We start from the raw sequence: 72089 nt of genomic DNA, 5'->3' as shown, positions 1-72089 counted from the left end.
TCTTATTAGCTCTAAATCTTAATAAACATCAACATTCCTGAAATTCAATCTTCATCAAGTGGAGGAGAGTCTCACGGAATTTTTCACGTTTTTTGTGAAACAAAAGTGGCCAACTTAGGATCAAATAGACATTAACAAATGTTGGTTTTTGATCAATTAACTCTTATAATTATACTATATTTTACAAATGTCTTTTTTTGATGTTTATTTTTTTTAAAATTATCATCATCTATTATTTCCTTAAAACTTTGGTTGATTCAACAAAGCTTTACTTTTGAAGTGGAAGCAAAAATTGAATCATGATTATGATCTTTAAAATAAAAAATAAAAAAATTGTGCAGACATAAAGAAAATATCCTGGGTCTGCCACTGCCTCCATTGTGTATAGATGTCAGTCTTGTGAACCTATCTCATTTACAGTTGTAACTCCTTTTTTTTTTTTTGAATATTACAGGAATCGAACTTGCAACCTAATACACACTACACACACCCAACACCACTAGGCTAATCCTAGTGATGCTGTAACTCCCTTTCTTATTGTTCCTCTCTTTCACTCTCTAATAATAGCGTATTTTGATGTTTTCTGGTTCTATTTAAATTCTATATGCACAGATTTCATTTTGAAAGCGTAGAAAAATGCAAATAACGAAAAGGGAAAATTGGTAAACTTCAATATTTTATGCGAAATGGTAATTATCTCATATACCAGTTTTATAAAAGTTTAAAATGAAAAATTTGATTGGTGGCACCAAATTTGAGAAAAAATTATAAGGGTTATTTTTGTCATTTCAATCTATTTTCCCATCAATATTTTACCTTCAACCAAACATACATTCAGAAAATTTAATCCAATTTTTCTGGTAATATTTTGACCAACCAAACAATTTTTTTTAACTTTCCTACAAAACTCACTTTCCCACTATATTCCTATTAATTATATTTCTCTAGTAAAAAAAGTTTTCTCCTCTACCAAACGCCACCATAAAGGCTACAACTTTTTCCTTTGCCAATCTATAACTTTTACTAAAAGTACTTTTTATCTTAAAAAAATTTGAGAACCGAGACAAAGCTCATTTACTTTGGTTGGTAATTGAAAGAGAAGAATTTTATTTCCATAAATAAAATACATGAATAGTTTCAGAACGAGGCTACAACTCATTTATCTTAATATTTCCATAAGTACAATACATGAAATTGAAAGAGAAAGCCATTACTAGACCAGGGAGGTCAAGCTTGTGTTGGGCATGTCTCTCTCCTGGTCATGCCCATGTGGGTGTGTCTTTCTCTTAGGTCACATCCCACATGGGCGTGTCTCTGTCCATTGGGTCACGTCCCATGTGGGCATGTTTGAGTGCTATATTTTCGTAAATAATTTCAAAACGACTATATTTTCGTAATTTTTTATTAAAAAAGCAATAAATTAATTTTTTGCCCATGGGTCCCATCAAAAACTTGTGTCTTCGGCAAGGTTATAACTTTGCAATCACAACAAAAGTTATAACCTCACACACATCGGTGTAAGTGTTAGAAGTCTTATACTCAAACTTGACCATTGATCCACTTGTATCAAATAGCTCACATTACTAAAAAATTAGAGCCCTTAGATATAAGTGGGATTAACGGATAAAATTAAGAGTGTAACTTAGACTGGTATAAAATGATCATGACCCTATATATATATATATATATATATATATATATATATATATATAAACAGAATCTTTTGATATTAATATCAAATTAATTGTTGATTTTTGCCAATCATCAGTTATTATTATTAAGAATTATTAATTAATTAATAAGTTTGACCCAATAAATGATAACCATTGATTAGCGGAAATCAACGATTAGGATTTGGTGTCAAACTTTGAAATTAGACATCAAGTCCTAACCATTGATTTCTGACAATCAACAATTATCATTTATTGAAAATTAATAATTAATTAATAAGTTTGATTTTCAATAAATGATAACTGTTAGTTGGCGAAAATCAACAGTTATGATTTAATGTCAAATTTCAAAGTTTGACACCGGAGTCAAATGATCATGCCTATATATATATATATATATATATATATATATATATATAGGCAAGATCAACTTACATCGGTATAAGAATAATAAATCTTACACCAAATTCTAATCGTTAATTGCTGTGAATTTGATGATTGTGATTTATTGGGTTATATTAATAAATTAATTAGTAATTTCCAATAACTTATAATCGTCAAATTCACGGAAATCAACAGTTAAGATTTGATGTAAGACTTATTTCTTTACACCGGTGTAAATTGATCTTATCACACACACACATACTCACGCACAAGCACACATACACATACACATATATGAAAAAAATATGGGAAAAATGTTTGTCATTTTAAATGACATAAAGTTATGTCATTTTAAGAGAGAGATAGACACGAAATAATTTTTTTTATTTAAAATTTAAATTAAAAAAATCACATATTTTCTCTCTCCCATGATATCTATTTTTTGTGTCTATCTCTCTTTTTAAATGACATAACTTATGTCATTTAAAATGACAAACACCAAACCCAAAAAATATTTATCCTTTTAAAGGATAATCATTTTAGTTAAAATGACTATTTTTTATTTAATTTTTAAATTAAAAAAACCCTCATACTTTCTCCAGTATGGTTTTTGTTGTATAATTTTTTCTCTCACTATAAAGCAAAAAATGTGTGCTTTTTTAAAGGACTTAAACATAGGTCTTTTTAAGAGAGAGATCTACACAAAGAGATGAGACCCATATTTTTTTGTCTTTATTTTTTCAATTTTGTGTCTATCTCTCTCTTAAAAGGATATAAGTTTGTGTCCTTTAAAAGGACACACACTTTTTCCCATCATAAAATTCTGAAGTTTTGACTAAAATGACACAATTCTATGTCATTTAAAAGGACAAGTATTAATATATATATTTGATATCAATTTTTTTAATTTGATCCTGAGCCATATATATATATATATATATATATATATATATATATATATATATATATGTATTGGGTAGTGTTTTAAAACCTCGCCCCATCTCGGGATCGACCCCTTCGGGTCACTTATCCTCTCTCTCTGAGGGTTTGGGTTAGTAATTAGAACCTACTTGCAACCAAACCCTCATGTTGAACCCGTGATTCCCCGGTCAGAGGGGTCATTGCATCTTTTTTTTTTTTTTAAAAAAAAAAATTATACACGAAATGACGTCGTTTAATGTGTAAAAAAATAAAAAAATAAAATAAAATTCGTTGCTTCCTGGATTTAGAATTAGATATAAAATCTGAATCGTTCTTCTTCTTCTCTTCCGATCTTATCTCCCAGACCCAGATACAGTCTCTCTGCTCCGGTAATCTCCTCTACCGTGCTAGTTTTTCTATCACCACCGTTAATTTATTGTGTCGCCGCCTTTAGACCGCTATTCTCTTTTAGGTAAGGGATCTCTTTTCACATACTGTTGTAGATGCATAAGAAGGACAAGAAGGGCCTGAGTTTGATGATATAACTTTTCATTAACTCCATTGAAAAATGTGTTTTATACTTTGATTAGCTTGTGAATATTGACTTGTAACCCTGTCATATGCTTTCTTAAGATCCATGAACACCATATGTAAGTCCTTCTTCTTTTCTCGATATCTTTCCATTAACTGTCGCATCAAGAAAATGGCTTCCATGGTACATCTTCCTGGCATAAATCCAAATTGATTTACAGAAACCTTGGTGTCTCTTCTCAAGCAATGTTCAATAACTCTCTCCCACAACTTCATAGTATGGCTCATTAGCTTAATGCCTCTATAGTTAGAACAATTCTGTATATCTTCCTTGTTTTTGTCAATTGGCACAATCATACTTTTCCTCCATGCATTAAGCATCTTATTTGTCTGGAGAATCTTATTGAAAAGATTGGTCAACCATTTTATTGCCACATCCCCCAGGCCTTTCCACACTTCAATAGGGACACCATCAGGTCCCAAGGCTTTATTAGTCTTCATCCTCATTAAAGCCTCCTTAACTTCATGTGTATTAATTCTGCGCACAAATCTTCTATTCAAATCATCATAAGCATCCTTCAAGTCCACCTCGCTTTCGTCGCCATCCCCATTAAACAACTTGTTAAAGTAGTTCATCCATCTATCATTTACATCTTTATCTCTCACCAAAAGTTTTTGATTTTCATCGTTGATGCATCTAACTTAGGTGAGGTCTTTACTTTTCTTATCCCTTATTTTTGCAAGTTTATATATACCTTTTTCACCATCCTTGCTCCCAAGATTTTTATACAAATCGGCGAAAACCTTGCCTCTAGCTTCCCGCACTGATTTCTTTGCATTTTTTCTAGCCAATCTAAACTTTTGCAAGTTCTCTTCATTGGGACTTTTATGCAAAGATCTAAAGCATTCCTTCTTTTGTTTAATTGCCTCTTGCACCTCTCCATTCCTCCACCATGTTTCCTTTGTATGAAATCCATTTCCTTTGTTTTCTCCCAACACTCTCCTTCCCATATTCTGAATACACATAGTCATCTCATTCCATATTGCATATGCTTCTCCATCAAACTCCCAAGGTCCTTCATGCAACATTCTTTCGTAGAACTCTCTCTCTCTTTTTTCTCCTTAAGCTTCGACCACCTTATCCTTGGGTTCTGGGTCCTCTTCCTCATTGTAAGTACTTTGTTGAACCGAACCTCTAGGATTACCAGCTTATGTTGTGTAGCAACACACTTTCTAGGGTAGACCTTACAGTCGACACAAGAAGTTCTATCTTCTCTTTTAGCTAAAAAGAAATCAATCTGACTACGATTATAGCCACTGTGATATGTGATTAGATGTGACTCCCTTTTCCGAAAAAAAGTGTTCACTAGTAGGGGTGTTCATCATCCGATCCAAACCGATTCAAACCGCGGTGGCCGAACCGAATAACCGATAACCGAAAACTGAAAAATCAAAAAACCGAAAAAAACCGCAACTTTTAATTGGATTGGATCGGTTTTCGGATTAAGCAATCCGAAAACCGATCCAATCCAATATATTAATTCCCCTCTACTTACTTTGGTCTTTCTCCAATCATAATCCAAAAATTTCTAAACCCAATACCCATTAACCCACCAACTAAACCCAAGAAAAAACCTAGTCACATCTCATCAACAAAATTTCATCTGTGTAGAGCTTCATATCTCATTGCCCCAAAAAAAAACTATATTATCGTTTACTGATCCTTTTGTATTTCAATTTTTTTTACAAAGTCAATATATATATATATATAAAAGATGTTATCTGCATGAAACAATTTTAGGATTTTCAAAAAATCGAAAACTGATCCAATCCAAACCGAAAAAAATTGGATTGGATCAGATCAGATTTGAAAAAAAGTCCAAACCGAATGGATGATTATATGGTAAAATCGAAGAGATTGGATTGGATGAGTTTTGCTTCCAAAATCGATCCAATCCAGACCGCGAATACCCCTATTCGCTAGCATCAAATCGTAGGCTAGTGCAACATTCAAGATATCTTCTCCAGTCTCGTTTCTTGTCCCATAGCCAAAACCTCCATGAATTCTATCAAAACCTCCATTGCTTTTACCAACATGACCATTTAGATCTCCTCCTACAAAAATCTTCTCCTCTCGTGGTATCCCCCTTAAAACCTCCTCTAAGTCTTCCCAAAATTAGCTCTTATCATTTGGTTGAAATTCAACTTGGGGTGCATACACACTGAGGATATTCAAGATTAAATCACCCATTACCAACTTAACTAGAATAATCCTGTCGCCTTTCCTTTTGACGTCAATAACTTTATCTCTAAAACTTTTATCGATCAAAATTCCAACTTTATCTGACATACCTTACTATTTTCTTCGTATGTAAAATTTAAAAGTATTTAATGCATTTTGCCTTTACGAATATAAATAAGTTAAATTATGTTTAAATATTTGAACTTAACTTGTTAAATACTTAATAAGTTTTTTTTAATAAAAAACAAGTTTATTGTGGGCCTAATTATAATAGGAGATTTAGAATACGAGATGATTTAGTAAATGTTATCATAGGTTGGATTTTGACTTGAGATGGATCTGTCTTAATTTATTAAGGGTAGTGATGAACCCGGAATTTTTTTATGATGGGAGTTGAAAATAAAATATCAAAATTATAAGTATTATTAAGAATAATATGATGGCTTAATTATTGTAAGTATTTTTTAAGGAGGAATTAACTATTAGAACAAATAATTTATTATTATTATTATATAAATATTATTTTATAATATAATAATAAAACAATCAAATATTAGGAAGGGGTCACCGCCAAAGCTTGATCTAATAATTAAAGGCATAAATTTTTTTAATCTGAATAGTAATCTCAGGGAATTCTCACATATACATCACTCGATGATTTTACAAATGGTTACAATATTTATTTATAGACTCATATTAAAACCTTAATTGGTAAAATCTTTTACAATTAAAAACCGCATATTTCTCAAAAAAAAGTATAGATTTTTCTGAAGATTTGAAGGGCTGGGAAACCTTGAGATTTCTGCCGGAGAAAACTCAATTCTTGTTGTAATGAGAGATTCTGTTTAAGGGTCGGAGTTGGCCGATTTTAGACTCTTTCATTTTATTTATTTATTTATTTTTTTTTTCTTTTTCAGTCCGCCCCTGATTAAGGGTCTTGTAGCTATGTTTCGGTCTGATATATTGAGCCACTACTTAATTAGTCCAATATCTATGATTCCACATTTCCACATATTGGAAAATCTTGACAGAATCGTCTAGGGACAACCATTTATGGTGTCCCATAGTACGTGAAGATCCGGAGGAATAAATTCACATCAATCATGTATCAATATTGAACACTTGTCTCTTTAACCTTCGTCATCATCATTTTTTATTTGAGATTAACATCAATAATTACTGTTTTTTTTCATCTTGTTCATATTCTATAACTATGTTTTATGAATTATATTGATTTATAGGTTGGATTTGTTTTAAATCCTAAGTTTTTTTTTTCTCAACAAACATAATATATATTTATATATATATATATATATATAATAATTATCTCATCTTGCATGAGATAATAGAAATAATTATCTCATGTTGCATGAGATAATTATCTCATGTTGCATGAGATAATTATCTCATGCAACAGAAACAAAATAATGAGGTTCACTATTTTTTATTAAAGATAATAGTATATCCCACTATTTTGTCTCTATATATATTGACAAAAAATAGTTAATTTTTGTCAAAAAAAATATAAATAATAATAATTTATAAATATTTTTCATATCCAAATATTTTATTATTATTTTCCTTACTTTTACTTCATATTTTAATATAAAAATTTTAAATTAAATATTAAATTAATAAACATGAAAATACTTCATGAATAAATTGATAAAAAAAATAACCAATGTTATAAACAAGATATATAATTAGAATTCAAACTTTTTTTTTTAAATAAGTCAAGTTTAAATTTTAATTAAGGTTCTCTACCTATTTCTTGTTCGGATTGATACATTGAGTCCACCACCTTACTTAATATTTTATGGTCTCACATTATTAGAATTATTTTTCGGAAAGTCTTTTCAAGGAATAACTTGATGTGATTCTTTCACAGTATTTTGAGGATGTTCAAGGAGATCACCATCATCCCATAATCATAGCTATTGATTATTTCTTCCACATGATTATAATTGCAGGGTCTCCAGCTTCAGGTACACATACAATCTTAATTCTATATTCCATTCTATAATTATGTTTTTCATGTGAGGCAGATGTTAGTAATTATTCTTCTTCATCATCTGTTCATATTCTATACTTGTGTCCTATATATTATACCGATTTATAAGTTCAGTTTGTTTTAAATCTTCAGATATTTTTCTTAAGCAGATAGAATATATATATAGAAATGAAATATAGAAAATAATAATTTATATTTTTTTTTTCATACTCAAAGATTTTTCTCCATTAAGGTTAGGTAACTCCAAAAAAGAAGAAGAAGATTTTTCTCCTTATTTTTACTTCATATTTTAATATAATTTTTTTATTAACTATTAAATTAATAAAGGAGAAGGATATTGTGACAACCAAATTGTGTTACTACCAATCAATCTCACCGTTAGATCGATTATGTTGATCCAACGGCTATATTTATTTCCATCTTTGTATGGTCATGATTCCTCATATTTAAAGTGAAAGCATTAAATATGAGAAATCATAACCATACAAAGGTGAAAATAAATATAAAGTATTAAATTTAGGAAATCATGACCATACAAAGATGGAAATAAATATAACCGTTGGTCAATATAATCGATCTAACGGTAAGATTGATTGGTAGTCACTTGGTAGTAACACAACTTGATTGTCACAATATCTTTTCCCATTAATAAACAAAAAAAAGTATTTCATGACGATAATTGAAAAGATAAAAAAAATAATCAAAGCTATATATTTATAGTTCAAACTTTTTATTGTTAAATAAGTCAAGTTTAAAATTTAAATTTGACTCGTTTAAATAAATCAGTTAAACTTGAATTTTATTTATTTTTCATAAATCAAGCCTAATTTTAAGTATTCAACTTAGTTCTACTATTGCACATTTTTGTACTGGAGTAATTTTAAAAATAAGAAATACAAATAGTTCAACATAAATGGAGTATAATCTCCACATATATTATATTTATTACTGAAAAGTTTTACAACTCTTACTACTAAATTATTTACCGTTGATATGATTATAATTTATTAGGTATACTTATTAATTAATTATTAATTTTTCATAAATTATAACTATTAAATTGATGGAACGGTGATTAATTTAATAATAAGAGTTGTAAAACTTTTCAATCATAAATATAACCATCCCCTAGTTTATAACTTCAAATTTGTGTGCCGAAATTACTTTTGTTAAAAAAAGTGTAAAAGAGATTGACTATAATCTTTCCCATTAAAATATAGGTCGATTTTTACCCTTTTTAATAATATTTGTTAAATTTATGGTATAAAATTAGGGCAAATATTCTCTTATGTTGACTTATGTCTATAGAGACATTTATATGATGGAACCTATTACTATTACAAATAAAACAAAATAAAAAAACTTAAAAAAAATATTAATATGACAACAGGAGATAATTTTTCTATAATAACAGGAAAAGATCATCGTTTATCAAAAAAAAAAAAACAGGAGAAAATCATCTCCATGAAATTATGTGCCACTCCCACTTATAAATTATAATAATAATCCAAAGAAAGCTACATGCGGAGGAGAAATACGAGTCAGTAAAAATAAAAATATCAAATAATCTTAAAAAAGTATCACACATTCCCACCACAAATAATGATGACGATAATGACATAAAATCATGCTTTTTCTTTTACTCATCAAAACAATCTCCTTCACCAATAATGACATTCATGATCACACCACAAAAAAAATTAGCTTTTCCTTTTTGGCAAAACAATTAAAGGGGTATGATATTATAACAATCAACTAGTGATATTATTAATGTTACTATCAATCAATTTCACCGTTGAATCGATTATGTTGATCTAACGGTTACATTTATTTTCATCTTTATATAGTTATGATTCCCCATATTTGTTGTGAAAGAATTAAATAAGGAAAATCATAACCATAAAAAGATGAAAATAAATATAAAATATTAAATATTAAGAATTATAACCATACAAAAATGAAAATAAATATAACCGTTAGATCAACATAATCGATCTAACGGTGAAATTGATTGCTAGTAACACTAGTTAGTTGTTACAGTATCCTTTTCCACCGTTAAAAATAGAAAAAAATTTATTTCATTCTAAAAACATAATTTTATATCATTTTAAATAAAATAATATTGATTTGGTATATATTTAATAACTTTTTATATTTTCTCTTCTTTATAAAATTAGAAAAAGAGAAAAAATATATAAAAATTATTAATTACGTACCAAAATAATTTTATTTTGTTATCAAAAAAAATAATAATAATTTTATTTCGTTTAAAATAATATAAAATTATATTCTTTAAAAAACATTCCTCCATTCAAAATTTCATTATTATTATCTTTTGCAAATATTTCAATTGATTCGTCATTTCGCGAGTAATTTCATTCCGGACAAGTCCTAAAATTAAGATTTTTTTTTTTTTTGTTCTTCTACCGGCATTTGAACCTGGACAACAAGGAAATTGTTCTACAACAATTGTTCTAAAATTAAGATATTAAACTTCTATCTACGAACAAAAAAGTAAGACTTTAAATTCCGCGTCACTATCATCATTTGTTAAATTTCGTTATCTTTAGTTGTATTGTTTTTAACAGTTTTCCCACTCAGTTAGTTCCTACATAGGAAGCTACAACAAAAGGCCAAAAACACCTCCATCACCGTGCTTTGGTGCTTTTACAGTGCCATATGAGGTGAACAAAACAAAGCTAGAATCTTTAAAAGGGTTGGCACCCTCTCATTCTTCCTAACCCCATCTTTTCTGTCTAATAGCTGCTATTGGTGAATATCAGTTTTATATTTTTGTGGGTAGTAGCTTATTGGTGTAGTTTAACTTTAAAGGATTAAGGTTTCAAAACCCAGTTGCATATTTTCCCTTGAAATCTCTTAGCTAGTTAGCTTCTAAATTTTTTTGCAGTTTAGAATTGTCAGAAAGCTAAACAAGAAGATGGGTATTGGGAATCAGGAGGCAATCAATCAGTTGCAGTCCCTAATGGAAAATGGTGTGTTCATCAAATGTTTGAAACTCAGCTTGCATTATTCTGTTCTTCTATGATCTATGCTGATCACTGACAAAGTTTCCCTTTTTTCTTTTCTTTCTCTGTCTCTTGTTGCAGTGGATGAGCAACAGAAGAACACATTCAAGGTTTGGCTTTTAATATTCTTTGTTTTGCTTGCTTGATCTTGGGTGTTGAGAAATATATAAGGAAGAAGAATCAATAGAAGTTATAATTGATGATCTACTACTACTACCTGATTTGGTTAAAAGCAATTTTTTTTTAATTTTTTTTTCAAGCTCAGATTAGAAAAAGTCAAATAATTTATCCCAAAAATTATTTTTTGCTGCCTAATTGACCTGGATCACTGGTACCTTGCAGCTGCTAAGAAATTTTCTGTGGCTAGGTGATTGTAAAGGGTGTCTGAAGGATTAATATTGAAATTCCTTGGAATGCAATCGGTCTTTTCATGATTTAAAACAGTCTTCAAGAAGATCATACTGAATTTAGTGATTCGGCACCAATATAAGGGTCTTTTAATGTTTTCTCCTCTAAATATTTATTAAATCTCTACATTTTTTGTGCTATTAGCCTATCATGGTTGTTTGATTTTGGTTTAATTAGTTAAGAGTAAATAGTTTTTGATTGTTTCTCATTATCTGCAATCATGAGTATTTTCTTTTTTGCCTGAAAGCTTTCTCTTTATATATCAGAATATGCACCAGGGTTATCCTGCTGAAACATTAGTACGGTTTCTCAAAGCAAGGGACTGGAATGTTGCCAAAGCCCATAAAATGGTTAGTTTGATCTATTATGTTTAGTAAAATCTTTTAGTTGGAATTTGAGCCAAATTGATTGCTCTTTGCATTATTCTCGAGTCTTGATCTTTGGATGTGTATACTTTATTGACAAATTAAACTGTTACAGCTTGTTGATTGTTTACAATGGAGAGTGGAAAATGAGATAGACAAAGTTTTATCGGTGAGTTCCTTTGTTATGCAAAATGCAATTATTTTCTGAATTTTACTGTTTTTATGGTTATCCTTTTATGAAACTTGTTTGCTGAATTCTGTCATTCTGCCATCTCATGTTTCTGAAAAATCTTGCATATAAGATTTATGGAAGTCACAATGTCTCACAAAAACCTCATCTACTATTTATGTTGGGTTTGGTCATTTAAAGCTAGTCGTAATATAAATAATGGGAGCGTTACAATATTTAGATGACCAATATAGATGAAGAGCTCAATTTAATAATTTTCTTTTTTGAAGAGAAATGGTTGAAGATATCTGATAATTCCGGCACATACGTAAGAATGTGTGTTATTTATTTATTTTCAAGATACATGTCAACTATGTGCATCAATTTATGCTTGCGGTAAAGAAAAAGGCCAAACCTTCAGAGTTGTCACACAATCCCTTCCTCCAAAATTAGGTCTCTTTGTATATGTGTGAATAGTCTAATATTGACAGTACTAGAGTAGAGCCTTTAGCTTGTTCTAAGAGACAATTTGTATAGTCAAGTGTATATATAGCCTTCAATTTTGGTACCAAACGTTTTACAATTGTATTAGCACCATGCCTTTAAGTGCAATTATGTTGTTGATTGTTGATTTTGGAACAGCAAATCTTAGATTTCATTGAAGGAGTTATTATACATCTAAATATATTTTGATTCCTTTCTGTCATGGATGAATACCTTGAACTGGGGACTGTTACTTCATCTGTTATTTAAACGAATCAACTTTGAATCTCATCAATAAAATTATTTTATTATTTCACAATGCTTATTCTTTTGGACAAAGTGATGCATGTTAGTTCCAAAACTATAGAAACCTAATATTCATACTCTTATTGGTCACTGGTTACTGGAATGATTTGACATTCTTTCTTATTCTTATTCATATCTATTCATCACACTTTTGTCATAAACTAGATGTTTATTATAATTTTTAATAAGATCATGATTGTGCTGCATTTTTTTTAATTTTCTCTTTTTTATAATAACAGAAGCCAATCCCTGCGGATTTGTACAGAGAAGTGCGAGATTCTCAACTCATAGGAATGTCTGGTTACTCAAAGGAGGTAATTCTTTTGATCTCAGAGATAAACTTTTTATATTCATCCTCGCTCACATTTCTTCCCTTCCCTACTTTACATGGATGATGTTATTATAATAAGAGATAAGAAATGACATCTTTATAGATCATCTGAAATGCTTCTATCGATAAATGATTTCTAATTTCATTCATTTTTGGCTGAATCATGCCAGGGTCTACCAGTCATTGGTATTGGTGTTGGGCTCAGTACACTTGACAAAGCATCTGTGAGTATTTCATATCATCTCTTTTCATCCTACCTTTACAATATGATACATAAACTGCACCCCAATTCATTGAAGATTGCTTACTGGACTGAAAATCCTTTTTTTTTTTACTAGGGACTTTACAATTTCTTAGAAACTTTAGCGCATTACAAAGTTTCTGCATTATACATTTATAATTGTATGCCTCTACATGAATTGATGCCTGCTTGTCTGTCTATATGCCCCAATGTAGCATGTAAACTCCTGTGGATTATCTATTTGATATTAAATTGCCAATTTTCTTGTGTTCAGGACAAATACTATATACAGTCACACATCCAAATGAATGAATATAGAGATCGCGTGATGTTGGTGAGTACCTTATATTGTTTAATTATTCTTATAAATTCTCTGATGCCCTGCTTGCTTATTTGAAAATTTTGTTTTAGCCAACAGCTACAAAGAAGCATGGACGATACATTGGCACCTGTGTGAAAGTATTGGATATGACTGGTTTAAAATTTTCAGCACTGAACCAATTGAGGGTAGGCCAGTAATTTAGGAAAAATGTTTTTCTTTTTTTCCTTCTTTTTCTTCATAGTTTAATCATATGAAAGTCCCTTGTCTTGGACTTCATTGTCATCAATGTTAATTGTCATTGCAATTAAGATTTCTCAGTTCTCACCCCTTCCATATGCTTGATTCTCTTATAGTTGACAATTTCTGTTTGACCACCTTCTGCAGATTTTGACTGCTATATCTACAATAGATGACTTAAACTACCCGGAAAAGACAGACACATACTATATTGTTAATGTACCATATGTATTTTCAGCATGTTGGAAGGTTTGTGCATGTCTTAATGTTTGAAGAGTTTGGACTGCTTCATTTCCCTTCCTTAACTTCATAAACATTATTCTAAATCCATATATTAACAGCTTAAAGCTTTTTATTTCAAATCATTTGAAGGTTGTAAAGCCTCTTTTGCAAGAAAGAACAAGGCGGAGAGTTCAGGTGCTGAAAGGATGCGGGAAGGAGGAATTACTGAAGGTGAACATTAACATTATCTTCAAGTATCTACTTGAGTTCTCTTAGTACTATCGTCTATACCATATGTATATGTGTTTGCCTCTTGATTCTCTTGACTAATTAAAGTAATATTGATGAAATAGTTATATTTTGCTTCAGTTCTAGTTCTATCTTAATCCTTACACATTTAGTGTTGTTACCCTTGTGGTATTAACGGCATCATTATGCTTGTGGATTTTGTTTGCTAGTTTCCCATTCAATGCTGTGAAATTCCCATTCTAATGAAGATGCAATTATTTAATTTTATCCTGTCATTTTTAGTCATAAGAACAAGATTTTGTGAATTTCTAAGTCCTAAGTAAAATTTGATTTCTTGTCATTAAGAATCTTCTCTCTCTATCTATCTATATATATATATATATATATATCATGGTACTAATTAAATTTGATATTTAGACTTGGAAATGAGCATTAACAAATCAAATTTATTCTATTCTTCTTAGACTGGTTGCAATTACAAGAAGTTTGACATACTTAACAGTTCTTTAAAAACTTGTGCACAGGTAATGGACTACGCATCCCTCCCACACTTTTGCAGAAAAGAAGATTCCAGGTCATCGCGACATCATGCAGCTGTAAATACTGAAAATAGTTTCTCCTTCAATCATGTCTTCCATCAACAACTCTATAACTACATCAAGCAGCAAGCTACCATTATGGAGTCAAAATCACCAATCAGACAAGGGTCCTTCTATGTAGACATACCAGAGCCAGACCCAGATGATGCTAAATTAGCCAAGACCATAGAAACCGAGTTCCACAAATTGGAAATTCAGAATGGTTTTACCAACTCACCAAATGGTGTTGCAGCTAATGGGCATTGAAAACTAGTTACAATGTTTTCTGGCCTCCTTCAGACTTACTGAGCCACTTTTTTTTACTGATTAATTGTCATCCCTTTTGGATAAGGAGGGTTATACTAGTTCTTTCTTACTGTTATACTCAGTTATTAGATGTAATATTGGAATGATTGCATCAACTCATGCAATTTCATTCTGACAGAAATTTTAATATAATATCTATAACCACCTTGGGATGATGAGCATATGATATTTTGTTCAATGTAGAAAATATGGCTTCATGTTACAATTGTAAATGTCTCGGTACATTGTTACTTGTCATCATTATTTGACCACTATAGTTTCACTTAAATGTAGAGAATTTTGGGGCTATGGTTTCATGTTTACCAGAAAAAATAAACCGCAATGCTTTTCTCATGTTACATGAGATAACATTATCTTGTGTAGAGACATAATTAGGTGGATCTCAACTTAAAAAAAGAAAAAAGAAAAAGAAATGTTGACTCAGATTTTGATGGGTGTGTAACATGATATAAGCTTTCTCATGTAACATGAGAAATTATTTTTCCAAAAATAAATGAATGCATGGAACTAGCTTCAAAAATCTTGTGAAGGTTTACAAGAAGAGTTGAGAGAAGATAACTATCATTGATAGGATTCAGTACGACAAAGCAGAATTGGCCTAAAAAGATTCATCATCAATTGACTCACTTTTAATATAAATTTTCTCTTAAATTTCTTTTAAGGTTGTTTTCCTTTTCATACCTATGATCAGTTCATGACTCTATTACATTACTGGCAAAGCCGTTTTATACTTAAGTTGTGTGCCTATGTTGGCCTACTAGTACTACTACTACCCTTTCGGTTAATGAATGTTTGCTTCATTTTCTTTTCTTCATTTAAAGTTCAATGTTAATTTTAATAAGAGTCATAATCAAAGTAAGTACCGATAGTTTAAAATGGTAGTCATATTGATATCCAATATATATTGTATTCGACATATTTTAATACTTTTAGATTACTTCTGATTTATTTCTTTTAATTATTTTTTTGAACTATTATACCAATACTAGCGATAAATCACAATAATAGTAATACTTTATTATACAATGATTAAAGATAATTTAAAAAATATTAATGTCTTTATTCTAGTTTAAGATTTGTGCTTTTAGATAAATATTATATTAATTTTATATGTTTATCTTAATCATAGCAAGTCTTATAATTTTCAAAAAGTATTATATTCACTTTTTTGTAGTGTCATATTTATGTCTCATCTATATATGTTTTTCCATAAGTTATAACTCAAAAATATGGTAAAATACTTATTTTTGAGAAACAAGTTGGAGACGCAATATCAAAATTTATTTAGAGTTGAACAATGATTGACTATACCAATTATATCAAAATCTATTAACTCAATGAATGGATTTGCATATGTTTTCTTTTAATTTAATACTTATATTTTTTAATTGGCTAATCCAACATGTGGCAAAGTAAGAAATATGTATAATTTGCAATGTATCGAACACCAAAGCCTTATGCTTTACATCAAATTAATAAATGTTACAAATCAATTCCACCTAAATAAACTATTAGTATCTAATTTGAGTATATGTACAGATGAAGCTAACTGGTAAACTCTAAGTGTCTCAGCCAATATTTTATGCTCCAGAAGCAGTCAAGCACACACATCCGAATTAATGATTGAGCTCCTACTCATTCCCAGCATATCTGGGAATATCTAGTAAGTATTGATCTAAAAGAAAGTGAATCAACCGTAAGGGTTTATTCCAGCTTAATCAGTGGTTTTGAGTTTCAGTTCGAATCCCTAGGACCGCAACTGTGTTAAAACTTGATAGAGAGAGCTTTGCTGCCCATGTGGTTCTACCCGGCTCAAATTGAACTAATCAAGTAATCGATGAACCGATGAATAATGTAAAAATATATATCTATTGATCTAAAGAAAGAACTGCACTAATGAAGATATAGCATAGCCTAAACTATCTAAGCCACTGCTAAATAACACTACCAAGTACCTATCAATTTAATTGTTGATTCATCTCATCTCAGCTGTTTATAGCAGCTATAGGCTATGGCAACTGACACAGCAGCACAAACAACAGCAAGAGCAGCATAAGTATCTTCTTGTTCCCAGCTTTCAAGCCATGTTGCCATGGAACCAAACTTGTCTGATGCTCCTTTGCCACTATTGATCCGAGATATCACATTCTCATTGCTCTTAATATCAGATAAGAGTTCTCTCATTTCCTCTAACAAATGGTTGTTCTGACTGCAACAAGAGTCTTCATTTTCTCGGCAACATCTCTCTCCATTTCCTTGGCAGCACCTCTCAAAGTTGTCTTGAGATCTCAACACTGCAGTTCTTATTCCATGATCCTTCATCTGCATCAGTGCTTCTGTGCTTCCTTCTAAGTTTCTTACGCAGTTCGTCCTTTGTTCTCAGTTTTTCTTCTGTTCATCTTCTGATAAAACCATTTGACCCCTGATCGCAAAAATTAAAACATGTTGCAACAAAATAAATATCAGTTATTTTCTAGGGACTGTCATAAATTTTTTTCATAACCTAGCAGCTAGCTACATACTATTATATTTTACTTCATGTATTAGATTTAAGCATGCCAAAATTAGACTTGAGCAGAGAAGGAATGTTCACATGAAATATCAATTCATGACTAGTAAGTTGATAATGATGTTATAGGAGAACTTAGTTTTCCTGAACATTCTATGGAGGAGAGAGAAAGATTGCCTGAGGAGTTATTCATCATATATACATCCTTAAGGTCTTAAATTTATAGAGCTAAATCTTTGGCTGGGAGAATGAGTTTTATGCTTTTAATCTTGTAACTTGAAAGTTTAAATAGTCAAAAACCGAAATGGAAGGTGTTAGTTAAAGTTGTATAAAGCAAAATTCACATGACCAACAGAAAAAGGTAGAACATATGCCTTGCTGGTTGACCACAATTTCAATTTGAAAATATGGAAACCAAAGTTCACATGAGGAGGCTATATTTCAAATAGCAGAATAAATAATGAAAGCAAAATATTAAACCATTGACAAAAAGGGAATTCATGTTCTAGGTGTGTAAGAATCTCAAAAAACTGATTCCTTAGAACTCAGAAGCCTTTGAAATTTGCCAGTTCACTCATTTTAACCTTCCATTTCTTTCTAACCCCACTCACCTACCCTCTGCTCCAAAAAGCCAGGAAACTAAAAGAAAAACAACTTTTAAAATTAAAAACTGAAAAAAAAATTATAGAAAAATTTCACCTCCATAGTGAGTCAACAATCTTCCCTTTTATGATGTGCTGGTGCAGCAACATAGGTACATGATCTGGAGTAACATATCCATACCTACAAAGCTCAATATTGAATATAAAAACAATGTTATAAAGGTGTTTCTGGTTTTTAAAGAAGAAAAGGAAAGTTCTGTCACCAAAAGATATGTTAATAACCAGGGGAATCTCCTTCTTACAAGTGGCCAGTGACTTCTCCATTAAAGCTTGATCCAAATATAATGACATTTCCTGCATACTTATGCCCCCCAATGTGCGAGCACGGGCTAACAAACACTTTACCTTGAAGACCACGCAACTCTATCTCTTCCCTGAATCTACTGACCAAGAGAGGTCCATAAACCCCACACCTACGATCACGCGATCCATGTGAACACACAAAAACATATGAAGCTTTTAAGGATTCAGGGTTTCCAGGAAGCCATTCTCCATCCTTGACAAGAACTTCTTCAACAAATGTCTCAACATCAAAATGCGTTAATCTCCTGCAATTTCACTAAAATTGCTGTTGGTATGAATTAGGGGGAAACATCAGAGAAACTTTTATAGGGGAATCAAAAGTTGCAAAACAGAACTTGAACTAAGTACTAACCTGTATCTGATCATATCTGGAAAGATTAATATATCCCCATTTGATGTTTCAGTCCCATCATGCCCCTCACATATCGTTAAGCAGGTCTAGCAAAGTGATAAATCCAAGACAATTAGCCACAGTTCATATTCATCTTCAGTATATATGTTTTCATTAACAATTAAAATAATGTCACATTGTTTTTGTTCTGTTTCCTGTTTTTATAAGTTTGGGAAGGAAATAGTGAAAATCACATTTCCTTGTTTTCGCCATTTCCTTCACACAATGTTGAAAATAGGAATTGAAAACAGAATGAATATAAACTGGCATTTTTGTAATTATTAATGAAAAAACATATCAGCTAAAAAGGAAAGAATAATCAAACCAAACACCCTTTAAAGTAGTAACATGATTTAGTTAAAATAAGCTTAAAACAAAATTGGCTATAAACCAAAACACATTATAGTACCAAGCAGTTATATTTTGGTTTGGAGCAAGATTCCAACCCATTCCAATACCAGGGTTAGTTCATCATCACTACAACTTAAACCAAATAAACCTTACTTCCCACCATACATCATCCTCAAATAGACCCCAAGTCACAGCCAGAACCTATGTAATGAATAAAAATCACTGAAACCAGACAAAATTTTTACTGCATTAGTAGGCCATCCTCAATAACAAAATTCACATATCATGTAATTTGCATAAAATTAGGTAACTCAACTCCCTTAAAAAAAAAAAAAGTACAAAGAAATAAAATAAAATGAAAAAAGCACCTTAAATGAAATCAGCTCTACCTTATACCCTAAGAAAAAAAGAACCAACCATAAAACAATAAACCCATCTCAAGAACATCAATTCAAAAAAAAAAAAAAGAAAGAAAGAAAGAAAAAAGATCCCAACTTACTTAGCTGGGACATTTGGTTGCAAAGTTCTCAGTAAAGGGTTCAATGCCCACCCAAAAAAACGCACCAAATTCATGACACACTAGTGTAGTACTAGTGCATTACCTCCTTCTTCATATCAACCTTTCTGGCAACGATAGCGGCGCAGAGCAACCTCGGAAAGCGATCAGACTCCGCGGCTTCGATACGCGATGGCCACACCCTGGGGTTCTTATAGCATAGGAACACGTGGCGACGGTAGAACTCGCCGGTGCCGGAAAGATTTCGAAGCTTTTATATATTCATGTTTGGTAGAAAGGAAAGTTTTGGATTACTGGGAAACTGATACTGGTAATTTTATATATTCATGTTTGGTATAGGAAATTTGGAAAATTTTCTGGACAAATTAGGTACCCAGGGAAAAAAATTTGTGAAGAAAAATTCTATTCAAGAATGCCCACCAGGAAGGTGGTATTCCTGAATTCCTGTTCGATGGCAAAGTTTCCCAAATTGTTTGGGACAATAATACCCCTTCCTCTTCGTTTCAAATTTTCCAAATTGCCTGTTGCTTTCTTTGTCTCTTCATCCTTGCTTCTCATAATCTCTTCTCTGTTGCTCTTTTAGATGGAACCAATAGTGATACCTGACATGGTGATTTGGAGGACACCCAAGTAAAAAAAAAATCGAAATTTCAGATGTACTTCATCCTAAAATCTTACATCCACATACTTTCCTCCTCAAAGCTTCGACAATAAACTAAATTTACAGTATCCAGATCTGCAGCGTATGTAATTGGACAACGACAATAATCCATACACCAAACTTTCAAAAAAAAATTTTAGGAAAGATCTGAGGTAGAAGCATCCATAATAATCAAGATAGCGTCAGCATCAAGAATTGAGGGTATTTTTGTAAAATTATCCTACATTCCCGTTAATATTTCATCGTCAACCAAATATATACTTAGTAAACATCAGTCAATATTCCTGCTAATCTTTTGGCTTACCAGACAGTTTTTTGATCACATTTCCAGAAAATTCACTTTCCTAACATATTCCTAGTAATCGTAATTCTTAGGCGTAAAAAAATTTCTCCTCTAGCAAACGTCTTTAACCCCAAGAATGAAGAGAGAATGCTAAAAAGTTTGTGAAAAATGAAAAAATGTTGATTCAATGGTGATTAGATAGGTAGTGAGTTGGTAGTAGAAAATTTTGGTAATAAGAATATCCCTCCTCTTGAAATAAACTATAATTTAATTTAAAATAAATCTTATATAATTTAATTTAATTATAATATCAGAAAGGATTAAATAAATCGTATATATTTTGTTACAGGAAAAAATGACTCTTATTTCACATAACATAGCTTCCTTCGTGTTATAGACATAATATGTGGGGTCGATTTTAAAAAAAATAAAAAATGAAAAATGTAACACCCCGTATATACCCGGTTTGTTAACATTACATCGTATTAAGCTGCGCTTAATAAAAATTGCGGAATATTCTTTTTCTTTTCAATTATGACGTTATTAAACTTAGCCAAGTTGATTACTTAATCAATTTCATAAAATATCGTCTGTATGTAAATTGCAATAAGACATCTACTGAAATACCTCAATATATAAATAAAGTGTGTATTTAAATCACGACATTACATCTTGTAATCCGGACAATATCCTGATACATTATTACAACTCCCAAAAGACTCAAGACATAAACAATACTATGTGTCATGGACAATCTCCATGCTCACCAAATCAACGGCGTAAACAAGAAGATGATATACAATCATAAACTGAAGCTAAAAGCATAAAGCAGCATGCATAACCAGCATCCAACAAGTCAGCATAATATAACCACAATATCTAACTAAGCTCTGGCCTCCTGCCGCCTGAGGTCTCAACATTACCTGAACCTGAAATAAGCGCCCCAAACGTGAGGTGAGATCTCTAACAGAAATCTCAGTAAGATAAGGGGTCCTCAAGGATCTTCCACCTCAATCTCACTTACATGTGCAATATAAGTTCAAAAGCAATTTAACAATATAATTTTCAAAATAGTGCAATGCAGCAGATAATCATGTCATGTGGGTTATAACTATTCTACTGATCAGAAAAATGCAGGAATACATCTATTACCCACACAGTACCAGCCCATGCTGTACCCACCCCCAAAGGGCCACCCCATGGTTTCCCTTTAAGACAAACACCACATAAATATCATACAGCAATTGCACTTAACAGCTCCATAACATTTCAATGAAACAGTACATGAAGACAACATCATGCATATAACCATACCCCCATGGGACATGGTGGAACCAACAATGGCTAAACCGAGGACACGAAAGCTTACCTCTAAGCTAGCTATCCAAAGCCACAAACTCAAAGTCCAACACACAGCAGATCACAATCTGATTTAGGACCAGCAAGTATATCAACATTCAAAGCTCAAAAGTGTAAACATAAAGACTATGTTTCCATATTACGAATTATGTCCTAAGGCTTCTCACAAGCCATAAGCCCTTAATCACATGATTCTGACTTAGTTCAATTAAAACAGAAGTTCAACTTCATCAATCTAGGGTCCACAACCCCCAATAGCCTACTGTACACATAACACAGCTACTGTTCTACGAAATTCCAGAATATCCGGATATTCCACGGGGACATATCCGGATATGCAATATCCGGATATCTCACTGACCATATCCAGATATATAATATTCGGATATCCAGATTCTCATATCCGGATATCCAATATCCGGATATTTCACGGGCAGATATCCGGATATTTCACGACAGAATACAGAAACTGCATTTCGTGAAGATATCCTTCCAAGGTTGGGTTTTTACCGATTAAAGACACTTAAACATGCATTTCTAGGTGTGTTTGACCAACCCCAACGTTAAGTTATCATCTTTAAGCCTTTACATGCATCAAGGTTCCATTTTTAAGCAAAAGAACTCAAGTTCAAGGTTCAACCACTTACCCTTAGCACCAAAACAGAAAGGGTGATGCTCTTGGAGCTCTCAAACAGTCTCCAAGGCTCTGACTTCACAGAGAAACGAAAATGGCATACAAAGGTTGGTTCTTTTCTTCACAAGGTACCTTCTTGGAGCATCAAACACCAAGAATGTGACACCACAGCACCAAGCCAGAAACTCAGCACTACAAACCTCAAAATGCAGAAGCAAGAACTCAGAAACAAGGTTCTCTCACCCTCACAAGGTGGCTCACACTAAGATATGTTGATCAAGAGAAGAAACCATGATCAAAAGAGGTGTCTTTGGTGAGAAAATGGAGAAGAAATGGAGTGACAAGGTGGCTGGTCTCACAACTCAGAAAAACTCACGCTGGAGGCTCATCAAAATGACCTAGGATCATGTGCCAAGACTATTTATAGCCACTCACGTTTTAATCACACAATATTAACTTTAATTGCTACGATTAACATTTTAATCCCAAACTCAGGATTCTTAACCTACTCAATTTTACAAGAATTGAAATATTTTTATTATATTTTTCTGAGCACCTTTCCTGTACGCGCTTTTCATAGCCAGTATCAGTTTCTGGCAGCAGTTCTCATTATTTGGACTTGAAACTCGTTTTAGTCCTATATATTATTCTAGTAATTATCATGCACTTATAATAATTTTTCGGGATACTTTTTCGGTACGCATTTATACCGACTAGCAGAACCGGTATCTGCACTTTTCTTCCGAAAAGCGACTTTCAGCATTCTTAATCACTTACCATAATTATTAGAGTCTCATAATAATTATTAGGGTCAATTATGGAATCATTTCCTATTTTCTCATATTAATTAATTAAATTCCTTAATTAACGGTGATGGTTCTTACAAAAAAACTCAAGGCACATTTTTAATGACTGTGTATGAGATATGATTTTTCTCATGTAATGTAAAAGAAAATACTTTCTTTGGTTATACGGAAAAAATATTTCTCATGTTACAAAAAAAATATTTTCTTATTGTGATCCTTCGATTGCATGTAAATTTTTTTCCTTTTTTTTTAATAAGTGTGAGGCTCACTACTAGTTGAATCACAATATGATAAAACAATTTTCATGCAATATAAGAAAATCAAAGTCCTTATTTTATATAGGCTTGGCAAAAATGAGCCAACCTATCGGGATGGCTCGTAACCCGGCTAAAATGAGCCGGGTTAGGTTAGGGAAAATGAGTTAGTAACTCGAGTCAGCCCGACTCGTTTCGGCTCGAAAAAAATCGAGCCAACTCACGGGTCAAACGAGTTGGCTCGCAGGTTATGATTTTTTTTAATATAAAGTACAAAAATTAATGAAGGTATAGTGGAAAGCTAAAACCTAAAATTCCAATTCTAAATACCCAAACAAAAATACCTTGCAGCTGCCAATAAGTCTAAAATCGTGCATTAAAGACCTTTTCTATAGTATGTGTGACAGTGTGAATGTGGTGCCAACTGCCAATAAGTCCAAGTCCAAATGCAAAATTTTCTATGGTTTATCTGTATAATGTCTTTATATTGAATGAATTAATAATTTAGGAAAAAAATTTAGAAGTTCTAGCATCAGTGAAATTTTATTTTATTTTTCCATTTTTTCGAGCCAACCCTAACCCGACTCGTTTTTTTCGGGTTGAACGCGAGTTGCATGCGGGTTGAGCCGGGTTGACCCATTTTGCCAACCCTAATTTTATATATAGATTCGCTTTTTCTGCAATTACTGCAGATAAGTTATCTGCAGTAAACCCAATACGACGTCGTTTTGGACGAAAATCACGGTGTTTTTGTAATTTTAATTTATTTCAGAATTATTATAGTCTTATAATTATAATTTTCTAATCTTTCAAGCCCAAATCGATGTCGTTTTGGAAGTAAATGTAAATAACTTATCTGCATTAACTGCAGAAATATTTTTCTGTTTATATATATATATATATATATATATATATATATATATATATATATATAATTAGGTTTTAATGTTTCTAAAGTGAATGTAGATAAGTTATCTACATTCGCTCCCAAAACGACGTCGTTTTGGGTTAAAAAATTATAATGAAAAAGACTATTATAACCCTGAAATAAATTATAATTGCAAAAATACATTGACTGTAAAAAAATGCTAATCCGTAAAGATTTGAATATAAAATAAGAAAATATTAACACAAATAGTTAATATAGATTCGGTAATTGCACTTTATTAATTTAAATATTTAGTATATCATGAGCGTAACAAGAATTTTATAGCATTATATTATCCTTTATTTTTATAATAATAACGTATTAAAATTTAAATATTAATTTTTTAATAAATATTAATTTATCGAGTATCAAATCAAATAAAAATAAAAATAGGACAGCCTCCTATTAAACTTGTGTTAAATCGTTTTTAAAGAATGGATTTTGAATAATATTGCTGATTAATCTCTCCCCTTTCAATTCACGTGTTATAAATATTTTATTATTATTATTTTTTTACTTTAGAGCTATTCATGTTTGTTTCGGTTAAAATCACTAAGAAAAAGATTCAATACTAAACATAAGATTCAATACTTTAGAGCTATTCATGATTTCCCATCACTTGATATTAATGGTTAAATTATCATATCTGTTTATATTTAGGTTATATTTGCAAATTTTTTTATTATAAATTTTTAATCGATAATATATTTTTGAGTAGAGTATTACCGATCAGACATTGTGTAGTTTGTAAAATTTTTTTGTAGATATAACACTACTCTTTATATAAAAGATACAACAATCGAAAAAAATTTCCACATGTCATTTTTTCATACATTTCTACCAGGGAGTGGATTCTCTTATGTGAAAAAGTGATTATGTGATCATGTTATTTGATTACAATCATTCATTGATGATGAGATAAGAGAGAGAAAAATGTATAATTTTTAAATAAGTGGTTATGATCAAATAACATGACCACATGATTACTTTTTTATATAAGAGGATCCACTCTCTTTCGACCCAACTCAGTTCAATGCACATGTTTGGCACGTGCGAAAGGTTTTGAAGGCTAAAAAATTATGTGTCACCTAACCGGCTAACCCTTGATTATAAGGCTTTGAGTAGATACCCTTTTTGGTCCCTAACAAAAAATACGGTCTCCACTTTAGTCCCTTACAAAAATAAATTAGTCAGTTAGTCCCTAACAAATTCAAAGTGGACCCATTTAGTTGAAATTATGGTCCCTCACAAATTCAAAAAAGACCCATAAACTAAAATGGGTCCACTTTGAATTTGTTAGGGACTAACTGACTATTTTATTTTTATAAGAGACTAAAGTGGGAACCGCATTTTTTGTTAGGGACCCAAAAAGATATTTACTCTTAAGCTTTTTTATGAATCAATGAAAAGTTGAAAGCATTGCATGTACGAAGCTTTATGGTATGCAAGCTTTTACTTTCTTTTTTTATTTCTCAAAAGGTGATGTGATAGGTAAAATTTATTTTTCTCAATTTAATGATAAGCTATTTCTCTCATTTGATATATTCTATAAGGGAAATGCATTTAGAAATCAAATTGTTTATCATGTTAAACAAAAAAGACAAGATCAATTTATTGAATAAAGTATTCTCTCATTTTTTTTAATATTATATATTTTGTCTTTTTTTTAACATGACAAAAAATTTGATTCCTACAACATAAATGATATAATCCCCATTCTATAAACACACAAATATAATGAATTATAAGCCACTAGGGCTAGCCTAATACTGAGGGAGGTGGGTAGTTAGTGAGTAATAGATATTGTGTTCGATTCCCAATATATATATATATATATATATATATATATATATATATAGCAGGATCTTTTGACACCGGTGTCAAATTTGAAGTTTGACACCCTCATCTGAGAGCCGTTAGATCAAAAAAGATCAATGGCTCTGATTTGTAAGCATGTGACACCATTGATCTTTTTTGATCTAACAGCTCTCAGATGAGGTGTCAAACTTCAAATTTGACACCAGTGTCAAAGGATCCTGCCTCTCTCTCTCTATATATATAATATATATATAGGGGAATGATATTGTAACAATCAATTAATGTTACTTCTAATGTTATTACCAATCAATTTCACCGTTAAATCGATTATATTGATCCAACGGTTATATTTATTTCCATCTTTGTATGATTATGATTCTCCATATTTAATGTGAAAACATTAAATATGGTTGTTGCAATATCTTTTCCATATATATATATATATATATATATATATATATATATGGGAAGAATATTGTAACAATCAATTAATGTTACTACCAATCAATTTCACCGTTAGATCGATTATGTTGATCAAACGGTTATATTTATTTTCATTTTTGTATGGTTATGATTCCCCATATTTAATGTGAAAATATTAAATATGGTTGTTGCAATATCTTTCCCCTATATATATATGTACATAAGGTAAAATATTTCTACAGCTACTTTAGATAACATTATCTACAACTACCTTTTTTAACTAAGTCTGACCAGTAAGATATAGTTATAACAATAAACCTATTCTTTTTTTCTCTCTCCTCACATGTTGTCGAGAGAAAAAATGCAACTTTTATATCTTACTGGTCAGACTTTGTTAAAAAGGGTAGCCGTAGATAACCTTATCTAAAGCAGTGTTTAAAAACCCGGTCCGGCTATTGACTCGGCTAAGGTCAGGGGTCACGGAGTCATGGTTTAATCGGGAGGTCACGGGGTCACTTCGCTGACCCGATTTTATACATTAAAAAAAATATAAATATATGTTCTATATGAAAAATTCAAAAAAATAAAATCACCAATCATTAAAGATTCAAAATATACTTAACATAATTCAATCAATTACATCTACAAGTCAATATTCACAAGCTAATTAAAGTATAAAACATATATTCCAATGGAGTTAATGAAAAGTTATATCATCAAACTCATACCCTTCTTGTCCTTCTCATGCACCAACAACAGTATGTGAAAGGAAATCCCTTACCAAATAGAGAATAACGGAGGAGAGGCAACGAAACGACAAATTAACTGTGAGAGAGAAGAACCAGCACAGTGGAGGAGATAATCGGAACAAGGAGACTGGGTTTGGGTCTGGGAGAAAAGATGGGAAGAGAAGAAGAAGAACGATTCAGATTTCAGATCTAGTTCTAAATCTAACAGCAACGAGTTTTTGTTTTCTTTTTTCTTACACATCAAATGACATCATTTTGTGTGTAATTTTTTTTTTTTTAAAAAAAAATGCAGTGACCCCTTTGACCCTTGTGATCGGGGAGTCATGAGTTTAACCGGGGGTTTCGGAGGGTTAGAGGGGTCAACGTGCAAATATGGTCTAACTACTAACTCGAACCCTTAGAGAGGGGGGGTCAGTGACCTGAGGGACCGACCCCAAGGTGGGGCAGAGTTTTAAAACACTGATCTAAAATGACTGTGGAAATATTTAACCATTATATATATATATATATATATATATATATATATATATACACACATTGAGAATCGAACACAACATCTATTACTAACTAGTCACCTGTGAAACACGGACTCGCTATTTTCTTTGAATTGTGCGTGTCGGACACGTGTCGGACACGGACACGCTCGGACACGCGGTCAATATTTTGGGATACGTGGTCAACGCTCGGACACGCTCCGACACATTTTTTCGATGCGCAGTCAACTTTTTCGGACACGTAGTCAACGCTCGGACACGTTTTTTTTAATCTTAATTTTATTAACTAAAAATAAAATAAATTATTTATAAATAAATTTTTTTCTGTTTTTAAATTTGACATGAAAAATTAACAAGGTACGAAAATTATTTTTGTTTATATTTATGTTATGAAATTTGAATATTTGATTGGTTATATGACTTATTATGGACTGTTATATCTATTAAATATAAATTATATTATATATATTAAAAATATTATTTAATATCAAAAGGTGTCCCAACGTGTTGAAATATGTCATTTTTTAGAATTGACGTATCGGCGTGTCGTGTCCCGTGTCAGTGTCCGTGTATCATAGCTAGTCACTACCCACCCCTGTCATAGTTAGGCTAGCTCCAATGGCTTATAATTCATTATATTTGTATGTTTATAGAATAGGGATTATATCTCTTATGTTATAGGAATCAAATTTTTTGTTATGTTAAAAATAGAGGACAAAGTATATAATATTAAAAAAAGTGAGAAAACACTTTATTTAATGAATTAGTCTTGTCTTTATTTTAACATGATAAAAAATTTGATTCCTACAATATAATAGATACATTTCCCTTACATAATATATCAAATGAGAGAAATAGCTTATCATTAAATTGAGAAAAATAAATTTTACCTATCACATTACCTTTTGAGAAAGAAAAAAAAGAAAGTAAAAGCTTGCATACCATAAAGCTTCGTACATGCAATGCTTTCAACTATTCATTGATTTAAAAAGCCTTATAATCAAGGGTTAGCCGGTTAGGTCATACATATATATATATATATATATATATATATATATATATATAGGGGTTTGTTTTTCTCATGTTGCATGAGAAAACAAATCCTTCCTACACATACCATAAAAAGGTGTGCCACTCATTTTTTTATTTTTTTAAATAGGTGGGTCCCACATTTAACGTATCTATGACATGAGATTTGAATTCTCCTACAACATAAGATTTACTTTTCCTATATATATATATATATATATATATATATATATATATATATATATATATTTTTTTTTTTTTTTTTTTTGACCGAACACATTATATTTTGGAAAAAAATATATCGTAATTGGTTAAAGTAAATTAAGCTTATTAAGATTCTAGTTATTTATACTTTTACTTATTCAAAGTAGAAAAAATTAATTTTAAAGAAAAAATACTGTGTTATCATTTTTTTTTTTTTTTTGGAGTTACCCAACCCTAATTATCTCTTTGAGACGAGTTGGCTCCCTCCGGTATCCCCACGAGCTTCGACTCTTTGAGCCGTCTATGAGACTAATCCGGAGTGCGGGGGAACAGTGATGGCTAAAGGATACTGTGTTATCATTAAATAGAAAATTAATATAATTTGTAATTAATTCAATTTAAAAATTTTATATTAGAATATGTAATAATATTTAATATATTTATAACTTATTCATTAAATAAATAATAAGTACAGTAAAAAATAAAAAATAAATATAATTGTAAAATAAAAAATTAATATACAATTTAAAGATATATAATGCGTATGAATTGAAGACGTCATATTTTTTTTAGAGTAAACTACCTTTTGAGTCCTCAACAAAAATCACGGAACCCATTTTAATATCTTAGAAAAAAAATCAACTTATTATCCTTTTGAAATTCAAAGAAGACCTACGTTAGTCTCTCAAAAAGACTAAAATAGGTCTATTTTAAATTTTAGAAGGATTACGAGTCAATTTTTTTTTCCTATAGGATTAAATTGAACTCAGTAATATTTATTGAGAACCCAAAATATACTTTACTCTATTTTTTACATACTAATTTGATAATTAATATGTTATAAATTCTGTATAGTTTTTAATTAAATTTTATATTTTTATTAATTTATATGGTGTATTTTAAATTTTCAATAAATTTATTTAAATTAAATATCATCACCTAATCTTAATATAAATCTAATAATAAAAATTAGATAATATTAATAAAATTAATAATAAAGTAAATTCTTCATCAGCATTATAATTTATAAAACACTAATATATTTTTTCATCAAAACAAAACTGGTATTTTTTTTCGTCATTAAATAATATACTCAAATGCTAACGATTTTTAATTACTTTTAAAAGAAAATTATGGGATATCATTCCCTAAAATAAAATATGGAGCTTGTGAACCTCCACGTGAGGGGGTGAAGATTAAGAGTCCACATTAGACTTTGCTTCAAATTAAAACATAGAAACATTTCTACATAGAGGTCCCATGAAAGAGTTGAAACTACCAGACATTGAAACCTCAGTATCAACAGAAAAATACCAATAGATTTTGATATTACTACCTGAGTTCCATTTACATGATGCATCCCCGAATTTGTCACCAAACTATAAACACTACACAATCCTTTCCTTCAAACAGACACTACTATGACAAAATCTGATCAAATTTCTCAGCTACACAAACCAAATGTTTTCTCTCACATTCAAGAGCTGCACAAACTAGTACAAATTTCAAACTTCATACAGGATTTTCACCAGGAAGATAAGAAGGAGATCCACCCTCAATCTGGTTTTTCTTCCTGTGGAAGATACCACTAATATTAGGCAACAGAACTTTCTTTGAAACTGAAACCTTCTCTTTTTCTAACTTCCTCACCTCCACTGTTGAATGAGTAAGAGGAGGATTCTGCTTTTGAATTCTATAGTGCTGAGGAGATGATTCTAATGACACCTGTGTTTCAGCTAATATCCGCGATGCAGCTTCAGCTGCCTTCTTCTGCTCGCGCTCTCGCCACCTTCGAAGCTCACTCTCCACTGCCCTCTTTGCTGCTTCAGCCATCTCAGCCTTTTTCAATGCCTCCTGTGTTGCAGTCTTCATATCCTCGATCTCCTTCTGAGTAGTCTCTAACCTTTTGAGAGCCTCATTTTCACTAGCCTTCACTGCTTCAACCTGTGCCTTCGCAGCAGCCACTTTCATGTCAGTTAGTTTATCAGACTCCTCAACTTTCCGACTTAGCGACTCAAACTCCTCCTTTGAGATTGCAATTTTAGCACCATGTTCAGACGTCGATGCACGTGCAGCCGTAGTCCTTTCAGTTAACACGGTAATCTGGTCAAGAGCGCTTGCCTCAGCTGCTTTTGCTGCCTCTGCTTCTTCCAGTGCTACTTGGAGCTTTTTCTCAGCATCTTCTAATGCAAGCATGGTAACTTCAGCTTCCTTCTTCAATTCTGCTGTCTTGTTCTCCATGTCTTCTGCTTCCCGCCGTGCATTTTCAGCTTCAGATGTCAGCTGGCTCAGCGTCAAGATCATTTCCTCAGATGCACCTCTAACTTTAAATTCTTCTGCCAAACAAGCTTCAAGTTCAGACTTACTTTTGCGGAGCTTGACATGCAGATTCCCAACAATGGATTCAGTTTCAGATTCTTTCTCCTTCAATTCAGAATGTTCTCTCTTTACATTCTCTAGTTCCACCTTCAGAGTTTCCACCAAGCTTCTAAGAGAGCTTTCTTCATCTGCAACTTTCTGCAGTGACTCCTTAGCATCATCAAGCTCAAAAGTGACACTTTTCACAACGTCCAAGTCTGACGTCCTTTTATTTTCCAATTCCTTTTGCAGAACCCCAATTTCATTCACTGTCTCAGCTAGCTGCACTTCAAGATTTTTGGTGAGCTCAGGATTGAATTCCTTCTTTAAAGCGAGCAAGTTTTTTTCGGATTGTTCAAGGGTAGCTTTATATGATTGTCTTAGAACATCTTTATCAGCTAATATCATTGCTTGCTGTTGCTGTGATTCAATAGATGCAAGCTTTGCTTGCTCAATTGACTCCTTTACAGCTGAAATTTCTTTAGACAGCTCAGATGCTCTTTCTGTGTTTTCCTTCATTGCATCTTCAGCTTCAGTTGCTTGGTTGAAAGCAGACAGTCTTGCATCCAAGGATGAATCACGCTCCTGACGAATCTTCCTCAGCTCTTGCTTTGCAGCATCCAGTTCTGTTATGACAGACGCATAACTCTTAACTGCAGATTCTAACTCTTCTTTCCAAGCACCATTTGTTACATCAAGGACGTCATACTTTTCTCCTGTAAGTTGTTTAGCCTGACTCTTGGCAGCTTCTGTTGCCTTGATTGCTAACTCCCTTGATTCACTAATAACTTTTAGCTTTTGCGTCAGATCATCAACTGTCCTTTGGGCCCTTTCAAGCTCCACAAGGGCTTGAGCCTTGGTAGTTTCAGCATTCTTTACTTGCTCCTTTAACTTGTTCAGTTCTTTTTGGGCTACATGAAGTTGTGTCTCCTTGGCCAAAACTCTCTAGTAAAAGAATAAACTTGTAAATTTCAAAATGAAAAAGACAAAATACATTTAAAGCTAACTTTGAAAGAAGGAAAGTAAAATAATAACCAGATAACCTAGTTTAGTGGTTAGAAGTTAGAACAACTTCTGTAATAAGAACAGCTTAAGTTTTGTCGTGTCCAATCAAACTGATACAGCTCGGGATTCTTTAGGGATTAAAACTTGCAGAACAGAAAGGAAGAATTAAAGGAAAATGATAAAACAAAAATATGTTTTATTGATGAGAAAAACCAATGAGCATACAAGAGACACTTCTCTTGCCAAGGGACAATATCTTTCTCACTGAGCACTCTCAGTCATACAACGAATCTGTCAAAAACATGACTATCACGAGGGATTGTCTCCCTTATATACATGTTCTGTGCCTCCCTGTTTCCCTTGAAAATCACAAACTATGTAACTACCTCCTAAATGCTCTGACCCTCCTAATTAATATCTGTTACTAACCTAACAGTTGCTTGGGTATATTTTCCCAAGTCCCATATAAGTCGTAACACCGATTCCTATGGTAATTGATTATCAAACATGGCGGATATAGTTTTAGTGTTTTACAAAATGTTGGATGGAAGATGCAATGTTGTCCACTGAAACTTGTACCAGTCCCTTCACATGCATAAGAATTCCCTCTTAAATGATGGACAATGCATCATCTTTTACTCAGATCTTTAAAATAAACTGAACAAAAACAAAGTATACCAACGTGGCTTTAATATCTTTCAACCAAGAACATTGACGAGACACCCCTGAAATCTTGGTCCTGTTTGGATACTGTTTCTACAATAGTTTTTTGATTTTCAGAACAAAAAAATAAAAAATAAAAACGCGTTTGATAAGACCTGTTTTGTAAAAAAAAATTAAAATTGTAACTTTTTAAAAAAAAAAAAAATCAAATTTAAAGAACATGTCTGAGTTGTTTTTGTTGTGTTTTGACTTTTAACTTTCAAAACAAAAAAAAACTATTCTACAAAACAGTTTGAAGAACAAAAAAACCAGAACACAATCAAACAGATCCCTTGTTTCTGATTCTCAAAACCTATATAATAAATGCACACAATTTTGTACACAGCACAGACCTTTTTAGGAACCTGATTTATCCTCCATGCCATTCACAACTCCAAAATAGTCAAATTCAGAATGATCATTGTTTAAATAAAAGCTAAAAAATCTTGAAAAAGCTATCAGAAGAGTCAAAGTAACTAAAACTAAAAAGTTATTGCTAACAAGACGAGATTTGCAAGATGTATAACAACACAAAAATCATATGTACTATCATACAGAACAAACGGTTCAATTTGTAAAAAGACGCACAAGGTGTTCTCTCTCTCTCTCTCTCTCTCTCTCTCTCTCTCTCTCTGTATATATACAGGGGCAAGATCTTTTGACACTAAATCCTAACTGTTGATTTCTGCCAATCTGACGGTTATAATTTATTGGGAATGAATAATTAATTAAAAAATATGACCCAATAAATTATAGCCGTCAGATTGGCGGAAATCAACGGTTAGGATTTGGTATCAAACTTTTTAATTTGACACTGGTGTCAAAGTATCCTTTGTCATATATATTATAACCGTCAGATTGGCGGAAATCAACGGTTAGGATTTGGTGTCAAACTTTTTAATTTGACACCATGTCAAACTTTTTAATTTGACACTGGTGTCAAATTAAAAAGTTTGACACCAAATCCTAACCGTTGATTTCCGCCAATCTGACGGTTATAATTTATTGGGTCACACTTTTTAATTAATTATTCATTCGCAATAAATTATAACTGTCAAAGTGATTAAATGTGATTAAAAGTAGAAATTCAATATAGAAAGATAGATACAAAGGTAGTAAAAGTGATTAAAAGGGGAAATTCAATATGATTTATTAAATGCATAAGGATGACACGATGGGGAATATTGAGAAGGTTCATGCTAATGGGCTGCAGCATAACTGAATGTTGATGTGGCAGTAAGAAGAAGGGGACAGGAATGGTTTGAGGAGTGACAATCTATACATAAGGGTAAGAAAAAGAGATTTAGCCATGAATTGAGGAAAGTTTTGGGGCCTTTAGGCAGGGAGGTTTGTAGACCTTTGAAGTCTGTTCTATCATTTCTATTTCTGTTTTTGATCGAGTTTCTCCATAGATAGTGAGAAAGTGGGAGGTATACACTTGCATACAGAACCTTCTGGAACTGATACCATATCTGTATCAGTACAGAGAAAACCTCGGGATTTATTTGATAAAAAACTGTCTGCATTTTCTAGTCCTATTATAAGCAGAAGAAGTTTAACATTGTTATCAGAGTAAGACAGCCTCCTTGCAAAATGGGAAGAAACTCAAGGCAATATAATAGTGTAAAGCTTTTATTAAGTAAACTAGGTAACTATCTACTCCAAAGCATACTATTAATCCTTCATAGAGTTAAAGTATTTCTTATTAAAGGGTTAAATAGAGTAACTTGAAAATCATGCAAGGATTACACTAAAGTTACCCTGCCATTAAATTTACAGGATACACTATGCAACTCTCAGATATAGTTTTGCAACACCACAAGGGATATGTAGTTGAGAAAACCTACAAATACAAAAATGACAATTACCTCAGCAGAATAAGGTTTTGCCTTCTTAAGGATAGGTTTTTCACCAGACCCAGAGAAAGCACCTTCACCAAATAGAGAGACAGCATCTTTAACAGACTGAAAAGGTGGGCTGGTGTCAATCTCTCCAACCTCTGGTTTTGGATTAGGAGAGTCAGTGGCACTTTGCCGGATCTTAGCTACCATTGTGTGTTGTATCTAAATTTTATGGACTTCGAAGCCAACCTGTTATTAACAATGTGTTATAAGAAAGAAAAAAAATAAAAGTATTCTCATCATAAACCAGTAAACTATACATATCAAACTCAAAACAATCTCATATTTCAGAAATCTCTTTTCAAAGATACAGGAAGAACATTACAAAGTAAGTTCAAGAAACAAAAATCCAGATACCAAATACCCTTTCACATTGACTTTGTGGTGGACAGAGAATCATTCTCCCCACGAAGGGCATAAAACTGATTGCTGTGCAGTGTCAATAAAGATATGATATGACCCTAAAATCAGTAATACTAATGGCCCTTGGGTCCATTGACACAGTAAGATTCTCTCTCAAAGTACTTTTAACCTATCAATAGCTTAATATGTATTTAATTTCCCATGACTCCAGAATATCTTCCATCAAGTAAAGAACCTTTAAAAACAACATATTCCTCCCAAAACTTCTATCCACACAACACCACCATCAATGTATAAACCCACCAAAGAATTAATTATACAGCAGCTCTAATCATGCATATTAAGAGTCCATTTACAGAACCCATTCTTTAAAATGAATAGAAAAGTTCAGGAGCTTTCTGCTGAGCAAATAGGTCTCAAACACAAAATCCAAAAATTGCAGGCAATTCAAATTTGGCATGTAAATATAGTACCAAGTCACTTGAAATTCCACTCTCTATTTTGATGCCAAAGGCTTTTCAGTTCAAACTTCAAAGTACTATATTCAGAACAAAAAGAACACCAATTAATTAAAAAAATAAATATTCAAAAATGTTGAATTTTAATTTTTTTTTTAATTTGAAAATAATTTTTTTGACACTCACAAGTCACAAACCACACGGCAGAGTGAAGAACACTGCAAATTGGAAGTCCCTCAGCGTGAAAAACATGTCGGTCAAAACGACCCGAAAACGACAGAAAAAAAAAAAAAACATCACCGAAACCGCTAACAGCGCTAGAATTGAAACGACAACCAACAAAGCAAAACGAAAGCAAAAAGGTAAAAGAACGACAACAAGAAAAGAACCTGAAAGTAGCTTGTTTACACAATCCAACAGAAACCCACCAAAGAAAACCCAAAATACTCCAAAACCCAGAATCGCAAAACCGATTAAGTTTTCAGCTTTCACCGAATCCACAAGAAAATTCGTCCAAAAACAAAACAACAAAAACTCACCTTCCGAGGCCCCTCTCCACAAAGCTGATTCTTGAAAAATTCTCAAGATACTAGGAAAATCCCTGGTATTGAATCTCTAGAGAGAGAGTGTGTGTGTTTGATTTAGTGAGAGAAAGTGATGGGTGGGTTTGAAAATCATAAAGCTGTTCAAGACAAAATTTTTTGTATCAGGAACAAGTCAGGTCCTGAGAGATGAGAGCGCAAAATCCCCTGCATCCGTTTCTATTTTAAAATCCCCTGTTCTTGCTCCATAGTGTTTTACTCTATGAACTTTGGTGCATTCTATTTTAATGAAATGACGTTCATGTCCTTAGTATACAATGCTTATGAACAGTAATTGGAGGGGCGTAGAGGGGAAAATTTTTTGGAACAAGAGTGGGTTTGCCACGTCATCAGTGGCACCATTCAAGAAAACACTTGCGGGTGACGACGACCATAAACAAGAAAATGAAAAAGACGTTAGACAACAAAAAGGTAAGTCCCATTTTCTCACCAATAATTGCGAAAGAAACAAATGTTAGCAAATGAAAACTAGAAGAAAATGAATTAACCTCTTCCAAAGTAAATAAAATAAAATAAAATTCTTACATACATTAGTTTTAGAAATTTATTTTCTCTGTGACATGTGATACTTTAATAAACTATATTATTTACAAAGATAATATTAAAACTGTAATCTCACATAATCTAATGTGGCAAATTATTGATTGAAGAGATATCGAGGAGGACCATTAATATTTTAATTGTTTTGCGAAAGTAGACAAAATGAGCATTGGCGAGTTGTTAAATTTTTCTTTATTAAAACCTTGTATTCTTTTGGATTTGGGGTTATTTGGAGGCCGAAAGCTTCACATGATGGCATGTATAATTGTATATACAATTCATGCATCGCTTTATGATATTTGACAGTACTATCGTGGGGTTTGGATAGGGTCCGATTGACCTACAATTGGATTTTAGGTGACACTGGATCTATTGTTATTTGCAGTTCCATTATTATTATTGTATTTTTCCCCCACCTCGTTATCATGAGAGGCGGATGTCCTAAAAAATAATAAATATTATATCATAAAAATTTATATTAAGGAATAAAAATTGTAATATATATATATATATATATATATATATATAGGAAAAAGTGTTTATCATTTTAAATGACATAAAGTTATGTCATCTTAAGAGAGAGATGGACCCAAAATAATATTTTTTTATTTAAAATTTAAATTAAAAAAATCCACTCACTTTCTTCCCATGATTTCAATTTCTTGTATCTATTTCTGTCTTAAAATGACATAACTTATATCATTTAAAATGATAAATACTTTTACATATACATATATATATATATATATATATATATTTGAAGGATCATGATCATTTTACACCAGTGTAAGTTACACTTTCAATCTTGACCATTAATCTCACTTATATCTAAGGGCTCTAATTTTTTAGTAATGTTAGCCATTGGATATAAGTGGATCAATGCTCAAGATTGAGTATAAGACTTCTAATTCTTACACTGGTATAAGAATATCCTGCCCTATATTTGAATGATGTATTGTACAAGTGTACTTATGCTTCATTGTAAATGCTAAATTATGTAGATATATAACAAAGGGAAATTATAATATCTCTCATCATGAGATGTAATTAATTGCATGTAATTAGGTAATTAATCTTGTATTAGTGGGTTAAATTAGGTAAAATATCTAATTAAATGACTTAGAGTCACTTTTGCGGTGAAAAGTATAGTAAGTGAAAATTATGAGATAAAAATGTGTGTAGACAAAAGTACCCAAAATATAAAAGTAAAGGTAAAAATATTCCTAGAAAAATATTCCAGACCGTTGGGTAAAGTTTGAAAGAGAATGGAGTTAACTAGATAGATGAACTTATACTCGGTTAAGATAGCTTAACTTATGATAAGTGAAAAAAGACACAATCCAATCTCATTTCTTCTTCTTCTTCCAGCGACACACACCGTGAAGGAGAGGGTGAGAAGCCATGGTTGTCAGCTCCAAACCATAACTCATCCATTTCTTACTCAAATCCTTCAATTCCAAAGCCTAAACCACTTCAAATTTTTCCCTCGTCCTTAATCCTAGCTTATTTTTGAGTGGGAGCCATTGTGGAGTGAGATATTCTTGGTGGGAGGGGTGAAAATTTGGAGATAGTGGAGCTAGAGGTGAAGTTTTGGTTCCTTGAGCTTGGTGCCTCTTCCTTACACCTTTGGGGTTGTATTTGTGGTAAGAATTCCAACTCTTGTTGTCATTTTGGAAGATACGTGCATTATGGTTTTGTTTTAGGTAAATGCATGAATAATGAGGTATGTTAGAGAGATTGAAGTTAAATTCCTTTGTAAAAGTTGTTAGAAATGATATATAAACGGTAGAAACGGACTTAGATTGTCGTTTGTTTGTTGCTCAATATATTGAAAAAATTCATGTTTGGACATGTGTAGTTTCTTGTATTGTTAAGCCATGGTTTGGTTGGATATTATTGTGTCCATGTGATGGCTAGGATTGAGGCAATTGGATCATTCTTGAGTGACCAACTATTGAAGGAAGCTATAGAGCTTGATTAGCTCATTTGGATAGGTAAGTTAATGCCAAGTTATGGTGTGGAATTGTTGTTTTGTTGATGAATATGTTGATATTCATTAACTTGTATTGATTGATTGTGTGACACCTTGGATTAGGTGTGTATTTTGCAAAGTTGTAGCTTGAATTCAGAGTTTGATTAGTCGCAAACTTGTTGGTGAACAAAGGTTGAATTGGAGCATTAAGGTAAGCCTTCGGACCTTGGGTGTAAATCCTTTTATTGTTCCACCAAGCTTTGAATGGGTAGTGGTTGTTGATAGTGTATGTAAATGCAATAAAGTAGTTTAATGCTTTGTTAGACGTATGTGTATGCTTTGGGTGTAGCATAGGATGATGTTTCTCTATGTTTGTATGTTGCATGACGATGCGTAAATCATACTTGGTAGATTCTCTGATCAGTAGGACTATTTGCATCTGAGTATCCTTAGGACAGCAAGAGCTCGAGGGATGTCTCCAGGAGATATTTTACACACTGCATGGATATGTATTTACTGCATTATTACTGTTGTTGCTATTATACTATGAAGTGAACTATGGGGTGGAGAGATGCTCCAAGGACCCCTGATTTACTGAGATGTATTCGTATATCTCACCCCGTGTTGTGGGGACCACCTTTCAGGTACAGATGTTGCAGGAGCCTCTAGTGAAAAATGGCCATATTTGGACTAGATGGTCTTATATTGATAGCCTGTTATTTTGGATTGCATCTCATTTAGGATTGTAGATGTATATGTCATTTACATTGGCACATGTATATGTATATTTTGAGGCCACATGATGTATTTTGGGGGACTTAGTGCATGATCTTTGGGGTGGTGAATACCTTCTTGTATATGGCTAATAGCTTTGATCATGTTCATTTTGTAGCTCAGTCCTTTGTTATGTATATGAAATTTGGAAGAACATTGATGTAATTAAGACTTTGATGTATTGATGAATATATAGTTATGTTATTGTTTTGAATTGCATGATGAATTGGTAAAGTGTTTATGGGATGTAGGTGCCACATGGTGTGTGACCATAGTTGGCCTTTTCTTGTCAATTAGGTGTGATAACCCTTGAAGAATGAAATGGGAATGAAGTTTCCCCAAGAAACTCTCCAAAAATAGGGGAGACCAAGTTTGTCCCAGGTGTAGGGTGCTCAAGCGGTGATTTGGGCACTCAAGCACGCTATATGTGTGAAATATAGTGAAATCCACTGCCTCTTGGCGCTTAAGCGCCTAGTAGGGATCTCAAGCGTGCTAGTGCGCGCCTAAGCGCATTGAAAAACCTGAAGATGGCAAAATTTGCTGTCGTTGGGCGCTCGAGCGCCCAGTTGAGCACTCGAGCGCGCATTCCGAAAACAACATGAACATAGTTTAATAAAATGGACATAACTCGAGCTACAGATCTCCGACTTGAGCGCGGTTTGAACCCACGCGAAGCTAACAAAGAGATCTATAACAAAGTATGAGATGAGAACTATTAAGGAATTATATGATTTCTAATTTAATAAAAAGTGAAGAGAGTTTAGTATTAAACTTGAACAAAATAAGAGTATGATGTTAAGCTTAAGTTTCATTTATTCCGCAATGTCCTACAATTATTGTCACACGATTGGTTATTTTAAATTCGGGTTATTAAAAAGGAAAATAAGTAAGTTTTAAAAAAGAAAAAGAAAAATCTATCCAGATTTTTAATTGAACCAATGTGTTTGTAACTGCGCATAATATCATAATGTATTGTTAACAAACCGGTTCTAGAACGGGGTGTTACATAAATCATATTCTTATGTTACATGAGATTAGTTTCTTATGTTATACTTACATCAAATAACATGTCATTCCTTTTTCTTTTTTAAATTGGCGGGTCCCACTTTATTTGTGTCAGTAGAATATAGAACTTCTCACCTACTGCATGAGAAAAGTAATCCCCTATAACGAATTAAACGTCATCCTTGCTTGTCATCAACAATGGCAAATTTTTTTTAAAATATTGTTACTTTAATAAAAAAAAATTACAAAAATATAATAGTTTGAAATTAATTTACGGATTTATGCATTCAGTTGCGAAACTAATTAAATGTTATTCTCGCACAGGCGTAATCTGTGCAAAGTCGCGCCCCACTTAGGTGCAACTTGTCCGATAATAACATGTGGCACAAAAAAGTCAATAGTTTGACCATAAAACTTCGGAAGGCTATAATTTTAGACTCATGTATTCGAAGTAGGTATTTTTTTTGTTTCATATAACTTTTCGAGATATAAGTAATGACATCTTATTGAAGAGGATTCGGTCAAAAAAATCAACAATATCATAATTAATTATTATAATTTTTCAATTTTTTAACTATTATTTTAAATTAAACATTTCATATATTTTATGTAATAATTAATATTAGAATTTTAATATAAATTAATTTAACAAATAAAAATTAATTAAAAAATTCAAATAAATATTTTTAAACTTTAATTATATAAATGAAATTAACATATCAACTCAAATAGCTTGCCACTCATACAAAATCAACTTAAAAAAATTAATTTATCAACTTAAATTATACTTAATTCTATCACTGTCCGATGGCCCGCGATAATCTTATCCTCGGGCATGAATTGATGTACCCTCAATAAAACAACATCCAGTGTGCCTGCATGTTCAATGGCTTAAATCGATTAAACAACTTAAATTGATAACTATATAGCTAGAGCTAGTGCAAGTAAAAATGAAAAAACGATGTTGCGCTCTTTAGATAAGAATTAAATATGCAAACCAAACATTGTTGAAACTTAACAGCACAACATACAATGGTCATTTATAAAGAATGATGATTTATAAAGAATAATGATTTCACGTGTAATTTTCAAAAAGTTATATAGAATAAAAAAATATGTGATTTAGATATTTGAGTCAAAAAATTTGGCCTTCTGAAAATTTACAGTAAAATATCTCAAATTCAAAAGAAAAATTAGAATTTTTTTTGACCAAATTTCCTTCAATGAGATGTTATTACGTAAATATCGAAAAATTGTGTAAAATAAAAAAACCCTATTTCAGACACTGAGTCAAAAATTATGACCTTTCAAAATTTTACGATCAAACTATTGATCTTTTTGTGCCATGTGTCATCACAGATGAGTTGCGCCTGTATGAGACACGACTTTATACAGGTTGCACCCGTGTGAGGTGCAACTTGTTGTGTTTTTGTGGAAAGAAATTAAATGCAATAGATCTACAAATTGATTTCCAACTAGTCATGTTTTTGTAAATTTTTATTAAAATAACAATATTTTTAATTTTTTTCCCCCATCAACTACCATAGTTAGAAGAGTCAGTGTTTTAAAACCTCACTCTGCCCCCCGGATTGACCCGCGTCAACCCTGACCCCTTCCCTCTGAGAGTTGGGGTCACAAGTTGGACGCTATATGCACATCGACCCCTCCGATCCTCAAAATCCGGCTGGGTTTCAGTGACTCCCGGGTCAGAGGAGTCAAAGGGGTCACTGCATGTTTTTTTTTTTTTTTTTAAATTCCATGAAACAACATCGTTTTATTAAAAAATAAAAATAAAAATAAAAATACTTACAAACCTAAATCTAATCGTTCTCTTCTCTCCTACTGACTTAAACGTCTTCAATCTTCACCTCGCTGCCGTGAATATTTTAGAAAAGGTAAAAATTTTACCCATTCAAATGAAATCCTTACGGTCGTCGATGGAAAACAAAAACTCATTCTTACTTCCTTTAAATTTTCCTTTGTCAGAGACCTTCTCAAAAGAAACAGAACCGGGTCAGCATAGTGACTCCATTAGAATATGACTTTTGTACTTTGGCATCTTCATACTTTAATTAGGTTGTGTAATATTAACTTGTGGTTGTAATTAGTGAATTATGTTAACTATATTTTGAATCTTTGATGATTGGTGGTTTGTTTTTTAATATTTTCATATAGGATATATATATTTATATTTTTTTAATATATAAAACCGGATCAGCGTAGTGATCCCGTGACCTCCCGGTTGAATCCATAACCCCATGACTCTTAACCTCGATCGAGCTGATAACCGAAATTTTTAAACACCGAGAAGAGTTACACTCTTTCTACCATTAAAAAAAAAAATTACACTCCCGCGAGGTTGTAAGATTGGGAAAAGTTTAATATGCTCCAGACCCACCACTTATTCAGTGGTCCCTTTTCCATAAATAAAAAATTTTCTTCCATTTCTACCCTTTTCTTTTTGATTTTTCCCCCTTCGTCTCTTTTTTTTTTCTATTTTGAAAAAGGACCACCATAATCCAAGCTCACTAAATATCTTCTCGTAAGATTGACGCAACAATGGTGATGAGATGATGACGACCTCATGATCGTAGTGGTGTTGATGAAGGAAATTAAGCCACCTTTGCATTAGAAGTCAAAATATGTACATGTACATGTGCATGTTATTGTCCATGTTACTGTTATTATACATGTATGAAAATTTTGGTTGAATGCATGTACGAAAATTTTGGTTAAACGCATGCATGCGTTTAGTAAATAGTGAAATTTTATCTATAAATACAACTTTCATCTATCAATTCTAAAAATCTCGTTCTTAATGAAAATAATTTAAATGAGATGTAATCATTAAAAATAAGTTATAATTTGTTTCATTTAGTGAAATGTTTGTGATCTTTTTCTCCCAAATGAAAGAGCTAGAGCTTTCATGATGGGAGAGAATCAAGGTGGGAAAGCTTGGCAGAGCCCTATACACTTGAATTGGTACAGATTCATTAGGGCCATAATGGAGTTTTCCTTATCAGTAATATGGTTGGTCTACATTGGAAAATTTAATCCTTAATGCAGTTCATAGTAGCCCAACCTAGACCAGGTTACCCCTGTCATGTATTGGGTTATAGGTTATGGTATGGTCTTTGACAATATTGCATTCCATCATTGATATTGGCCCATCTTCAAATTAGTAGTGGAAGAAGCTGACTCAAGGTGACCATTATTCAACCCCAATGGAAACATAGTTTGCAACCTATCTATTCTATTTATTCTGTGCGTATGACATATAATAACCCTTACTAGTAATAGTGGATTTAATATCGAAGAATAATTAGAAGTAAAAGAAATAAAGTCACCTTTGGTGAAAAATGAGTCAAAATGACAGTTAAAGAGTAAAAATGCGGGTAAATAAAGTTACCCGAAAGTAAAAGTAAAATTATAAATATGAGCATAAAAATATTCTAGTCCATTAGGTAAAGTTTGGTAATGAATGGAGGTGTGTAGATAGATAAATCTTTACCCAGTTAAAATAAGTTAACTTTAAAAAAAAACCGTAACCCCTTTAAATGTCTCTTTCCTACGCGTTTTCCTTCGTTCTTTTCCGTCGTTCAGTGGCTGCTCTCACTTGGAAAGGGGCTTAGGGTTTTGCTTTGGTTTTCTTTGATTTCTCTTGCAATATCCAACCAAATCTCATAACCCACTACATGAAATCTATGGTAAACTACCCAATGAAGCTATTCCAACCATCAATGTGAGCTATTGTTGAGTGTGTGAAGAGTTATTCTCCTTTCCCTAATTCGTACACTATTCATCAAGGAGGCAAAAGGAAGCTTTTGAAGGAGATTCTCTTGATGGAAGTCTTCTAGGTCTTGAATAAGTGATTAGAGGTAATTAAACTCTAATCCTATGATTATTTTATTGTGAAAATGGTGTTAAAAAGCATGGGCATGGTTGGGTAGAAAATAAAGTAGTATAAACTTGAAGGTGATGATGGCTTGGTTGTGTATAGGAAGTGTAGTGAAAAAAAAAAAAAGCAAGCATGTTGCATGTGTAAATAAAAGAAAAAAAAAACCCCTTGTGTTTGGTCCCTTGTTGTTCGGCCATGAGAGGGTTTATAGAGGATGATGTGCAAAATTGTTAGTTATGTATTTGGAAGGTGAGGTGTTGTAAAGAGTAGAAAAAATGATGAATTAGCAAAGATGTAAGTTGGAAAAAAAATCCTACAAATACTTGCTCTATGCTTCGAACTATAGGATGTTTAGGGGTATATATTTGTTACATTTTATTTTAATAAAATGTGTTGCATTTTAATATACCAATGGATGAGCTAAGAAGTGAAATGCTTTGACAAATGGTTGAAAAATACCTTGAGTCCCTAAGGGTATGCCCGCGACTTTTAAAGAAAAATAGCATGATTTATGTGGAAAATTCTTAAGTAAATGCTTGATTAAATTAAAGAACGCCAACGGGTGTATAGAGGTCTAGACTTGTGTATTGGCATAGAATTGGCAAAAATATAAAGAAAGGAAAATAAGCGATAAAATGTATGCTTATGAAATAATCATGGTATAGCATCATTTTATTGATGCATTGTAAATTATTCTCTAGGTGTGCCTAGGGATTGAGAAGGATCGGAAATATCTTGAAGCGATAAAAGTAACTTGTTCCACAAGTAAGCGTATTGGTAAAGCTTCAAGAGGTAAGCTCTATGTTTAAGGAGTCTTTTCCTGCTTGAGTGCTCCACCATGGTTAGTGAACTATGGTTGGACTGTATGACTGTGATTTAGATGCTTTGTATAGATGCATTCATATAGAGTTATTTGATAACATGATATGTTTTGCTCTGATATGACTTCTGTAATATGATTTCTGTAACAATCTCTGGCCATTGATTGTATAGTACCCGGACGTCCGCTTTGGGGTCCTCCCTCGGGACTGATGGTGTACGCCTCTGATATGTCTGGTTCCGCTTTGGGGTCCTCCCTCGGGAACACGTGCGTTGATTTCCGCTTGGGGTCCTCCCTTGGGAATGACGGCGCACATCTCTGATATGATATGGATATATGCTCTGTTCTGTTATGATATCTGTTATATGTTGTATTCATATACTTTGTATCTGACTTTCATGCAGGAGTGAGCCAGGGGTATGGAGAATTCTCTATAAACCTGGAGCTTATTGAGATTTGTAATCTCACCCCTCTTTGGGGACACATTTTCAGGTGCCCAGATTCCCGGTGAGTCCTCACTAGGCAGGGACACGACACGTGGCTGAGGCAGTTGACAGATCGGATTTTGAGTGGCTGTAGGCGACTACCTTTTTGGAGTGTTTGATGTATTTTAGTATTTTCGCTTTTGATGGATCATGATATTGATCCTTTATTTTGTATATGGCCTGTATATGTTTTGTACACGTCTGTCGCTTTGATGCATGTACATTTGGGTATTCAGGCACGTTATGTGATGAGGTAGTATTCAGATATGTTTACGTGTTGGATTGCATGCGGTTAGATATAGTGGCACTGAGCCAAGTTATGCATGCGCCCATGGATGGGCATTTGATTATATTTGTATAAACTGTTTATCAGGAAATGCTTCTGTGTGGGATTGAAAAATCCCCAGTTGTCCGATTTATAGAGGAAACTCTGCCCGATTTTCGTTTACGACGAATGAGAATTTAAAAAGAAAAAGAAAAAGTTAGCTCGTATTTTCAGAAGTTAAGTCTTCCGCTGTTTTCTGTTTTATCATATGTATGTTAATTGAACCGGCTCGAGACGGGGATGTTACATGACAAGTCTTGAAGACGTATTCAAATATTGTTTTTACTAACTTTAGGAAAATATTTTAAAAGTTTCATAAGACAAATAAGTAAAAACCTATTATTTATTTTATGAAACGAATATTATCATGTTTGTTAGTAAAAAAGTACATAATGATGATTCTATTTTATGCCTTAATTATTTCATAAAACTAAGGATCATCATTTCTTCTCACAGTTGGGATTGGTGATTCCACACTTTATGTAATAAGATTTAATTCCACACTTTATGCCTAAATTAATTTACTCTCGCTAACATACTTTCATTTATTTTCTAGAATGACAATTATTAGTTTTCATTAAATGTATCTTTTTATAATTTTTTTTATTTTTAAAATACCTTTCATGTATGCAATTGATATTAAATATTTGTGTAAAATTTTAAAAATAATAATTATGTAAATATGTAATTAAATTATGACTTATATTATTTTAAAACTGTTAGCGCTCAATTTGTGCAGTCTATTTTTTTTTTTAAATCCTTTCCACCCACTTTCTAATCTAAACTTTAAATCAAAACTCACACGTCTACTTATAATGGGATACCATAGTGAAAGCGACTTCTATCAAATCCAAAAGAAAATGTACTGTTGATCCTCATTAAATATTGTGAAAGAAAAAATATATCTATCATTTCACTCTTAATGTCTCGGTTGAAAAGAATTGAGATCTCACATATTCTCTTTTTCCTTTTTTTTGCGATGTTTCCCACTGGCTCACTGCACAAAGCATTTGTCACACAGTATGGCACACATGACAGGAACTGTACCTTGCAGTTGCAGATAACTTTTACCTCCACTCCACTGCTCTACAGTAAGTCTACATCCACATTCCACATTTTCATCGCACTGAAACCCACGCTTTTCTACCTGTAATTATGGAATAATTTGTTAAACGGTGGTAGAGTAAAATCTGTATTTTTGATTATGGTAATATGAATAAAGGCAATATTACTTTTATGCAATAAGAATTTTTTTTATCTTATGTCCATATATTGATACTTGTGTCAATTAATTTTTTTTTTCTATTGGGCCCCACTTTAAATTGAGTGTGTAGGAGATAACAAAATTTTTATGTGACATGAGACTACAATTACCCTATGAATAAAACACAAAATTGCATGCAATCACAAAAAATCAAGATGTAAAATGTAGCGCATAAAATTTTTAAAAAATCAAACTCAAGCCCATTATTCAATAATGTGTCCTTAAAATAATTTTGCTCTCGAACGGTATTTAAGGTTCGTGGACAAATACTTCCTAAGATAGAATAAGTTACCTCTGTTTCAACGGTGATATTACTAAAAGATACAGCACTGGCGGACACAACAAATGCTGACTAATCGTAGACAAAGGCAATATGTGGGGATTAAGTTTGGCAGAGTTTTGAAAAGGAGTCAGAAAATCTTAGTTATTATTGTTTACAGGCCACTGATATTTATAGAGATGAATGATCGCATGACGAAAAAGCATGACTGTTCAGAAATGAATAGGTGCGACTGTTCGCTTGCAAAGAGGCACGACTCTTTGCAAGTGAAAAGACGCGACTATTCACAAGCGAAGAAACGCGACTATTTGAAACGAAAAAACACGACTCTTCCAACTTTTTATTTATAACATATTCATACAACATAATTTGTATGCGAACAACTTAATTTATAATTTATAATTCGATTTTCATAGTCTAAATATAATTGGTTTTACTCTTTTCCTGGCTTTCGATTCATTTGATGTAAAATGAGGAAGTTTTGTTGAGTGATTCAACTCCCAAAGATTTTAGATGCGGAGAGGGTTGTTTCGTTTAAGTTGGGGAAGATGTGCAATTTGTGTATGGGTAAATGTGCATTTGTTATGTGGTGCATTGCGAATTGCGCGCTTGTATATCTTGAAGTCTGGCATTTAATAGTTTTTTCTTCTCAAGCTAAGCATGCGAAAACAGTGAACGATAACGGAACGATTGGTAGAAGAAAAAATTTTGAATTCCCGAAAAATTGACATTGGTAATTTTATTTATTCATATTTGGTATAAGGATTGTTAAAATTTTTCCAATAAAATCAGATTCCGAGAAAAAAAAAATTGTGAAGCTTTTTGAAACAAAATGCTATCCAAAAATGCCATGAGGAGGGTGATATTCTTGGATTTCCATGATATGAAAAAATTCAACACAATTTTTTGGTAACATTCCTAAGTGACTGAGCTCTTGTAGAAAACTCTTCATCCACACTACTTTAGTTGCAGCAATGTACTCGACCTCAGTAGTTGATAGAGCGACACACTTCTGGAGTTTGGGCTGCCAAGCGATTGTTCTCCTTGCAAAGGTAGTCAGGTAACCTGTGGTTGACTTCCTCCAGTCATCATTTCCACCAAGATCGATATCCGAGTAAGTTCTAACTTGGGTTTTCCTCTTTCAAAGCACAAACACATGTTAATTTTGCCTTTGAGATATCTAAATATCCATCTAATGGTGTCCTAATGCTCTCTATTCCGGTTCGATAGAAACCATCTTACTAGGCCAACTGCATAAGTAAGGTCGGACCTTGTGCATATCATGGTAAACATGAGGCTCCCTATAGCTAATTGATATGAGACATTTGACATCTCGTCTCTTTCTTCATTACTGGTTGAACTTTGCTTGAGACCTAGCTTAAAGTGTCCAACTAGAGGAGTACTTACCGTCTTGGATTAACCTATGTTGAATCTCTTTAGGATTTTCTCTATGTACTTCTCTTGAGATATCCAAAGCAGCTTCTTTGGGCAATCTCAAACAATCTTCATCCCAAGTATCTGTCTTGTTGGGCCGAAATCTTTCATAGTAAACGACTTGTTCAAGGCTTTCTTGAAGGCATTAACCTTCCTCATATCTTTTCCTATTATCAGCATGTCATCTATATAAAGCAAAAGAATGATGAAGTCGGCATTGTCATGCCTCTTGATAATCACACAATGGTCCGCTTGAGTTTTCCTAAAGTTGTGTTGAGTCATAAAGGACTTAAATTTTTTGTACCATTTCTTAGTGTAATGCCCCGTTTGCAGCCGATTAATTAACATTCATATGATAATATTCGCAACATACTTTATAAACTAAATACGGAAGCTAACTGGTTAACTTTTTCTTTTTCCTTTTGTATTGCAAACTTTACACATCATTAGTCAAACTAAAATGGATGGCATTTCGTATGTATTTTGGACCTCTTGGATATTATCCATCATTAAACTTTTACCTGATTAACATGTCAAATACACCTTAAGCCAAACACAACATTGATAAACATAGTTCCCAGCTATCCATGGCTAAGGCTATCTAATGATCACACTGTCTCAAAATAATGTCCATGATGCTACTTATATAATTACATCAAATAAACAAAAGAGATGCAATTAAATAAGTAATATAGACATGAGCATGCATCACTAACAACATATATAGACTATCCTCAACTCCGTTACTTGAAATGGTAATCCCCATAACACGGGGTGAGATAATATAATTACCTCAGTAAGCTAGGGACCCTTGGAAGGCTCCTCCACCACTAATGTAACACCCCGTGTGTACCTGGTGTATTAAACATATAAATGGTAATAAGCGCAGCTCAATAAATGCGGAAGTTAAATTTTTTCAATTATGAAACTTATCATATTAACCAAGTGGATTTACTTATTCTTTTTCAAAAAATGTCTGTATGTAAATTGCAATAAATAACTACACTGAATAACCTCATAGCATAATTAAGTATCAAGTCATGGAACTACAACTCATAGACCAGACAAATCCTGATACAATAGTACAACTCAAGTCTAAAATAAACATAGCTTATACCAATGTGGCATGGACAACCCCCTCTCACCAAATAAACAACATAGTCAACTAATGTCTCAAATACAATAGCCATATAGAAATAACGAGGCAGAAACATATCCAAACACGATAATATATAAGCATGCATAATATCAGCTCAACTCCGGCCTACTGCCTCTAGAGGTCTCAGCCTCAGGAACACCTATACCTGAAAATGTGCCCCACACGGGGTGAGATCTCAAAAAAGAAACCTCGGTAAGATAAGGGGTCTTCAAGGATCTCTCCACCCTAAGTTCACTTACATGTGCAATATAAGTTCAAAAATGATAACAATTGTAAAATGAAAAAAATCTGTGCAATGCATCATATGTCCATGTCATGTGTGTATGCACCCTATTGGCCAGAGAATAAAAGGTAGGGATTATGTATTTCTACAACCCACAGTACAAGGAGTCCACCATGTACTTCACACATGGGTTTACCATCTTGCATGTGGCCTGACATGCTCAGGGGTTACCGTCTCGTGTGAATACCCCACATACATATACATATGGCAAATGCACTAAAAACATAATCCAGCTCAACAATATACCTATATCCAACATTCATCATATAAACATAGACATTTTCATAAAAACACATCATGCATATAACCACCCCTCCATGAGGTATGGTGGAACTATCCATGGGTAAAACCGAGGACACAAAAGCTTACCTATATCAATAAAGTCCTATAATACCAACTCAGTATCAACGTGGTCACCAACAACCAAACAATCCAGCGAGTCATAATCTGGTTTAATGGAAAACACATCATCAATAATCATATCTTACAATTTCATGTCAACTTGAACATGATTTCTTTTTCGTTTAGCATACTGCAGGCTTGTCCCAAGGCCCCCAAAAATTACAACTTCAATATTAATTGCAACTCTTCATCAAAAACTCTCATATTTTACTATGTTAAACTAGACATCCTAAGCATTCCAACGACATATTTTATGTCTCAATCAGAGTTGTATAACTCCGGTTATGTTTTACGCAAAGTGACTGCTGCAAACAAAATTTCCAACAACCAAAAAGCGACTTCAAATTAACACTTTGATAAAACCACTTATCCAATGGCTACAAAATTTTACAGAGTTGTAGCCCTATGTCTTAACTTCACATAGGTCCAAATGAAACTCAATTTGGAGCTATATAGCTCAAGATTTCATGTTTTTAGTAAAATAGATTCGTTGTTGTCCAGACCAAAATATCGGATATTGCCGAATGAATATCGGGATATCGATATCCGGATATCATATCGGAATATCGATATCCGGATATCATATCGAGATATCGATATCTGAATATTGGTTTTCTAATATCGAGATATTTTGCGACAGTTTTTCAAAAACTCATTTTTCTTGATTTATTATATAAATATTCCATTTTTAACACTTCCAGACATCCAAGCATGCATTTTTAAACACATTTAAGATAATGGTCAACTTGGTTATTTATTTTCTTCATTTAACATACCAAGACTCAATCTTTTACATAAAAAACCCAAGAACAAATGTTGAAGCATATACCCAAGCTTCCAAAACAGAGAAAATGGTTGATCTTGGAGCTCTCTACACCACCCTACAGTTCTGGAACCAAAAGTCCACGAATTTGCTTCACAAGCTAGGTCATTTCCTTCACAAAATGGCTTCTTTAAGCATCAAATGCAAGAAAAATGACTTTCACTCCACTAACTAAGGAAGTCATCCCCCAACCTTCACCAAACAGAGACTACAACTCAGAAATAAGGTGTCTTTCTACCTTCCTAAGCTTGTCCACACTCATCAATGATGTTTTGGTGAAGAAATCAAGAGAAAAGATGATCACTTGGAGGATTTCTTTAAGAGAGAAGGTGGTATCAAGGTGGAGAACACACATAGGCAGCAACTGAAAGTCACGTAGGAGTATGCAAAATGGCCTAGGGTTTAGTGCCCTTTTTATTTATAGCTGTGTTAACTAAAATCATCGATATTAGTTCTAATAACTTTGCTAATCATTTTTCTACCAAACTTAATATTATGAACCTAGACATTTTTTTATAAATTTTCATATTTTTAGGAGTAAATACCCTTTTTAGTCCCTGACAATATCCACGAAGCCCTTTTCAGTCCCTAGCAATAAAAAAGGGACAAATTGGTCCCTGAAATAACAGAAAGAGGCCACGTTCATCCTTTCGTTAACTCCCACCTAATGGCCCAACTAACGGTGCACAGTTGGCACGTTAGTTTGCTGACGCGGCTTGGATGTGGGACACCGTAGAAGACGAGACGACGACGTTTTGGTCCCTGTCAAAACCACGAGGGCCATTTTGGTCCCTGTCAAAATGCACGAGGACGTTTTTAGTCCCTGACAAAAAGCACGGGGCCCTTATTGGTCCCTAACCAGAGAAAAATAGGCACATGACTTCATTGCTTTTCTATGTAGTCCAATTTTGCAAAACAGAAGTGCATTACATCAGAAACAGGAGTGCAATCCAATTTTGCAAAACATAAACATGACATTAAATTGGATTTGTATGCAGTCCAATTTTTTAAACCAGAAGACATGGATGTACAAGAACTACAACTACGTATATTAGTTAAAAAACATCAAAAATGGTAAACTTAAACATTCATCAACCCTGTGAAACATAATAGCTGGAACATGATTTGAGTATCATTATATTTGAAGACATGGATGTACAGTAGTGCATTACAAAATAAAGTCAACTGCTAGGAATTAAAAGAAAGGCCTCTAATACAATATGGCCAGAATTTACAAAAAAAAACATTGACATAATAAGGCCTTCAAATACATAATAGCCAGAATTTTCAAAAAAAGTCAGTCACATAATAATAAACCCTTCTCAGTTGGCTCATGCACTACTCCCAGGTCATATACAGCAGCATGTCATTTTCTTGAGGCAGGCCTTGGTGGCCTAAAACCAGGTGTGCTCATGAAGGCCAATAATCTGCTTCGTGTGCCACTGGTTGCTGCATTCATTATTTCATTACTCAACAACTCATTTGCCTGTTGTGGATTTGATGGAGGTGGGCTGCTTCCTCTCAAGTTGCCTTCATGTGGCTGAGAACTACCAACTGCTGCAGTCCAGTCAACTGCCATGCATTGCAATTATCAACAATCATTTACCTGGCTTCTTCTCTGATTTTTCTCTGTATTTAAATATCAACAATCATGCAATTATCTTTTATAGAAAAATAAATAGTATAATTGTAACGCTACACTACTGAAGATATTGTTCGTAAATGGTATAACGCTCTGTCTTATACAGACTAAGAGAATTAAAGCAGTTCATTGTATTCTAGGGATCATAAAAGCTGTTTGCAAGAGCCAAGAATCCCTTTTAACAAAGTGGGAAGCTTAATTAGCATTGAAAAAGAAATGAATAATCGTTAATAAGGTCGAAACTTCAGTTAGAAACACAAACTTCATTGAAATAAAATGCCAAGAAAGAGCATTTTACTTTGTGATGAAATTTAGTTTAATTACTTTGTGATGAACAAATGGATTGCACTCCTGTTTATGATGTAATGCACTTCTGTTTTGCAAAATTGGACCGCATAGAAAAGCAATGAAGTCATGTGCCTATTTTTCTCTGGTTAGGGACCAATAAGGGCCCCGTACTTTTTGTCAGGGACTAAAAACGTCCTCGTGCATTTTGACAGGGACCAAAGCATCGTCGTCTCGTCTTTCACGGTGTCCCACATCCAAGCCGCGTCAGCAAACTAACGTGCCAACTGTGCACCGTTAGTTGGGCCATTAGGTGGGAGTTAACGGAAGGATGAAGTGGCCTCTTTTTGTTATTTCAGGGACCAATTTGTCCCTTTTTTATTGCTAGGGACTGAAAAGGGCTTCATGGATATTTCCAGGGACTAAAAAAGGTATTTACTCTATTTTTATTATATTTTTCGAAGAACTTTGCCGGTACGCATTTTATACGTAGCCGATATTAGTTCTGACATCTCCGCTCATTTTTCTTACTCCAAACTTGATATCCTTGACCTATATTTTTTTTAGGAATATTTATATTTTTATTATAATTTTTCGGAATATTTCACCGGTACGCATTTATAGCGGGAAGCAAAATCGATATCTGCACTTTTCATCCAAAAAGCGACTTTAAGCATGATTCAACTTTCTAAATAATTATCTTACTATAATTATGCATATTCTTGATTAAATCTATGCTCCGGCATCGATAATGTTATTTTATTAATTATTTAGCGGTGCAAGTTCTTACACCTAAGCTCACTTTTGGTATAACCACAGTATAAAATCCATGCATGCATCAAAATATGTATATTAATGCAATGTATATTAATGCAGTTTGCAGATAATAAATGCTACTGACCAAAGAATAAAACATGTATGGATTACGCAAGGTAACTCATCTTGCAATATACCCGTACAAGGTAACTTATCCTGTACTACGCATAAGGTAACTCCTCTTATGCTTCACACACAAGGTAACTCCTTTTGTGTGGCACACAAACATATATACATATACATACACCATATAACAGTTCATATCCACATACCATATGAAAGAACCTCTCTCCCTTGGAGTTTGGTGGAACAAATGAGGAATTAACCCCAAGAATCGAAAGCTTACCTGACAAGCAATGTCCTCCAACAGATCTCGTGTCCACAAAGTCACAATCATGATTTCTCACAAGGTCACAACCTAGTTCCAAGATGTGAAGACAATTAGTACATAACTAATCTATCACATTCAATTTTGAATACTACATATGCAAGACACCTACACTTGATTTTGAGTCCAATTTATCAAAGTGTTCTAAATGGTGATTTCATAATTTTTTATTTTACGGGAACCAATCCCAAGCATGTTTAATAAAGGAACTCACCTACAAATCACCCTTCAACTACTCATATCATTTTTTTTTGAATTTGACATATAGGCAAAAAAAACATGATTTTCTATAGTGAGCAAAACAGTGATTTCTTTTTTGTCTTTCATCAAGAAGCAATCCTAAGCATATTTAACAAAGGAAGTTATATCCAAATCACTCTCTAATTATCCATACCATCAAATCCCAATTTATACAACCCTGAATCATGATATTCTCAAAAAATCCCACAATGGGGCTTAGGGTATCTTACCTAGGCTCCAATGTAGGCAATAATGAAGGGTTCCCAAGCTTCTAGCACCAAGGTTTCCTCCCTTCCAAGCCAAGTCTGAAATGGAAGCTATGGGGGTCATTCTTTCTCTCTCTAAAAACCCATTCACAAAAGGAAAGGCTAAGGAAAAGAGGTGAGGATAGAGATTTAAGGGGGTTCTCTCCTGATTCTAGAGGATTTTGATGATCCACAATGAGATGGGATGAAGAATAGTACTTCTTCGGTTGAGAGGAAGTCAGTCGCGAGAGAGGATGAGAGGAATTGCAATGTTTTGGATACTTTTAGTGAGCTCACTAACTAAGTGTGTATAAACTTCTCTATCCCGCTAATTTAACTCTCTTTCAAACTTGACATATTGGTTCACACCTTCTTACACATAATATGTTGTGCAACACAACATGTATGGCCACATTTCAGAAAAGCTGACACATAACATGCTATGCAGCATAGTGAGTTTGACACGTGTCAAACACGTAACACGCCAAACTGACACATAACATGTTATGCAGCATAGCAAGTTTGACATGCTGTCTGCCACGTAATCTCGCTGCATTGTGCAGCGACTTACGTGGCCATGAAACTGTTGCCACGTGTCCACATCTAACTCGCTAGGTGTTGTAGCAAGTTGGATGACGTGGCATTTAAATTTTTTTTTGATCCGTGATATTTAGATAATTTTTTGTGAATAGTGTATATTTTGATCGTTGTCCACCTATGTAGCACCGATATCGACACGGGATACGGGACACGATACGACACTACACTTTGACACGTTAATTCTAAAAAATGTTAAATTCCGACACGTTAGGACAAATTTTGATATTGAATAATATTTTTAATTTATGTTGCGCATATTATATTTAATATTCAATAATTTAACAAAAAAATAAAGCTAAACTTATAATACCCATTAATTTTGCAAAGAAACATAAGATATTACAAATATTTATATTAAATTCAATAAAATGGTAATAATAATCCAACGAATCTAATAGTTAGAACTAAAAACGTAACGCAACCTTTGGACTTTTTTTTGAGTTTCTACAATGCACGTTAAAGTCTCGGGGAGTGTCGAAGTGTTGGAGAGTGTCAGAAAATGTCAAACACAATGCATTGAGATTTTTGAAGTGTCGATATTTCATAATTGTCCACCTTATACATCGCAATATATTATTTTAATAAAGTCTTTGTGAGTTTTACATCAATCCTGCTATTGCTTTCAGATTTTGTATCACTATGGTCAAAAGGCCTATTTTTTAAAAATTTATATTTTAATTTTATCACCCGTTTCTAATAAAAGTTAAAATGCATAAAAATGTAATATTAATATAGTCTTGATTAGGTTCGAGGAAAAAGACAAAGAGATTTAGGACTTAGAGACGATATTTACGAGAAATGAGAAGGGTCTAATTATATTACTGCCTCAAAATTAACTTAGCACTAAAAAAATGTAGAAACCCTCTATAAGAAACATAAAAGAAGTCTTAAGTTCACCATGCACCTCATAAAAGGCAATGTACATTCCATTCAAATCATAATTTAAATTTATAAATAAATTTAATTATGGATAAGATGTCGCACGCAAGGTTTTTTTATCAGCTCGAGTCTATATTATCATAACTTTTATATATTAAAAAAAAACATTTTTATCCAAAAAGAAAAGAAAAGAAAAAACATTGAACACGTTACTTTCTTTTTTCCTTTCAAATAAAACAATGTTTTTTAACAAAATTTTGTTATTAATTTATTTTTTATTTTTTGAATTAGAACATTATACAAGGGAAACATTATTTTCTTACGAGGGAAATTATATCATTCACATCAAATTTGATTTTATTCCACATTAATTTCGTGTACTAGATAATTAAAAAGACTTTAAAAAACCATTTCATATCAAACTATAAATTGAAATATTTATTTTATTTTAGTCCAGTACATTCTAATCATATTCCGTTCTTATTCCCATAATCAATTGTGACATATGCCGCACTAATCTCTGAATTATAAACATTGGATTGGATCATGCTATTTTGAACGAGTTTCAAATCTTTAGAATATCTGACTACATCAAATATATTTTATTAAGCGAGTTAGATCTCGAGATCCACACTTACGATGTTTTAGATAAAGCCTGTTGCATTTTCAAAAAAGAAGAAGAAGATAAAGCCTGTTGCATATTTTAATATCTTGTTTATTTATTTATTTTCACTATCTAACCTCTTTTATATTTGACCGAGGAATTATCGCGTTGTGTATTAAAGCCAACTAAATTAATTAATTGAGCGGTCATCGTGGTCAAATTCGGATCACATTCTTGTTCAATTTATGCGTCCAATTGATTGAGTACTTTACATTCTTTAATAATCCCATGTTATATTCGGTAGATTGAACTCTTTAATTAGTCGCAACCTGCTTGTTTTTTAGGTGACAACATAATCTTAGAGGGTTTTTTTTTTTTTTTTTTTTAATATAAAAATTTAGGTGTGATTAGATACTACTATTTCGTCTTAGCCAAAATAAATTCTTTGACTTCTTTAAAATTTTCTAAGAATGAATAGAGATCGCACCACTAATGAAATCAGTCATATGATTTTGCTAATAAGGGTAACAGAAATAAAAAAAATAAATAATAGAATATTTAATATATTAATTTCTTTTTCACTCCTTACTTAATTTTCAAATTTTTTTCTTAACCTGTGTTCTTATACTAGTTATTTACAATTTTATTGGATAAAATACACTCTAGTATAAGTCTATCTTTTTTTTTTTTTTTTTTTGGAACAAAAGGAAGTAGAATTCTATCTTAATTGTTTTTATACTAAACACCTTCATATATACTTATGTTATTATAATTTAAACCACCAATTAATCTGTTGGGTTTGAAACCTGTTAATGAATAATACATACAGTAATAACTATTATGTCATAATTATATATTTGTTAATTTTTTTATTATTATATTTATTATATATTCTTATATAAATTTAATTAATATAGTTAAATTAATAATCTACTAGTTAAATTAGTGACATAATAACAAAATAATTCAACTGATTTCATAATAATCTGTTTAAGTTTAATAACACTTGTTAAACATAAAAAAGTATAACTTTTTTTGTTAAATACGCACAAAAAGTTGTGTTCTAATTTGATTGAGGTTAATTAAAAAAAATGTAAATATTTATTTATTTTGATAGATTTTAACTAGCATCGAATCTAATTTAATTTTGGATTTAAGTCTCTCTCTCTACCCTCTCATAATTTATTTATTTTAATTATACAATTATGTATTATTAAATAAATATAAAAACCAGGGACATCACAAATTTGATTCCATATGGGTGGTACTAGGGAACATGATAAAAACCATTAAAAAAATATTCACTTTAATGGTTGAAATGATTTTTTAGATTTATATTGCAAACATTTATTTTATGAAAATGATATATTATTAATTAGTCACACCAAATTTTATCCATTATCGTCATTCCTGATCAGTGCATTCATCATCATCATATATAGCCGTTTCTCACTGACCTTTGACCACTTTTCGATAGCCACCGGAGCAAGTTTAATAGTTGAAAAAACAAGGCACAATAACTCCAAACATAAAAAGGACAAAAGAATAATAAATGAACTTTCAAATGCCAATGCCTTTGTGTATATATATTGGTATGTAAAAGCACAAGAAATTAACAAGTTGCAAGAGATAGACATATATAATCGATAGTTATGGGTAGCGGTGAATACTCCCCATTGTTTGAGACAAGAAGGGGAAGAGGGAGGCTCATCTATAGGACCTTTGCAATCTCATTATTTGTGAGTATATGCTTCATCTGGGTTTACAGGTTGAGCCACATAACAAGAAATGGTGAAGATGGAAAATGGGCATGTCTTGGTTTGCTTTGTGCAGAGCTATGGTTTGGCTTTTATTGGGTACTCACTCAAGCACTCCGATGGAACCTTGTCTTCAGGCAACCCTTCAAGAATAGACTCTCTCAAAGGTCCTGTATAGTTATATTCTTACTCAAATTTTAGCAAACACTCTCTTCGATCTCAAGCCTCTTGTTTATTATATATATTTGATAAAATGGTATGCTGGTCTTACTAAATAATGTGAATCTCCCCTTTATTAATATGTGTATATAATATAAAATAATTTTTCACCGGTATAAATTATATTTTGAATCTTAAGAGTCAATTTTATTTATCCATTATTCTAATTTTTTGCTAGTATATATGGGACATATTATTTTTATATCGGTTTAAAAATAAGAATTATATCAAATCTTGATATTGATTTTCTTATATCTAACCGTTCATATATCTAATAAATCACAGTAAGTAGATATAAATTGAATCAATAATCAATATTAAGAGCATAATTTATATCAGTATAAAATAACCTGACATATATATATATATATATATATATATATATATATATATATATATATATATATATAGTTCATTTTTTTTGCAGTTACTGCAGATATTTTATCTGCAGTAAGCTCAATACGACGTCATTTTGGGACAAAAATCATGATGTTTTTATAATTTTAATTTATTTCAGGGTTATTATAGTTTTTATAATTATAATTTTTTAATATTTGAATTCCAAAACGACGTCGTTTTGAGAGTAAATGCAGATAACTTATATGCAGTAACTGCAGAAATATTTCTATTTATATATATATATGTGTGTGTGTGTGTGTGTGATGATGATGAACTTATATAATTGTAAAAATAATTATAAGAAGTATTGCACTAGTGAATAAGTATAAAAATACTCGTTAGTCATTGATTCTACTTATATCTAATAGTTTACTTAACTAATATACAAGAGTAAAAAAAAAAAAAAGTATTACACTCAACTTTACATAACTAATAAATTATAATTGCTAGATGTAATTGAATTAATGGCTAATAACTGGTAAATTCATCCTGGCTCTATAGTTTAACAAAGATGAGTTGGAAACTGATATGTGTGTTTGTGTGTTTTGGAACAGATATGAGAATAGGTTGCCAAGAGTGGACATCTTTGTGTGCACAGCAGACCCAGAGATTGAGCCACCCATGATGGTGATTAATACAGTGTTATCAGTTATGGCTTATGACTATCCAGCTGAGAAGACAAGTGTGTATCTCTCAGATGATGCTGCCTCCGAAATCACGTTTTATGCTATGCTAGAGGCTTCTACCTTTGCAAAGCATTGGGTTCCATTCTGCAAGAGGTTCAATGTGGAACCCATGTCCCCTGCCGTATATTTCAATAGTGACCCTAATCAAACCAAAGAATTAGAAGCTATCAAGGTATATATAGTAATTAATCATCTAAATTTAAATTGTTAGAATCTAGAATTTCATGGATTTGTTAATTAACACATAACTTTAGTTACTAATATGAATTAATATGAATGAGAATATAATTGTACCAAAAAAAAAAAAAATCTTCTTTGAGGCTTTTAACATGCATGTTATTTTGATATAAGATAATTTTTTCTTATAAACTATAGTGTTCGTACGTTTTTTTTTTGGTTACGTAGATAAAGTTAGATGTGGACATCCCATTAGAATAAGGACATACCCCAATTTCTTTGATAATTTCCTTACTGGTCAATGGAATTCGAAGTCACTCCTTAAAAAATACACTTTTTTTTTTGAATAGAACAATAATCCATGGTGCGAAAGCTTTTATTAGAAAGTTGTTACGAATACTTCATAATAAATCATGTTTCGAAAAAAAAGAAGTAAAGTTTGAAACAAAAAAGAGTAACTGACAAAACATAATAGACTAAAGTTTTTATTTTAAATTTTTGATATAAATAATATTTATCTTCTTATATTATAGAGAATTATAGTTCTCTTTGTTTCATGTTGTAGAAACTATACAACGAAATGGAAAGACGAATTGAAGATGCAACCAAGTTGGGTGGTGTACCCAAAGAAGCACGTTTAAAGCATAAAGGATTTTCTCAGTGGGATTCATATTCTTCTCGACGGGACCATGACACAATTCTTCAAGTAAATTGCTTTCTTAAGCATTTTCAATTCAATTTTGTGTAGTAGTTTTGTCACCATAGCGCATGCCCTGATGCATGCTTGTTTACACTTATGTTTTGATTTTCTTACTAGATACTACTTCATAAAAATGATCCAAATAACTCAAAAGATGTAGATGGGTTCGTTTTGCCAACTCTGGTGTATTTGGCTCGCGAGAAGAGGCCCCAATATCACCATAATTTCAAAGCTGGAGCTATGAATTCATTGGTATATATTATATATATAAATTTCTTTCATAGTTTTAATTATTATTTATTTATATTGGTTAATCTTTGATAGTTTTTGTAAGTATAAAATTTAGGAAATTGTACTTAATGCTATTTTGTACAAAAAGTTAGTTCACATTAAAGTGCACACTCTATAGGTGCTATTTGATCACTCTAGGAATACAAATTATTTGATTTGGCACATTATAAATGATTCAAAACTGGTCTTGAATTTGTATAAATATGGTGCCTAATTAGTTACGAGTGACAAGTATGAAATATATGCATTTTGGAATGAACTATAAAGTATATTAATAGCTCACATTATTTTCTTTGGTCTAAATGCAGTTAAGGGTGTCTTCGAATATCAGCAACGGGAAAATCATTCTTAATGTAGACTGTGACATGTACTCAAACAATTCACAATCTGTGAGGGATGCTCTCTGCTTTTTCATGGATGAAGAGAAAGGCCATGAAATTGCTTTTGTGCAGTTTCCACAGAATTTTGAGAATGTAACTAAGAATGATTTATATGGAAGTGCTTTACTATCAATTAGCGAGGTGAGTTATCTGTAGAATCAAAAGCTTAACATGTTAAAAGATTAAATTCTAACCTATAGTCTCAAGTTTGATTAGACAGTTATGTTAAATATTTGGTAGGGATAGTTTTTTTGTCCTTGTGGTTCTGCATATAAAGAGCATTATGTTATTATTGTTGATAATTATTTATCTGTCTTTACCTAATAGCTTAAACTTTTGATGGTTTTTTATGTATGAAAATAAGGTGGAGTTCCATGGTGCAGACGGTTATGGTGGCCCTTTGTATATAGGAACTGGCTGCTTTCACAAGAGAGACAGTCTCTGTGGGATGAAGTTCAGTGATCAATATAGGAATGACTGGAAGACTGAAGATGACCAATTCATAGAAGCAAGTTTGCAGGAATTAGAAGAAAAATCAAAGGCTCTTGCAAGCTGTACCTATGAAGAAAACACACTATGGGGAAAAGAGGTCTCTCTTTCTCTTTTACATATATTTATATAAGAGTAAATATATTGTGACTAAATTTAGCTGCATAATGTTTTCGTAAATTCACCAACCCCAACTAATTTGGGATAAAGATGTTGTTAACATTGATGTCGAATGTTTTCTATATTGGCAGATAGGTTTAAAATATGGGTGTCCAGTGGAGGATGTGATAACAGGATTGTCTATACAATGCCAAGGATGGAAATCAGTGTACTACAACCCACCAAGGAAAGCTTTCTTAGGAGTAGCTCCAACCACTTTGTCTCAAACACTTGTTCAACATAAGAGATGGTCTGAAGGAGACTTTCAAATTTTGTTTTCCAAGTACAGTCCTGTTTGGTATGCTCTTGGAAGGATCAGTTTTGGACTCCAAATGGCCTATTCTACTTATTGCTTTTGGGCACCTAACTGTTTGGCAACACTATATTACTGCATCATCCCTTCACTCTATCTCCTTAAAGGCATTCCCTTGTTTCCAAAGGTAAAAATCTCCTTTCCTAAATGCTTAATTTTAACTAAATAATGGGACTTCATTCCTATTTTCTCATAGTTTATAGAGATGTAGATGTTATTACATTAATTCATTTTCTTTTTCACTTTGGGATGTCAATGATTTTTATGATAAGGTGTTCACTTTGGGAATAAAAAACTAAAACCAAAGTGGAAAAGGTTTTTAAGGAACTAACTCAAATTTTTCCAAAATCATAAATGTACCTTCAAAATGACTTGTAGTTAGACCCTCTTAATATGTGTGTGCATACATGTACCTACACGAATGTGTATATATGTACATGATTTTTCTAAGCAAGTACATATAATATATTGAGCATTCATGTGTTAAATTTTTATTGTTGGATTTATCAGATGTCAAGTCCATGGTTCATACCTTTTGCATATGTAGTACTCGGGGAAACTAGTTATAGTTTGTTGGAGTTTCTGTTCTCTGGAGGCACATTTCAAGGTTGGTGGAATGATCTACGGATATGGTTATACAAGAGAACAAGCTCTTACCTATTTGCCTTTATTGACACCATCTTAAAGCTTTTTGGATACTCAGATTCAGCCTTTACAATCACAGCCAAGGTTACAGAAGAAGATGTTTCCAAACGCCATTATAAAGAAATTATGGACTTTGGAACCTCCTCTCCAATGTTCACTATACTAGCAACACTTGCATTGCTCAATTTGTTTTGTTTTCTTAGTGTGTTGAAGGATGCAGTCCTAAGGGAAGGTGGTCTTGGAGCTTATGATAAAATGGTGTTGCAAGTTCTATTGTGTGGCTTTCTGGTTCTCATCAATTTGCCTCTTTACCATGGCCTTTTCTTAAGGAAGGACAATGGCAGATTGCCAAGCTCTATTGCCATCAAATCAGCAGCACTGGCTCTAGGTGTATTCATCTCCTTCAGCTTTGCATGATTAAAACAAGTGCCTCTACTTTAATTTTCTCTTTTAGTTGGAAGAGAAGAATTATTCTTCAACATGCCAATTTATTGTAATGTTTATATTCTAGTGAGTTAAGATGTAATTCTAGCAACTGTAAGGTTCTTTTTTTAACAACAACGTCACATGTTCGAGTCTGAAAATAGTTTTTTTTATAAAAATATAAGGGTAAAACTGTGTACAATTAATCTTCATTTCTACCTTCGTTAGTTGGAGAGTCTTATGTATTGAGATTTTCCCTTTGCCCTTATAAATAAGATGTAATTTTGTCATCATTTTTAACTTGGAAGATAAGGAAAATTTTAATGTTTCCCTTTTCTAATATCATCATAGCAATGATTAATTTAGAAGGGATGTTGAACCACACGAAACTGAATTGCATTTGTGCTTAATCAACTAACTCAATTTTCTTTTTTCAAGTTAAATAGACAAAAAAGATTGGTGATCGAATATTTGGTTTTCCATTTGCAAAGTTTCAAACAATGATTTGGGTAAGAGATTAATGTTTATCATGTTGTAGAAGATAATTTTATCTTTCACACACATATAAAAAAATATATGGGGCTTATGTTTTATTTTTCTGTCTCTTCTTTTCACATAGCTCCCATACACTCTTATATGTGTGTATAAGATAATTTTATCTTTTATAACATGATAAACATTAATTTCTTCGGGTAAAGTATATATTTTGTAACTTTTGCCAATGGCTTGGATTGGCTTATTCTAGGGCTAGAAAGCTTTTAATCAAAAGCTTACAAGGAGATCTTTAAAAATGAAATTTTTCTAAAATTAAGCCAATTTCCAAACACACACCAAGTCATTTTTACTTTTTTTATATATTGCATTTGATTTGTGACACATTACCCTATGAAATTTGGATAAAAAGTGAAAAACATTATATTATATCATGGGTTTTATGTTTGTTATGTTATATGATGTAACATAACTTTCTTACACACACAATTTTATGTGGGTCACATCCCATGATTTTTCTCTATCCTTTCTTTTCTCTCCTATCTCTTCTCAATTGTGTGTGTAGGAAAGTTATGTTATATCATGTAACATAACAAACATAAAACCCTTATATCATATTCACCCAACTAGAGGGGCGAAGTTTGTTATACAAAACCATATGTTGAGAATGTTAGAAGCAGACACTTGGTCCAAGTGAAGCTCTCTTGTCATATACAAAAGTAGTTAAAATCGAGATTTTACGTAAAATAAAAAGAGGTTAAAAAATCGTAAAACGTAAAATTATAATGTAAAAAAATCATTAAAAATTATAAAAACGTAAAATTGTTTGGAATATAGTAAAATCATTTTGATGAATTTTTTTTTTTGTAAAAACATAAAATCGTAGTAATAAATTGAGATTTTAACTACCATGTTCATATACACCGTAAAGTTAGCAAACAACCCAAACACTGCCAACCTCTCAAACGTTTCATTCCATGCAATACTAACCCCAACCCAAAAAAATAAAAAGAAAAAGCATTGGTAATTTAGCTTTGTTTGTGAAATAATCACATGATTTTATGGAGAATAAAAGTCTACTTAGAAAATAGAAATAGACCTAAAATATAAAGCATGGCCTTCCATCCTCCAAATTGCTTCTTGGGGTTGTGGATTGGTTCCTTTTCTGCTGGTGAACTTGAAGAAATGCATCTTTTGAAGTTTAGAAGCGACCAAGAAGAGGCATAAGCAGATTGCTTGGTCTCCTTAACCTCTACATCCAACATCTTCTCACAATTACTTGTTTGTCTTTCTAGCTATATACTAATTAAAGTGCTCCCCACTAAATGTATCTTGTTTTGTTATCTTAAGGCATAAGGCTATATGTGTTAAGTGTTGGAGGTGTTTGAGCTATGATACAAGGTAAACAAAGATTATTTTGTCTAATTCGGCCAATTCCAACACGCTTTCTAATTTCTGGCTTAGGAATGCACTCCATTATTGGTATTGGTAAGAATGTCTTATGCTGGTTTCACCGAAAACAGTTATCCTGTGAACAAGCCCACAATTCTATCTGACCCATTTACCCGAGAAGAAGAAAGGACATTTAGGGGGTGTTTGTTACGTGAGTTCTCTAAATTTTCCCAGCGAAGTGCATATGGCATTCTCTATTCTCCCCATTTGGAAGAAAGATTTCATGACTTTTATCCATCAAACACACTTGCCTATCTAATTACAAATGCGTGTAAAAAATGTACAAATATACTGTTAACGAATGCAACTTCCAACGTGGTATTTCTGTGAAAACCGGAGAAATGGAAAAAATGGATGAAAACGGTGACAAAAATACCCCTCTTCTTAACCACATGTGAGCAGAGTATCCTAGGACGACCCCAAACCTTGATTACATCTCTGCCAAATATCATATTCGATTCGGTGCTGTTCTGAAACCCAAACCGAAGAATGACTGAAGAAACCTAGATGGTTATGATGGGAGGTCAGGTAACGGTAATCAAACTCGGTTTTGAATAAACTTTTGTCTCCAATTTGTGTATATTTTGACATTTTCAAGAAAATGAGTGAAAAAATGGCCCTTGGAGATATGTTAACTGACACGTGACCCTGTATTTGGAAGCACGTTCCATTGGCGTAGCTGGTCGGTAACAGACTCCCGTGAACAGGATCTACCGCGTCGGAGAAGTTGGTGGTTTCAAGACCTGCTGATTTGGTGCGGTACAACCAAGGGTGAGATATTAAGGGTCCTGTTGTTTTGGCCAGTCTTGGTCACACTTTTTCGGTAAGTCTATACACAGCTGTTCGACTCATCCTTTCTGTATATGTACTTGTTCATTATTGCAAACACTATTTTGAACAGTGGCTAGACACCATTGTATGGATGTGGTTGTGCATGTGATTAGGAAAGTAACAATATTAATGAAATTATGTGCTGCTTTGTAATTATTTATGCGAGTGGTCCAAGATCTCTGAGGGACCAGATGACAGCACAATGTGATCCAAAAGGGATTTTTAAAAGAACATAGTAACACAAACAAAATCAAAAGTAACTTGACAAAGTTTTGACCTCCTTCCGGACACAGTTATTCCTTGGGAATGTGGTGGATAATGGTGTTTGGTTTTATTAAGCAACTATTTGTAACCGTCATTGGTCAACATTGGACCCATTTTGTTCTCTGTTTTGTGCCTGCATGTAGGCCTTATGTATGGTGTAGGTGTAGTCATGATGTACTCCCAGGAAGGCTTTGTTGAAAGCACGTGAACTAAGTGATAGGAATTTTATTAAGCATGAATTTTTTTAAGCAACTTCTAACAACATCGTAATATAGCTTAATGCAGTGTTAAGTCCCAGTGGGTTTGAAGTTTAATCTTAGTAAAAAAAGCATTTTCAATCATTTCCAAGTTTGATCTTAAATTGTGGTGAAATATTATGTGATCCATTTGGCTATGGGAAGGTTTAAACATGAAAATCAGCAACAAAATCTATTCAGGCCAGATGTATGGAACAAAAGGTATATGCATGCATTAACTACAAAGTCAATGGTACTTTTTAAAGTTATTGACTCACCAACAGTAATTGACTAGTGTAATGATTTAATTCATTCCCAACAAGGTGAGTAGGTATGCTTTTAGGGTTATAAATTACAGGGATGTTTCATCAGGTTCGAGTTCCTCAATCACAATTTAATAAGTTATGTATCTAAAGATATATTAATTTGTCAAACTCCTCCCAAAAACCTACTTTCTTCATTATTACATTTTTGACAAGATACACAACAAAACCTTTCATGAGTGACATATGTCTTTTCACTTATGTTCAATTGGCAGAAAAATTATACATGTGGGTAACCTAAAAGATGGGTATACATATACATTGTAATTGTTATCCACAAACCATGTACATCACGAAGTACCAAACACATTTGGTATGGAGTTAAAAATATACATCTGACAAACTCAGTCAATGTGTTTGAGTTATAGGATTGCATTGAAAATCTCATCCATGAACTAGTAACAATAATTGTTTATTCCCTTGTACCAAACCTATGTAAAGTTGTATTTTTACCCCTGTAACATTATATCTCCACATTACAGAAATATATGAAGTGTTTAGCTGCAATTTCCTTTGTTTCCTGAGCATGGCATTATGAGAGAGTGAGTATACAATGGTCATTTTCTATACTGACCAGGATGATTCCAATATCTTATGTTCACTTTAATTTATCAATTTCACGGGTGAAGAGCATCACATTGTTGACCATTGATAGGGAATGCCAAATTAATGCTTCTTCTATGTATTAGGTTCTTCAACACACACTTTCAATTCTTATAACAATTCCTTTGGTTTAGGGTTATAATCATATATTCTACACCAACTGTTAAGTATCAACACTTTATGTTATAGTTGACATCTGAATTTTTTTGTTATTTTGCGTGTTAGATTGTGGCAATGAACAATGGAATGAAGGTTAGTGTCGTTGTTGTACTCATTGCTCATCTGCAGTGTATGCAACAATTGATTTTGTTGTTATTCGGTATTTGTGTTTTGTTATTACGCCATAACGAAAACAGGAGAAATAAAAGGAGGACAGTATCTTGGGATTTCTTTAGGAGGGCTAGGGTTAGGGAAATCAATTTCCATAGAATAGTTCATCTAAGTGACAAAGTTTGTATCGAGAATACAAGGATGGATAGAAGGTCTTTCTATAAATTGTGTGAGTTGGTGAAAACTCTTGGGGGGCTGGAGCCAACTAGGAATATGGGTGTGGAAGAGATGGCCTCAATATTTCTTCATATTTTGACCCACGATGTGAAGAATAGGATAATAAAAAGACAGTTCATGCGATCTGGTGAAACAATAAGTAGACAGTTCTCCAAAGTGTTGCTAGCAATCTTACGATGTCATACTGTTTTATTTAAACGACCTGAACCAGTTCTAGAGAACTCGACTGATGACAAGTGTAAGTGGTTCAAGGTCAGATATTGTATTACGTATTTTTACATTTAAACTTGGATAAGTTGATGTGCATGTATTTGTGGTTTGGTTACTAATTTTTTAGCTGGTGAATTATTAGAATTATTTGGGAGCACTAGATGGGACACACATCAAGATCAACCCCTTGCAAGCCGACAAGGCTAGATACCGCACTAGGAAGGGTGAGATAGAAACCAATGTGTTGGGGGTTTGTTCTCAAGATGGTCAGTTTATTTATGTTTTGCCTAGATGGGAGGGTTCGGCTACGGACTCAAGGGTACTCAGAGATGCCATATCTCGTCCGAATGGTTTAAGGGTCCCGAAAGGTAATTACAAAAATTTGTAAAATTTCGTAGTTTAATTTAAGTTTTTTTATGTACTATTATTTCCTATTCTGAATATTTTTTGTTACTTATTTCTGTTTCAGGTTACTATTACTTGTGTGATGCTGGTTACAAGAATGGAGAAGGTTTCCTTACACCGTACAAGGGACAAAGATATCATCTGAGTGAATGGAGACATGGGGCACATCCAAGAACCCCGCAAGAATTCTTTAATATGAAGCACTCTTTTGCAAAGAATGTGATAGAACGGTGCTTTGGAATGCTGAAAGGTCATTGGGCAATTGTGAGATCAAAGTCATTCTATCCGGTTAAAACTCAATGCAGAATTATTATCGCATATTGCTTGCTTCATAATCATATACGAAGAGAAATGACTGTGGATCCTCCAGACGATCAAGAAGTTGATCAAATGCAGCAAGCTGAAGATGATATGGGAGGAAATGATTTGATTACTCACGTAGAGTCTTCTAATGCATGGACTCTTTTGAGGGACCAAATGGCGAATCACATGTTTAACACATGGAGGAGTCGCAACTGATTTCGAATTCGTTATAATGTTTAGTTTTCCGTAATGGTGTATGTTTATTCAGTGTCATATGTGGACATCAAAATACTTGAAAGGAAGTTCTGTTTATCTTGTAATGTTATGTACTAGACTGCGTATTTAACTTTATCGTACTGTCACATGTTCAAATGTTTTTTGCCATGATCTGTCACAGAAAATTCCAATATCTTCCATGTCATCATAACTTGCTTTAGTTATTGCATTATATTCACCAATATGTTTCATCATTGTTTTTAGATTTTAGCAGATATAGAAATTCCACATGTCAGACATCATGGCTGAAGACAGTTAGCAGTCAACTAAACGATCTAATCATACATGGACTGCAGAAGAGGATAAAGTCCTCGTAGATTGCCTTACTGAAATAGAAGTATGTTGGAAAGGAGATAATGAGTTTAGGCCCGATTTTTCCAGTGCTTTAGAGAAGATGATGCATCGCAAGATACCAAGATGTTCTTTGCGAGCTAGTCCTCACATAGTATCAATGGTTAAATTGTTGAAGAAACATTATAATGCAATCGCTGAAATGGTGGGACGGTTGGAATGATGCCATGAAAATGATAGATGTTGAGAGGGAAATATTCAATGAATGAGTTAAGGTAAAAACAAATCCAGTATTAGTCATTCTTGTATACTTTGCATGTTGATTTCATTCACACTAACAAATACTGATTCATGCATGTTGATAATTTGTGTAGACACAACCCAATGCTAAAGGACTTTTCAACAAGCCATTCCCACATTATGATGTTTTGGGATCTATCTTTGGTAAGGATGTAGCTACAGGACTAAATGCTGAGGGCACAGAAGAAGCTGTCCATGAAATGGAACGAGATACTGCCTTATATGAAGACAGTGGGACCCCTTACGATGAATACCTAGACCTCACGGGCAACTATATACCTAATCCTCTAGATGATCCTCCCATGCCTGACAACCCAGCCGAAGAGGCTGTGCCCCCTCTTCTATATCTACTGTTACTGCGAGAAATGGCAAAAAAAGGCTTAGGAGTGAAAATCCTTTCATAGTTGAAGTTGTTGATGTCATGAAAGATCTAACTCACACATATCGAAAATCTATTGACAACATTGACAAATTGGTGTCCTCCTTTCAACATCAAGCTGACAGAAGCAACAAGCGCATGTCAATTATGGATAAGCTCGAAAAATTTGATGAACTAACTGTGCCTCAGAGGGTTCATATAGTTGTGCAATTAGGTAGGGATAGTAACATGATTGATATATTCATGCAATGCAAAGAGGAGGCGAGAAAGTGCCTATTGGCTGGGTTGTTGGCTAATTTTCAGTGATTATGACAAGTAAATATTTTTTGAAGTGTATGTAGGTGAATGGTTGCTATGCTACTGCCACTTTTTGGTGTGACTGTTATGATTTTTTGGATTATGTAAATAGGACATAGTTAATGTTTTAGACTAAAAGCAACTATAGAATCATCAGGGAAACATGAATATAAAGCTTTTGATATTTTTTGTGTGTATTTTGGTGTTGTATTGTCTCCTATGTGGCTGCATTTTGGACATGTTAAACTGGTCACATTATGAATGTCATTATACTTCCATTATCAGTTACAATTCTGTTTTCAATTGTGGCTAGTTGACATAAGATAGGCCAA

The 72089-nt window shown here is 32.6% G+C and overlaps 4 protein-coding genes, 2 long non-coding RNA genes and 1 pseudogene across 10 annotated transcripts; 5 read left to right on the top strand and 2 right to left on the bottom strand.

Moving 5' to 3' along the window:
- Positions 1-10391: 10391 nt before the first annotated feature.
- Positions 10392-15247, top strand: LOC133297945 (SEC14 cytosolic factor-like). 5 transcript variants are annotated; one of them, XM_061497177.1, is made up of 12 exons: positions 10392-10475; positions 10668-10752; positions 10867-10895; positions 11460-11543; positions 11674-11727; positions 12756-12830; positions 13018-13071; positions 13363-13422; positions 13500-13595; positions 13795-13896; positions 14020-14100; positions 14643-15246. In XM_061497177.1, the coding sequence occupies exons 2-12, from the start codon at positions 10698-10700 to the stop codon at positions 14961-14963; spliced, it is 1011 nt and encodes a 336-aa protein (XP_061353161.1). In that variant the 5' UTR covers positions 10392-10475; positions 10668-10697; the 3' UTR covers positions 14964-15246. The 5 variants fall into 5 exon arrangements, with proteins under 5 accessions (XP_061353161.1, XP_061353162.1, XP_061353164.1 ...); XM_061497178.1 differs by having other exon boundaries at positions 10425-10443; XM_061497176.1 differs by lacking the exon at positions 10392-10475 and adding an exon at positions 10509-10531.
- Positions 15248-16493: 1246 nt separating this feature from the next.
- On the bottom strand, positions 16494-20314 carry LOC133297949 (altered inheritance of mitochondria protein 32-like; annotated as a pseudogene).
- Positions 20315-30659: 10345 nt separating this feature from the next.
- LOC133297950 (WEB family protein At5g55860) lies at positions 30660-36923 on the bottom strand. Its single transcript, XM_061497184.1, has 3 exons — positions 36725-36923; positions 35332-35553; positions 30660-32701 (listed from the first exon to the last, which is right to left on the bottom strand). The coding sequence occupies exons 2-3, from the start codon at positions 35512-35514 to the stop codon at positions 30911-30913; spliced, it is 1974 nt and encodes a 657-aa protein (XP_061353168.1). The 5' UTR covers positions 35515-35553; positions 36725-36923; the 3' UTR covers positions 30660-30910.
- Positions 36924-39127: 2204 nt separating this feature from the next.
- Positions 39128-40202, top strand: LOC133297941 (uncharacterized). Its single transcript, XR_009749699.1, has 3 exons — positions 39128-39321; positions 39423-39510; positions 39944-40202. It is a non-coding gene; the product is annotated as an uncharacterized LOC133297941 (long non-coding RNA).
- A 4553-nt stretch (positions 40203-44755) lies between these two features.
- LOC133297942 (uncharacterized) lies at positions 44756-46374 on the top strand. Its single transcript, XR_009749700.1, has 3 exons — positions 44756-44956; positions 45678-45768; positions 46201-46374. It is a non-coding gene; the product is annotated as an uncharacterized LOC133297942 (long non-coding RNA).
- Positions 46375-59602: 13228 nt separating this feature from the next.
- On the top strand, positions 59603-64582 carry LOC133297948 (cellulose synthase-like protein E1). Its single transcript, XM_061497182.1, has 8 exons — positions 59603-59874; positions 60880-61183; positions 61754-61894; positions 62006-62140; positions 62488-62700; positions 62924-63148; positions 63300-63647; positions 64031-64582. Exons 1-8 carry the CDS (start codon positions 59603-59605, stop codon positions 64580-64582), a joined length of 2190 nt encoding a protein of 729 aa, XP_061353166.1.
- Positions 64583-69260: 4678 nt separating this feature from the next.
- LOC133297947 (uncharacterized) lies at positions 69261-70430 on the top strand. The gene is made up of 3 exons (XM_061497181.1): positions 69261-69548; positions 69649-69874; positions 69976-70430. The coding sequence occupies exons 1-3, from the start codon at positions 69261-69263 to the stop codon at positions 70428-70430; spliced, it is 969 nt and encodes a 322-aa protein (XP_061353165.1).
- The last annotated feature ends 1659 nt before the right edge of the window (positions 70431-72089 follow it).

This window comes from Gastrolobium bilobum, unplaced genomic scaffold (assembly GCF_033153095.1).
Source record: "Gastrolobium bilobum isolate Gb01-03AN ecotype WA unplaced genomic scaffold, APGP_CSIRO_Gbil_v1 utg6197, whole genome shotgun sequence".
NCBI classification, from domain to species: domain Eukaryota; kingdom Viridiplantae; phylum Streptophyta; class Magnoliopsida; order Fabales; family Fabaceae; genus Gastrolobium; species Gastrolobium bilobum.
This window is presented reverse-complemented; position numbering and strand designations above follow the sequence as displayed.

Coding starts and splice junctions, on each gene's coding strand:
- LOC133297945 (XM_061497180.1), top strand. CDS start 10,698: ATGGGTATTGGGAATCAGGAGGCAATCAATCAGTTGCAGTCCCTAATG. Junction 11,728..12,755: donor AGATAGACAAAGTTTTATCG/GTGAGTTCCTTT, acceptor TTATAATAACAG/AAGCCAATCCCTGCGGATTT. Junction 13,423..13,499: donor ATAGAGATCGCGTGATGTTG/GTGAGTACCTTA, acceptor ATTTTGTTTTAG/CCAACAGCTACAAAGAAGCA.
- LOC133297950 (XM_061497184.1), bottom strand. CDS start 35,514: ATGGTAGCTAAGATCCGGCAAAGTGCCACTGACTCTCCTAATCCAAAA. Junction 32,702..35,331: donor CAAAACCTTATTCTGCTGAG/GTAATTGTCATT, acceptor TTCTTTTACTAG/AGAGTTTTGGCCAAGGAGAC.
- LOC133297948 (XM_061497182.1), top strand. CDS start 59,603: ATGGGTAGCGGTGAATACTCCCCATTGTTTGAGACAAGAAGGGGAAGA. Junction 62,141..62,487: donor CTGGAGCTATGAATTCATTG/GTATATATTATA, acceptor GTCTAAATGCAG/TTAAGGGTGTCTTCGAATAT. Junction 62,701..62,923: donor CTTTACTATCAATTAGCGAG/GTGAGTTATCTG, acceptor TATGAAAATAAG/GTGGAGTTCCATGGTGCAGA.
- LOC133297947 (XM_061497181.1), top strand. CDS start 69,261: ATGGATAGAAGGTCTTTCTATAAATTGTGTGAGTTGGTGAAAACTCTT. Junction 69,549..69,648: donor ACAAGTGTAAGTGGTTCAAG/GTCAGATATTGT, acceptor GTGAATTATTAG/AATTATTTGGGAGCACTAGA. Junction 69,875..69,975: donor TGGTTTAAGGGTCCCGAAAG/GTAATTACAAAA, acceptor TTTCTGTTTCAG/GTTACTATTACTTGTGTGAT.